The following is a 72,089-nucleotide window of genomic DNA, read 5'->3' as shown; positions in this document are numbered from 1 at the left end:
ATTATTGGGCCTTGTAATGTCTACCAGCTGTTGAATCAAAGCAAATTGTTCTATTGTTTGCTTTTTGTTTCTATGAGGTTGTAGCATAATTGACAAAATCACTTGTTCAATTCAGCACCTAACACCAGCGAGAGGAGTTAATATTTCTTAGCTCCTTGACATGACAGTTCAATGTGTTCCAAGTTTTGTTTTGTACTGAAAAACAATAACAATGGCGAACATATGACAGAAAAAGAAAACATTCTGAAAATTTGAGAATTCCTTGAATGTTCCAATTCATGAGGTTTCCACACATTCTTGGTCTATAAAACTGGTAAATTGGTAATACAAGTAATCTTGAAAGCAAACTGGGCTGAGGTTCCCAGGTTCAAACATTGATAGGTGATCCCCAAGTTTTTGACTCATGAGTCAGGTAATTCCAAGGTGGTTCTCCTACCATCATTCTAAAAAGAAGGCAAGCTTGAAAGATATATATGATTTAGCTTACAACTTCATATTGTAGACTGCAGAAAATTGCTATTTTTTTTCTTAGGAATTTGTTGCTACAAAAGCTGATATCACGAACCATGTCATATGCATTCAGAAGCATCATTATCTGGTGTGGAGCCACTTATGCAAAAGATACAAAGTGAGATTCGTCGTGTGGATGCAGCTATATTGGCAGCTGTTCGCCAACAGGTCTTGTCTGCCTCTATGACATTATGTTATTTCTTCTTCACATTATTCTTCATTCGCCATGTAACTGGTCCTTCTTTCATTGTCAATTGTAACTTGTTGTAAGTGTAACGTGTTTCACTATCATGTGACCATGCATGCACAGAGTAACTCGGGGACAAAGGCTAAAGAAGATCTTGCTGCTGCAACACGTGCTGTTCAGGTCCCCTCCCTTTTATGACTTCCCGTTTGAAACTGCTAATACGAAGGGGGACTAAGCTGAGTCATCCAAATGTCAATGATATATGTTCCTACTGATATTATCAGATAACATTTTTATCAGATAACTTTTTGTCATTTTACCTACATAGTTACATGGGTCATGAAGATATTTTTGAGAAAAAAGTCCTTTGAATTTTATGGGTAGTAAGTGATGTCCATTATCTTGTGTTTTGAAAATTTTATGTCCTGTTCACAGGAACTAATGCACAAGATACTTGAGATAAAAACAAAGGCGGAACAAAGTGAAACAATGGTTCAAGAAATTTGTCGTGACATTAAGAAGTTGGACTTTGCAAAGAAGCATATAACAACCACAATTACTGCTCTTCATCGTCTTACCATGCTAGGTCAGCAATTTGCTAGTTATTACTTGATATATTTGACTCTTGAATCAAATGCCCACTAGTTAATATGAAATAGAAAAATTATGTTATTGAGATGGCTTCATTTTAGCGTTCCAAACTATCATGTACAAATATTTTTAGTTTGTCTATTCAAATCTTGTGCATGGATGTTTGGATTGTAATTCATTTTCTTCGTAGTATCTATTTAATTATAATACCATTATAGATCATTTTTTGTTCTTATCCAAAAAAAGTTGTAAGTAATAAAAGACCGGCAAACTCAAGATATTATGATATGGATGTCTCTTGGACTACATAATGTTGCTTACATAGTTGGGATGTGGATGGTTGTGTACCATTGTAGGTGAAATATTTTCTGGAAATAACTTAAGCTGTCTTTGGTTAGTTTAATCTACAACTTTGATGTGGTAAACATAAATATGCAATTAACAGATATTTACTATTCTTCACTTATATCAAGTCCCATATTTTCATTTATTATTCCTCTTAACTTTTGTCAATTTTTCTTCGGAATGTTGTCGCACTTCATTATCTTGGAGACTGTACTTTTTGTGGAATTCTGGATCCTTTGTTCAGAGTTACTAGTTTCTAAGTTTTCTTCCAAAATATATGTATGTGCTACTTTATAGATCATAAACCATAGCAAGCTCAGGTATTATATGTCAGTCATATTCCAGTCACTGAATGTTATTCTATGTTCCCTCTCTTAGCTTTATTTCTGCCAAATGGTCTTTTATGTCTTACCCGATCAAAATTCAGTGTTGCACTATTCCATCTATATCTTGCTGCTCATAATTTATTCCTTAATCCTATTTCTGGTATCTACACTCATAACAATAATATTTAAATTAACATGGGATTGGCTTGTCTGGGTGTTTTGCTTTTTTTTTCCCCTCCTGCTTCTTGAGAAACTCACTCGATATAAGAGGAAAAGATGTGGCATCTTACACATCAAAGTTATACCAATGCACTTGATATTTTTTACTTGCTCTTATGAAATGTTTCAAAATTTAGATTAGGCTTCATGAGTAACCACTGGTGGACGATGCTATGTGAATGTTTGAGATGGTAAGATCATGTTCAATGAAGACTAATAATTGTCTTGTAAGGAATGAGTCCCTAATTTGTGTATGAGGGGTCAGGGCTTGGTTTTGTACTAGTGAATAAAAGGATTTAGGGGAATTATGCATTGGCTTGAAGACAAGACACTTGATAGCTAATGGTAATGGTTGGATTTAACGCTTTCTAATATAAAGCTTACAAAGAAAGTGGATTAATTTTATTATTTTTAATTATTGCTAACCACGTCAAAGGCGACCTTGAAGGTCTAGAAAATGGATGGTGTGTGCCTAAGTGTTGAAGGAATCAGTTAGGAAAGATTCACTAGTCTTGCACTAATGCAGAACATAGTAGACCTGTTACAAGAATGAATTGTGAAATATGTTTGGTAAATTGTGACCCCACTTATTGCTTAAATATATAAGAGTTTCGAGTCTCTACGTTGGTTGGGTTTGCTTTCAATATCTTTCAAATGCAAAAGTAAAAAATAGAAGTTCAAGAGAAGTGTGTGGTAGTCTACAAGACTATGATGTGGTGGACATGCATGTGTTATGTCTAAAATATGTGTTTAGAATGTGTGGCGAATTGCTGTTCTGCCTTCTTAGATTGCCAAAAACACTATATCTTATTTACTTTTATACCGAATATATGAGCAAAAGAATTTGTTGAATGATTTAAGATGTATCCCCAACTGCTATCCAAATCACTTGATTTGATAATTAATTATAAGAATCCAATATCATTTGGCACATAATTTATTAGGAAATCTATCTAAGCTTTTAATTTCTTTCTTTTTTTTTTCTTTTTTTTTTTTTTTTTGGGGAGGGGGGGGGGGGGAGGTTGCTTGGCTTTCATGGTTCCATCCCTCCTTGGCTACTGATCGTCTCTTGCAGGACAAGCACATTATTACATTATCTTGCCCCTCCTTGACCCAACAAACCTCTCTCTCTCTCTCTCTCTCTCTCTCTCTCTCTCTCTCTTGTTTTTGACACACTGTTAAAGATTTTGAGATAGTAAGTGATTGCCTTTGTGGTTCATTAATCTTTCTGGAAAATAAAATCTTCTTCTATATTCTAGTATGCAGGTTCTAAAATGTCTTTTCTTTTTTATGCCAATCTTTGTGTTCATGTGCTGGTGATTTTCTGGTATTTAGCTGAGCTTTGTATTATGATTTTAGTAATATTTGGAGTCATTGTGTTCTTTAATATGGAATGGTATTATAGGAGTCACATCAATTAAAGTAATGGAGAATCTATTGAGATGATATGAGTAAGTAGAATGAAAATCTAAGGTGGCTTCATTAAGGAAACATACCAGTCTTTGTTGAAGTTCGGGAAGAGTGGGAAAGCTAAAGGTAACATGGATAAAAGTTGTGACTAGAATGAGGGAAAAATGGAAGCCCTTCACATGGATGATTGGTGAATGAGTTTTCACAAAGTCAAGCCCGACTAATCTGGACAAGCAGATAAGGCTTGCTGCTAATGTTTTGGGAAGATGGAGGCTTATTTTGGGGTATTTTTTTAATCTTTTCCCCATTCTGTGTAGTATAATGCATCATTTAATATTTTGTTCTTCTTGATGTTCATGGAATGGACTATGCTGGGTTTACCTAAGTAAAAAGAGAAAGTCCTTTGGAACAAATAGTTTGTATTTTATATTTTGGATGTCTAGGTAATGGTTTATGATCTGTTCAAATTATGTCAACAGCACAGGATTTTATCAGAAGGCCCAGTTGTGAAGAATTCACAATGTAATCTTTGTGCTATGGTTTGACTCATTGATGTAAACAAACATATGTATTTTTTTCACAACCACTTTATGGTTTTGTTTCCCAACACTTCTATTTTACATCATTTTGCTCTCAGTGCATCGTTTAGGTCTCTGTGGTGGTGTGAGATTACTAAAAACTCATTTACAAATATGTTTACTGAAGATGGAGGACCTCTATATATGTTCTTATTTTGCAGTTTTTTTTTGTTTCTGATTTGCAGTCTCGGCTGTTGATCAACTTCAAGTGATGGCCTCAAAACGTCAATATAGGGAAGCTGCTGCACAGCTGGAGGTAACATAAACATCAATAGCTCATCCAAAATCCAAGTTCAATATTCATGCGATGTACTTCTCTCATAAAATTAGCAAGTTTGCACCCTTACAAGATCATCTGAATTTCTGAACCTAATTTCTTATTAATCTTTACATTCACTTATGTGGTTGCATCAAGTATACTGAAGCTCTTGAGCTAAAAGTAAACATTCAAGTACTTGATCATCATGCAACCCTTCCTTTATGTATCATAAAAGCCAAATATGGAAGTGCAGCTTATGCTCTGTAAAGCTGATTATTTATGAGAATTAGCTAATTAATTATCTTGGTTGAATAATTGCTTGTTTTGATTGTGCTTGATCTCATTTTATATTTCCAACGGGCTGTTGTATTGTGCATCTGTTGTAATTGGGACGCAACCATCAATTTTAACGCAATACATCTCAATATATGCAGATCAACTCTGTTGATTGTTTAATTTCACATTGCCGTCTTGGTTCCAGGTTTTTCTTGCCTTTTTTTTTTCCGCAGGGGGGGGGGGGGTGTTGTTATTGGAAAAATGATTTGATAGTGACTCCTCTATAAAAGATTTAAATCAACGTCCAAAAATCTGCAGAGCATCGTTTGGAAACAGAAATCTTTGCATCCTTGATGTTTCAGTTCTGATTTCATCTTGCAGTAACGGTATCTTTCCTGAACAATGCAATCTCTAGAGTGCTGATGTTTTGAAAACAAATTTGCAATAAACAGTAATCTGTTTATAGAAAGTTCTTGCTAGAGTTGGTTACTCACTCAATCTACCTTTGTCACGGCAACTTATTGGCAGTACATCTTCATTTATGCTAATGACACCTCCAATTTCTTACTGGCCGTAATCTGATTCCTACTCAACATTCTGGAATTCTGTGTTCAACAGTTGATCTGCATTACTTCCTGCATGTGTCGCCTGCGCAAGTGCAATTTGTAAGTTGGGGTTGTGCAGAATCTCACTCTAGGAGAGTAATAATTGTGTGTACAGTTATGATATCGGAAGAAAATGATCAATAGGATGGAAGGTGGTGGTCCTATAATGTGAGGGGGGAACCAGCGAATTGTTGTGTGAAGACTATTATTATATGCAAAGTCTGAATGCATCTTGCACAGAGGGAAAGGAGTGTCGAGTTAACAGCATTTATCTTACATGAAAGGCAGCAAGGGAGGTTCTGAGCGTGTAGGAACATGTTAGTGCTTCTAAGTTCAAATTAAGACTTTGGCTTTTTAACAATATGTGTTTGTGATCTTTCTTCTAGAAAGTATAATGTTTTGTGTAAGCTGGTACCTGACATTGTAGAATTAGTTTCAAACAGGCTAACACACCACACGGAGGTTGATAATTGCTTATCCTACTCTAAGAGCTCTGACTTAATTGGGTGAGGCTACTGCAAAAATAGATCCCTAAGAATGAAAGCTAAAAAAGCTTGTTTAATTTTTATATGGCTATTACTAAAACTTTTAAATTGGTTCAAAATAGTAAATCATGCAGATAGTATAAAAAATGCCAATATGAAGAACTTGAAAGATAAAAAAAAAGTGAATAAGGATCATATGTTTCTTTAACATATCATGATACATGTTTCCATTTATAAAATGTATCTGAGTAGAAGGGTTACCTATTAGATTTTATTATTTGTGATCAAATATTGCTTGCTTGAATATAATGTTATGCATGAGCAAATACAGTTTGCATATGTTTCATTTATGATGACACTATGAGTAATTGGTTAGAACTATGGAGTTAAAATTAGTAATTTGATCAAGCTTGAACAAAAAAAGAAAAAAAACTCAGGTGTTAGCTGCATATTTGTTTTGAAATCCAACTTGTTTGTGATCCAGGTTTGTCGGACCGATTTCGAGGCTCTTACCGGCCGGTGACCGATTTGGTAAGGCACGGGTCCTTATGTATTGTGTCAGAGCACACTGAAATAGTTAGAGGGAGAAGGATAGGGCGGAAGAGGGAGAAAGGGAGGGAGAAGGAGAGGGAGGAAGAGGCAGAAGGAGAGGGAGGGAGAGGGAGAGAGGCCGAGGCCTCCATAGTCACCTGTGTGAGAGAGAGAGAGAGAGAGAGATAGAGAGAGAGAGAGGCCAAGGTGTTTGACAATAGCTTCACGAGGGGGCATGCTGGAGGAGGTAGGCGAGGGAGAGAGAGGGGAAGCAAGGGCTTCACGAGTGCTTGAAGCAGCTTCAAGCTGTTTGAATCCGGCGATAGGGACTGAAAGAGAGAGATAGAGAGAGGGGAGGCTTACCTTGGGCGACTATTCGAGAAAGAGAGACAGTGGAAGCTCTGAGCATCTAACAGAGAGAGACCTCACAAGACGAAGAGAGCAGGCGTCAGAGCCCTCAAAGGCTTTCGAAGCTCTAGCTTGAATCGGGGGGAGGAAGGCAAGGGATTTTATAACCCTAATTGGTCTGCACGGCTGAACCATCCCGGGTTGGCGTCAGTTTGGTTCGATACGGGCTGAACCATATGATCTAGGTTGGCTCGGTGTTCCTTGTTTGTGATACTATTTTATTTAAATAACCAATTAATAATATAGCAATTAACCTTGTACAATTTGCTATATTAAGAAATTATGGGGGCTAGTGAAGAACATTGTGATGAGAAGGGAATATTTTGTGGACTAATTTTGTAAAATGGAAACTTTTTGTTTATTGACCTTTGTGATTTGGAGAACAAATGAGTGGGGATGTTATGCATGATGATCAGAGAGAGAGAGAGAGAGATTGGGCTCCTTAGATTATGAAGGAAACAAATGACTTACAGCCTACTAACATATCCTAGTTCATTATCAAAAGCACTCCTCTTGGATCTGTGATCCATGTTGCACGTGAGAAAGAGAGGGGTTTACTTGTTCATTTTAAGCCTTTTTAAGCAACTGTGGTTCTTATAATTATGGTTTAGTAACATGTATTACGCTCATATAATTAAACCTAAAGGTGCTGAATTGTGCTTCATTGTTTTAACGATAAGCACAAAATGACATTATTAGACATGCACAGACAGCTATCTATACTCAAGATAATAAAAGATACACTCATACTACTGATTTCCTTTTTGTTTCTTTATTCTACTTTATTTTTTATCTTCTATCTTATCGTTAGATTTTATTAAAAGTATTAGAAAGAAAATGAGATTTCAAGATCAGCCCAACTAATCGCTCATCAGAATATCACATCTGAAATTGATTATCATGTTGATTCTCATAAGCATGCAAAATCAAAAATTGTACGCTCTATTAGCATAAACTGCAAACTAGCGTAAGATATATTATCATGGAAAGAAAGCAATTTCTTAGAAAGTTTTTTTTTTTTTGAAATGATTGTCTCTAACAAGAACCAGTTTTCTTCATATTCATGGCTTCTTAGTTGTTGCATATTATTAGTATAATAGACACCGACCACTGAAAAAGATGGTGGTTCCCGAACATCTTGGTGTGGTTGAATTGCAATGTCATGAGGCATTCTTATTGAGACATTCTATTTTATTTACTGTTGGCTTTTCCTGCTGTTTTACTGTTGGCTTTTTCATGCTGTTGCTTCTAAGTAATATTGTGCATGACTAGGTTGACTTGCAGTCAATTTTTACATATTAGTACTAGTTACTGATATCTTAGATTGAGTATGTATTTCTTTTCCTGTTTGTTTGTTTTATATTTCTCTATTTATTATTTGCTAAATTTTCTACATGTGCTTGTTAGAAATGCATTCCAAGTAGATGGTCAATATCATTTCTAATTAATGGTTCTACCTTTCTCCAGGCTGTAAACCAATTGTGCAGTCACTTTGAAGCTTATCGGGATATACCAAAGATTACCGAGCTTCGAGAGAAGTTCAAGAACATCAAAAAAATACTCAAGTCGCACGTATTTTCAGATTTTTCAAGGTAAGCATTTGAAGAATTTGCTTCTACAAGGGGTTAGGATTGAATTTTAACATTTAAGAAACACAAACTGATATGAAGCTTATTCTGAAAAAGTTGATGACCTGGCTCAGGTGGTTGAGTAACATTCCATGGTTACAAAACTTGGCCGCCATAGAGACCTAGTATTGAAAGTTTGAAACCCTATCAAGGAATTAGAGATGGACAACTCAGATTGGGCTGAAAAATTTTGCATGCACAAAGTAGATGCATAGGAGTGCACTTGCAGCTGAGCTCTGTTGCATGTCATTCACTAGCTTCTCTTTTGAATTTTTATAGCTATCAAATCGTTCATTTTTTACATGTGATTTTTAATATTATACAATTATGTGGTTTGCATATAAATTTTAACAATGCTCTTGCAGCTTAGGGACTGGAAAAGAGACAGAAGAAACTAATTTGCTGCAGCAGCTATCTGATGCTTGCCTGGTGGTTGATGCTTTGGAGCCATCTGTCAGGGAGGAGCTAGTAAAAAACTTTTGTAGCAAGGAACTCACTTCGTATCGCCAGATTTTTGAGGGAGCAGGTCTAGTCCAGAATATCGTACCTATTTTTAAAATTAATATGTTCTTTTTCACCTACATGGTTTTCATCGATTCTGAAATTGGTTTCTTTGTCCCCTTTGATTTCTTGGATTAGAACTAGCAAAGTTGGACAAGACTGAAAGACGATATGCATGGATTAAGCGCCGGTTGCGAACAAATGAGGAAATTTGGAAAATTTTTCCACCTTCATGGCATGTTGATTATCTTCTCTGCATACAGTTTTGCAAGTTAACAAGGTTTGTTTAATTTAATGACATGTTGCATCTCTAATTAGATATTAAAACTTTTGAATTGTGTTTTTGGTAAGAACGGGTTTTCTTTTCCCATTCTATCGTGTTCAAACATTTGAAACAAAAGGGCTCTTGAGAGTTTGATTCTAACACTTAAAATATTTATAATTCTAAGAAAACTAAGCCTGCATGCCTGGGTCAACTAGTTAAACTCTCTGTTAACATGGAAGCAAAAGGCTTGATGTCAAACTTAGTCAGTTAATACTTAGAAGTTAGAACTAATCTTATTAGTCAACTTCTATAAAATCTCTTTGCATGATACAATCAGTGATCATCAAATGATCCCTTTCATCAATGACTTTTAGTTGTCTATATCACAGTCTTTTATAGGCACTCTTACTCTTTAGTTAGTGAAGGCAACAAGCTATAGTAGTTTCTTAATGAAATAAATTTCTCTTTTTTAGGATTATGAATTTTGCTAACTTCTTTTGCTTGGTTCTTAACTTTTAATATTTGTTATGGTAAGGTTTTATGAGCAGCTAATTTGTTTGAATTGCTGATTGATATTCGTATGAAGAGTAAACTTCTTCTGGAGAACTTGTCATCTATATTCAAGTGCACTGATACAACTATTAAGTAAATAGGCAGCATGCCCTTCTTATCTATCATAGCTTTGCATATTGAAAATTGTTCTGGATATTGTAAACTAGTCTTCACTTAATTATTTGATAATGTATAACATTCTAGTTTGTCATTCCATATCCATCTTTAATCGGATTATATTGTTTATTTTCTTTGCTAGGACACAAATTGTGGATATCCTTGACAATCTCAAAGAAAAGCCTGATGTTGGAACACTATTGTTGGTAATTCCCTTTCTCATTTTGAGTATTGTAGGAATTTAACTCATCTTCATGTAATAATTAGCAACTCTGTTATGGTTAGTGTCCGTAGCACTTGGATGTATATTGCAAAATTTTCAGTGATGCAGTCGCCAATAAGTTCACTCATAAAAAGCAAAAAACACTCTTATTATTTTTGTATTTATTAACTGTCAGAAGTTGCTGTTACTCTGAAACAACATTTCTTTTTTATATTAAAAAATTCACTTTAATAAAGCAAAAGTTTGCCTTTATATTTAGGAAGGGTTGTTTAGTACCGAAGTTCCAGTCTGTAACACAGTTGAGGGTAATCCTAGCAATCTATTGGTAGTCTTATCTTAGTTATCTGGATTATCATCTTATCCAAAAAGCAAGAACATGAAATTGATGCTTTAAATAATTCTGTTGTATATAAAAAGAGAATCTCAAAAGCGCAATTCTAGAATCTGGAATTTATAACAAGATTAAATGAGATTGGCACATTTCTCTGCCAGTAGTTCATTTCTAAATTATCTGAATAGAAAATAATACCGTGCTCATAGTAAACCAAGTTGTAAATCCAGGGGAAATTATTCTGGCTTTGAAATTACAGAATATATGACTAACCCATAAATTTTAAAAAGAAATAAAAGTATTTCATGTAGAAATTTTTTTTTGGAAAGAAGAGTGAAATCTCCAAAAAGGGAACCATTTCTAATTATTGACCATTCAATCATTCAGTGCATATGCTTCTCTTTTCGTGCCATGCCCCATTCTTCTTCTTCTTCTTTTGAGGATCAGTTCCATATGCAATCCTAGAATCCTAGAACACACTTATAGTTGTACCATGGGCCCCTTAATTTGTGTGCAAAATAAATAGAAAGTCAGTATCTCACCCTTTCTTTTTGTCATCTTTTACATCGACAATCTGCATAAGGTTTTTTAGGGGATTTTGGTATATCTGTGCCTTAGTTGCCAAAATCGGGATTGGGTGCCTAAGAAATAGATATTCTAGAAATATTTGAAGGAAACGCTTAGGAAGTAGGTGTAGGTCCGAGATTCTGGGAACATTTCGAAGCAGACGGGATACTCTAGGTAGAAGATTCTGACTAAGTTCCATGCATTTCAAAATGACCTGCTTTGCTATTAGATGCCAATTTCACTATCATAAGGACATAACTGAAGGTGTGATTTACTCCAACATGGTACTATGTGGATTGCTTGGAGAGAGTAGCGGAGAATTATTGATAGGTTGGGATTGGCAATAGTGGAACTAGGTCATAAGATTCAACATAATCTTTTTCTGGACCTTCATCGGGCAAGCTTTAGTTATGACTAGAGCTGATCATGGACGGGCCCTCGGGTCTAAACTATATTCATATTTAGTTGGGCTTCAAGTCGGGCCTATTTAAAATTTGACATTTTTTATGCCCAAGCCTGGTCCATGATCAATTCTAGTTATGACTTGAGGTCATTTAATATGAAAATTCAATCTTAGTTCGGTGGGAATCCATAAACTCTATACTTTAACATTTCATGGGCTGTTTGACCTTGTATAGGGTTGGGTTTCATTGTTCTATATTTTAACGCTTTTTTTCTTAATGAAAGTTTTCACAATTCATTAAAAAAAGGATACTTTGTTTGTAAGAAATCAAATAACCACTGGTAATTTGTTCTTCTAAGGGGTGCTTGTGCAATTACTGGGTCCAGAAAAAAACAAAGTGAAATGTATATTATGAACAAAAAGATGATGTTTCCAATTTAATAAACTAAGTGACAGGTTATCTCATATTCTCATGTCTTAGTGCAGACTACTACATATTTGGTCAAATAGCCACTTAGGGTTCTGTTGTAGAATAACCCAACGCAATAACAATCTAGAATCAGAAAAAATTCATTGAAGAAAAATAGGATCATAACATATTTTTTCCTTCTTCCTTCCTCAATTAAATTTTATTATTTTATGGATTTAGCAGTCTGATTTTGTCTATTGTCTTTGTGTCTTTTCAGGCATTACAGAGGACTCTTGAATTCGAGGAAGAATTGGCTGAAAAATTCAGTGGAGGAACCACAGGTTCTCAAAATAGAGAATTTGAAGGTGATGCAGAAGAAACTGATGAAGGGGAGAAACATAACCTACTTGTTTCAGATATACGGAAGAAATATGAAAAAAAGCTTGCTCTGCACCGTGGTGGAACTGAACCAGTATGCACCAAAAGGCTTCAAATGTTTTAGCATTCTCTTTGATACCAAACCTCTAATTTCTTTTGCTTTCTCACTGACAGGAGAAGGACAAATACAAAGATCTGTCAGTTCCTGGGGCTGGGGTAAGTGGTTTACATTTTGACAGGTAGTGCATTTCATTCTTTACAATTGGAGCATTTCAGATGGAGAAATGGTTAATGACAAGTCTATATGCACTCCTCTTGCAGTTCAACTTTCGTGGGATTATTTCATCTTGTTTTGAACCCCATCTGGCTGTTTATGTAGAATTAGAGGAAAAAACCTTGATGGAGCATTTAGAAAAACTTGTTCAGGTAAACAAAAAACTTTTTAGATGCCATCTTTTCTTATCTACAGGCATCTACCTCATTCTTGTGCTTTTTTTTAACAGGAAGAAACTTGGGAAACTGAGGAGGGAAGTCAGACAAATATTTTGTCGAGCAGCATGCAGGCAGGATTTAGCTGAACATTATTTTTTATGAGTTGTCTTTGCATTTCAGTACTTTTACTGTGGCCTTGCTGTTTCATTGAAGCATGATTGGAAATAGTATCTAAGCTTCAGGAAGCTAGCTTCAAAGTTTTCTTTGCTAATTTCAATTTAGTTATTTTGATGTAGCAAATTAAAAAATCTTAGGCCTTTTATGTTCTTATTTTTTTTTTAAAAAAAAATTCGGCAGGTGAGCTCTGAAAGAATCCATAACCTTGTGATTGAGTTGAATTAACAAACTTGTTTCCAACTTCCAAGTTTCCCCTGCAATATTTTTTTACACAAAAATTAACATCTGTCTACCAGCATGGAAGAGATGAATGGAGAATTCCAATGTGCTGGTTTCATTTACTGTAAGTAGTATGAAAGAAATATTGTTGGGAACAAGTTGATCGGATTTAGATGAAAAGTGAGTGGGAGTTTAGGAGATAGGCTATTGACGGACAATGATGGTGAGGCTTGACTTGGTGGATATGGAAAAATTGCCAAGGAGAAGTGTTTGGTAACTGAAGGACATCAGTATAAACTATAAAGTAATTCATTTAAGAGGACTTTAAGAGATCAATGGAATTATTAGAGACGTAATAGCAGGAAGAACTCTTCTTCTCAGCATTATTCTCCAAGGTTGTCAAAATGCCTAGGCGGTCCTAGGCTGTTAGGTGGTGGCCCCTTGAAATGCCTACGTGGAGTGCCTACTCAGCCAAGTGGATTCTTGGAGTTAAACATCCTCAAAAATAAGGTTTATTATGGCCTTGTATAATCAAATTATCACATATACATATACTGGTTCATGTAAAATACATGAAAAATGTCATGGTCATCAAAAATAGCAAAATTAATAGGTAGTAAATAAAATTTATAGAATCGTGATGGAATTTAAAGTGATGCATAATATCATAATAAATTCCCACCTTGTAAGAAAAAAGGTCAAAAGGCAGCCAACCGCCAACCTAGGTGCCAACCTAGGCACTTGAGCAGCTGCCCCACCTGGTAGTTAGGAAAGTGTTAAGCGCCTAGGCATTGGTGTTGCCCAAGCACCTACATGGGATGGGACTGCCTGTGACAACACTGTATTATATTCTACAAGAATGCACTTGAAGTGATAGTTTAATGCATTCCCAAAAATGTGAAAGTACAAACTCCAAAGAATGTGCACCTCGCCTATAAGTTAAAGAAGAACAAAGTTGCCTATCAAGCAAGCACCAAGCAAGAACAGGAGCGAGATTTATTGGATAAACTGAGATAAAATGGCTTTGGCATAGAACTCGGGGCATAAGAGTGGACATGAGAAGTCCAAAATCAGATCTTAAGGATCTGAGTATGTTTTCTATTAGATGGCAGCATGTTGTGTTTGCTCATAGATGCTCCAGTATCGATGTATAGTTCATTGTCAAGAATGGCGGTCTAATGGGGAAAGGCAAAAATTGGTAGAGATAGAAAGTCATGCATGCTATTTGAAGGAGTTGATATCTTTCATAACTTTAGTAGAAGAACAGGCTCAACATATAGCTTTCAAGTTCGATCTTCCTGGAAAGAAACTACTCATAATGTCAAAACCACATATCAAAGTTCATTACATCCCACACTAGGTAGACATGGACTAGATGTTGGGAAAAACAGATGCCACCACCAAGTACATGGTTATGTCCCACTCTAGAGCTTCAATATTACCCACTTATTAACTGCTAAGCCAGAGTATTAGGAGTCACATTTTCGTCATCATCCATGAGATGCTTGAGATGCAGTGCATGTAACCATGTCCCAGTAGATGAGAGTATGCCATTTGTATCAGATTAATGATGCACAAGGAATGTAAATCAAGAAAGAAAATACATGATACTTGCATTTTTAAATAGAGAAACTGCATACAGATACTGGGAAGTATCTGAAATTGTGTGGTTATGGCCTTAAGAGTTACCTATCTGCTAAAGTGACTGAGTACTAGAGGTAGCAAAAATGACCAAGAAAGACCTGTTAGGTTAGAATAACTTTGTCAATTTTTTACAGGCCAGTAGCTGCCATACAAGCCATGAGATGTTGAGCTTGGGGAATAAGATTGGGAATTGCTGTGAATGAAACGACAAAGGGTGAATGATCATGTGCAAGTCTGCTTCTTGAGCTTCCTATGACTTTATTCACATGCCTTGTATGGCTGCATGAACTGTCCAGAGAGAACTCACTAGTATCACAGACTATTTAGAAGCAGGTAACTGAAGCACTTTAACAAGGCTTCAGATGATGTACAATCAAATTTTTCTGTCAAATTTGATTCTAGTTTTGAGGTGCAAATTTGATTCTGATGCCACATATGTGGTGGATGAGGCATACGTAAGCATGTACCCTTATATGTTTCAACCCTTGAGATGTACATGCAGCATAAATGTACTGTTGGTGTTCTTTCTTGTATCAATGATTGAATTTCTTAACTGTAATATTATTATGTTGGATTGCTCGCCTTAAGCATGAAATGAAAACCCAAAGAGCGGAAAAGGGCAAAGAGACTGATTGTGAAACATTTGGAAAGTCAATAGTGGATAAAAGGAGGTAATGAATTATTTGTGAAGTTCACTGTGCACAACATATAACTTAGAATCAGTTGTGGAGAAGCCTCAAGGAGAACGTTTTGGAAGAACCTTTAAATGACACAGAACAAAAGCATGCTAAATTAGTATGGTGAAACCATGAAAGGTTCATTATGCTTGAGATCTTCTGTAGAGGCAAAATGCTAATCAAATGATTAAAATCGTTAATGACTATGTACATGCATACTTATATACTTCTAGTTCTTAGAGAAAATGTATTGTGCTCTGTTAAAATTTGGATGGTGATCAAATTCTATAGAACTATGTGTACTCATTTTCTGTCTCAATGTACGCAGGTATTCTTGTTAATCAGGAGAAGCTTAAAGAGGTGCAGTGCTTTGACAAAGAGTCAAACGTTGTTCAATTTATTTGAGGTATATTTTCCGCATTGTGGTCTCAGAGTATACTGTTTTTGCAGCAACACTTCTCTGATAGTCTAAATAGTGCAGACAAGTGTAATGTCTAACTATTGCTGAATAGTCATGAAAAGCTTTTATACAATTTGAGCTTATAATTTTACTATCTCCTTGAGCAGTCAATGAATTAATTTTGCATTTACTAATTGGCAGAAAACCTGGATACATCTTAATTATGGATGATCATCCATCATAGTTTTTAATAGAATTTTTCCTTACCCATGGTAAATGGTGCATCATGACTTGGTCCCTCTTTTTGCTTGATGTATTAATTTAAGTGAGTACTCATCGAGAACAATTTTTGAAATTGTTTTAGGACATTCCTAATATTCCAAAATCATTTTCGAAAATTGTTATTGGGGCATTACCAAAACCATTCCACCATCTTTCAAGAACTGTTTAGGTCACACTGAAAAAGATTCATTAACAACTTTGACCATAAATGAAACTCGTAGACAGATTAGGAAGTTCAAGGGACCTCTATACACTTCTCTTAGGCTAAATCTTACTTTTAGGATCGAAAATAGAGGGTAATTTATTAAGCAATTTAACTATCAATTCTCTCTGCACAGTTATTTTTGGTTTTCTATTGCAGTGGAGACACGATTATATGTATGTATCTGAAAATTGTACAGGTTATATTGGTTTTATGCATAGCTTTCTGTATATTTTTTTGTGAAAGATTTTGTAATTTACACTAGGATATGCTAACATAGATGGCAAGTGATTCGCTTCAAAGAATCTCTATAGCTAGTTCCTAATAGCTGGGATGAGGCAATAAGTGCGCTTCTGGTTATTGTTGAATCGAGGGAAGTCAAGTGAACACCACCCACGTCTGCTGTATTGTTATTCGCTAAATGGCTGAGTGTTTTGTGCGTAGTTTAAGTTTGTAATTTTGTAGGAACACAGTACCTGATTTATGAGACATTTTAGAAAGCAAACTGTTCTTTTTTTCCCCATTATTGTCGATGGAAGAAGAAGAAAATTTATCATTTGGGAAAATATACCTAATGGTGGGTAATTAGCTTACCGTTGTATTGTTATTCGCTAAATGGTTGAATGTATTGTGGGTAGTTTAAGCATGGTATGCCGAACCGGCACGTATCGGCCGGTTCAGCCTGTACCGGACCGGTCCGGTTCACGCGTGGAAAACGGTTCCGGCCCCTCTCTGGACCGGTCCAACTCATGCGTGGAAAACGGTTCCGGCCCCAGAAGGGGCCGAAACCGAACTGTACAATTTTTTTCCCATTATCGGACCGATTCGCACCGGCACGCCTGCGCGCGGGGCACTACACTCGCGCGCGGTTCCCCGTGCTGGGCAGCGCGCACGCGTGGATGCGAGCTGAGTCCGATTCACACTGGTACGCGCGGTTCCCCACGGTGGGCAGCGCACTCGTGCGGATGCAAGTTGGGATCCGCGCTCGCTCGCGGTTCTGCGCGCTTGGCGGCGCCCCCACGTATGGTTCCCCTCGCTGGGAACCGCTCCCATGCGAGCGCGCGCGGGGCATTCAATGCTTGCCACTCTGTGGCATTTAACGCGGCGCACGTGCTTCTATGGGCTTTTTTCCGCACGCGCACTGTGTTCTGTTGGCCGATTCAGTACCGGTTCAAACCGGTCCGGTAGTCGACTGGTACGCCTACCAATACCGGTACGGCATACCTTGAGTTTAAGTTTGTAATTTTGTAGGAGCACAGAACCAGATTTTTGAGACATTTTAGAAAGCGAACTATTCCTTTTTTTCCATCATTATTGATGGAAGAAGAAGAAAATTTATCATTTGATAAAATATACCTGATGGTGGGTAATTAGCTTACCAGGTAGTCATTTAATATTTCTCCGGCCATAAACATGCTCTTTCTTTTCGGACAATGTTGATGCAGTCCCTGGTTGGACTAGTTTTTATGATGAAAGGATCCAAATATTTCATAATAATTTGAGTTCAAGCATCACTTCATTATATTTGTTATGTAAAATGGTAATAAGTCTACACTCTTGGTCATCATAGAGAAGAAAGAAAATCTTTGCAAATTATGAAATGCATTTTTTGGTGATTAATGTGAAAACTGAGTGTTCCGAAAAAAGAAAAGTCTCAACTTACTGAGACTCTGGAAATCGAGAGCTGTTTTTCTTTTCAGTTTTGGTATTGGAAAGGAGAAGTTGTTTTGGCCATTAAATGTTTTCCTTGATGTAAGTTGTTTGTAAAGATTGTCTCATGTTCATTTCTTGTCCTTAAAACTGCAAATGTGCCCTCCTTATTCAGATGATGAGGATAGTGTCCATGAAAGAGCCAATTTTTTTCATTGACTATTGGACACTATTTTCAAAAAAGAGACTATTGAAAAAAATTGTCAAATGGATCAAAGGGATCACCTTTTATTTTAATCTCATCAGAGCCAAAAAAAGCAAAACAACTCATAAATGTAATAAGTAGATGAATAAATGCTTATTTCATGATGTGGTAATTTTATCTCTTTGATCCATTGATCAAACTTTGGTATTTATAAATAATATTTTCAAATTGTTAAACATGATGAACATGACTGTTGAAAAAAAGGGTCAAACGGATCAAGGGGATTACCTTTTATTGAATCTCATCCGAGCAAAAATCCAAAACAACCCATAAGTGAAATAAGTAGATGAATAAATGCTTATTTCATGATGTGGTAAGTTTATCGTTCGATCCACAGGTCCAACTTTATTATTTAGAATCAATATCTGCAAATTATTAAACATGATATGCCTGCAAAAATTTTGTTAAGTAACAGACATGGCATAGCTTGTAATGTCAACAAGAAGAATCTATATTTCGTTAGTTTAAAACTATTGAAGATTTGAGCTCTTTGGTTCTGAAAAATGCTTTCTAACTGACCTCAGGCCTAGGTTATCCTTCAGAAAAGGAAATAGCCTGTACATTTTAAGTACATATACATATTGAATGGTTTTATATAATAAGAACTTCAGATTTCTTCATACTTGTGCTTTGGAGTTCTTTATGTTGCATCAACCTTTCCTAAATTTTGAAGCTAACTCTAATTGTGTTGAGTTGGTTGCTATGGAGATATTTCTTCAGAATGTTAGGAACTTATAAAATGTTAATAGTTAATTAATGAACAATCCAAATTAGACTTTTCCATGAGATAAAAGCATATGCTTGTATTATATGTGTTTGCAAATATGTCTTCATTTTCCGTATTTAGTGCATGCATTTTTTTTTCCTTATGCTCAATATACTATTATGAACAACATCCACAATATGTTAATGAAGACATGCATTACACACACACACACACACACACACACACGGTGATGAAGGACAAAAATATTTTGTTATGTTTTTGGATATTTTCAGGTATTTTTTAGAGTTGTTTTTGGAGTCTTTATTTTAAGTGAAATTTGTGTAAGAGAGTCTTATCTTAGGTACATCTTGGGTTGGACAAGTCGTGAAATCATTGGGATTTGATTTTTGAACATTTTAATGTCTTTCTGTATAGGGATTTGCACTATTCTGAATTTTGCTTTTTTTTAGAAAAGGATTTTGAGGATTAGTTTTTTTAAAATGGAGATCTAAGCCCTTGAATGTGATTTAATACTTTTGAACTACCTATGAACTAAAAATTATTCATTTTGGAGACCCATTGCTATTCACCAAAGGTCACAAATTGGCAGTCTATCATGTTATTTTAAATTGTCCATTTTGACAAGTTGATGCTCGGTAAGGAGTCTCCAAAAATATATTAGTTTTATTTATAGATAGTTTCGAGGTATTAGTTCATATTCATCAGTTTGGATCTGTTTTGGAACTCGTATTTTCAAATTTCACCTAATGGTCTGACCTCAAATCTGGACGACCTTAGCATAGTCTCTCTCTCTCTCTCTCTCTCTCTCTCTCGCTCGCTCTCTATCTCTATACATACACGGTTGGTTTTCAGGCTTGTAATGTACCATTACGTGGTGTTTGGTTATCAGTTTTATAAAAACTGTGTGAAAACCAGAGCTTGTTGAAAATATGTTTTGCTAAAACATATTTTACTAGATTTTTGCTTGGCAAGAGGTGGAGAAATTTGAAATGGAAATACACAAGAGGAAGGGAAGACGTGAGGACCTGAGGTTATATAGCATGGTTAAAGATTAGGCGTAAATTCTTAGCAGGGTTGATGGGTGGAATGGTGGCAAGAATCCATATAATCCTGATTGCTGAGATTTGGGAGAGCCGGTTTTGAGAAAAATGTGGAACCAGAAATTTGAAATGGAAATATTCAAGAGGAAGGGAAGACGTGAGGACCTGAGGTTATATAGCATGGTTAAAGATTAATCGTAAATTTTTAGCAGGGTTGATGGGCGGAATGGTGGCAAGAATCCATGTAATCCTGAATACTGAGATTTGGGAGAGCCGGTTTTGAGAAAAATGTGGAACCCTAGCTCTTTCATAAAACCTAATTTTCCTGTTTTATGAGATACCCAGATTTGCTAAAACTGTAAAAAGAATTCTTTCCCAAACAACTAGTTTCATAAAATTCTAAACATTTTGGTTTAAGAAAAAAAACTATTTTACTAAAACCATCCAACCAAAGAGTGCCTTAAATGGATTTGATGCTATATCATTTGGTTCGGTTTGGTTTATGTGAAACCATCCAGCCAATACTCTGTTTTGGTTATGTATATCAACTTATCATTGGTGTTTGATTTAATTAATTAGATAATGTTGTGTAGTAGATCAAGTATTACTTTACCTTGTAAAAGATAATATTAGTCTTATTTGAAAAATGCCTTTAACTTTTCGCCCTCTATGCAGTATCACAACTTAATTGTCATATGTCTTCACTTCTTGTGTATTTTTCTCCACGTGCTAAATCTTAGCACATTTCATATTTAGCCTAAGTTAGGCTGAATGATGTGGCATCAATACACCATGCCTAAACTGTGATTCATAAACTTTTGTTAACTCATTGCTTGAACATCAACCTGCTAAAATTTCAGTCCATTATGAAATTCCAATATAACTTTAAGATGGTATATATGCCTTTAAGAATATTCAGAGAAATGGCTTATCTACCATTAAAATGAGAACACATAACCTTGTTGAGCTGTGCCTTTTTCTACTTGTTTTCTTCTTTTCTATTTCCTGAATTTGAACGTTTATTTTGTAAATTTTATTGTTATCTAGGAAAAGTTGCATGAGTTGTCAACTAAAAAGAGTTGATGATTATATACCCTTTCACAAAATTTTGTCGCTCTGGAACCTCACAAAGCACCATTGCAGCACCAACTTGTTTATGTTCTGTTTACTATTACTGCTGTAGCATCTATCATGATTTTATAAAGTGAATGTTATTAGTTAATGCCAAAAAGGATTTTATGCCTCTATTGAGTGTGCTGATTTAATATATTGAAGTAGCTTTCCATATCCTGTTTGTTATCTTGTATTTATTCACTAGATATTTCAAAGATTTCTCAAAGCATATGTGGCAAAAGTATATTAATTGTGTTCGTGTTCTGTTTACTTTTATTATAGTAGCACTTGGCATGGTTGTTGAAGCTGATGTCATTGCCTTCATGTTAAAAGTTGGTTTCGTGCTTCCATCAAGTGGACTATATTATATGAAACTGCTTTCTATATCTGGTATATTATCTTGTGTTTATTTTATCTAGGTGTTTCAAAGAATTCTCAAAGCATATGCAACAAAACTATATGCTAGATTACCAAAAGGCGGTACAGGGATTGTTGCAGCTGCTACTGGCACAGATGGACAGATCAAGGTCATCACCACCATATATCTTTAGGAATAAGTAGTCCTTTCTAGATGTTCCTTATTGTATGTGCATTATGCTTATATTTTATGACATTCATTGCAGACATCCGACAGAGATGAGAGAATGATATGTTACATTGTCAACACAGCAGAATACTGCCACAAAACGGTTAGTTGTTCTCAGTATTTGGTAACAGAAAATACTAAGGAACATTATGGTTTGCATTGTAGAGACGAGTGATCCTAATTTCTTTGGATTAAGGAGTCAAATATTGAGTTTTAAAATAATTTTAAAATATCATTGAGCTCTTTCAATTTCTCAATCGTCAGATATAACGTTCACAAAAACCATTCAAAATCATTAATAATTATTCATGTTGCTTAGAGGAGCCAAATAAGTTGCCTTTTCTTCAAGGTTGCATAAATTAATTTTTATCTGTCTTATCATCAGTTATCTGGTTTTATTTACCACCAGTGCAAGTTAACTTCTTTCTATATTTTTTCACCAGTCTGGTGAGCTAGCTGAAAATGTCTCCAAGATCATTGATCCTCAATTTGCAGACAAAGTTGATATGTCTGCTGTGCAGGTGATCAATTGTTTCACTGCATCTTGTTCCCTTTAAGATTTTCAAATACCATGTATCCAAGTATGTTTTTGAATTTGTGCAGGATGAGTTCTCAGCAGTCATTACAAAAGCATTGCTGACGCTAGTACATGGTCTTGAAACCAAGTTTGATGCTGAAATGGTTGCAATGACACGTGTCCCTTGGGCCAGTCTCGAAAGTGTTGGTGACCAATCAGAGTAAATTTCTTATTAGCCCTGGCTAGTAAAATATGTACTTCTCTAAATGTTAAGGCACATAGTATGCCTCGTGATGATAACCAAGCGCGATGCATGTCTGACCAACGTATGCTCTGTTTGTCACCAATTAGGGTAACATTAACAAGTCTATACTCTTCTAATGCGAATGCTCAGAAGCCCTTATTGTTTGTCTATAGTCCTCTTTAAATCAAAGAGCATTACGAGGTTATTTTAGATGCCTATGGGAGAAAGGGAAAGAATTGGAGCAAGGGCATCTGACTATCTGCATGCGAACATGTGATTAGTTTCCTGAAGTTAACTTTTTTGTCAAGTATGATTGATTTTATGTGTCAAATGTAAGTTATTTATTACAATTTCTTGCTAATACTTGAGCATGATGATAAGCATTTCCACTGTTATCTTGCAGATATGTCAATGGCATTAATTCTATCCTTTCCACTAGCATTCCCATGCTTGGTAGCCTACTTTCTCCTACATACTTCCAGTTCTTCTTAGACAAGGTCAGTTTACAAACTCATAGTGATTGTGGTAAAATATCGTGTTTCTTCAATAATTTTTTTGCCAAGGATGCTACTAAGTTTTTAGTGAACAATGGATGCTTGAATCATGATTATTTGTCTCTTATGATATAGTTTTCCTTTGGCTTGTGTTCTATAACTTAGTTAATGTACTTCCCTGTATTAAAACCTGGCATGTTCTTATTTATGTCTAGACTCCCTGGTTGAATGTGCTGAAACTACATAACCTGTAAAGTGGGTTTTCCTATCTGCTAAGTTGGCTCTTTACATTTCATTAAAGACCCTTCTGTTGGCCAAAGTTGCTGTAGCCAGGAATTCCTTACAAAATTCAGAACTCAGAAGATTGTTTTCACTTTGAAAGTTATTTGTAGAGTTGTCACGTCATATCCTAACTAGTACAGCTGACATCATATGAATGGGGATAAATATTCTGGTTGAAAGCTTAGATTAGGAGTATCAAGTTCAGATATTAGATTAAGCAGGCATGAATCATGTTAAATACATATCTTACCAGAGTTCACTAAATATACTGGACATTACTTCTTTGTATAGGAGAGACAATCAGCGACTCTGTACCACATTTTCAACAATGAAGAAAGATTTTGACTCATTGCTAGCACTTAAATACATTATTGGCTTCAACAATACACTTGCATACGTAACATCAGCCAACGAATGGCTGTTGATATTCCCTGAAGAGAATTTTTCCATAAATCTCCTTAAGTAATTTGTCCAAACATTGTACAACTAAAGGATACACATTGATACAAAAAAAATTGCCATTTATAAAAGTTATAAGGGGATGTATTGCTATTCTCGAACATTAAACACATAAATTGTGTCTTATACACTGTCAAAACATATGGATTATGTGTTACATTTGATTCTAACCTTTTGATTCAATGCAGAGCTACTATTTTCTGAGATTACAATGTCCAAGCTGGGAACCAGCCCGGAAATTCTAAGAAACAGGGCAAATGAAGAGAGAGAGAGAGAGAGAGAGAGACCCAGACTACCTGGAAATAGATGGTGTTTAGGATGGCTATGCATGGGTTTAAAACAGGAATGTAGGGCCGCAAGCTTGTATCACTATGTAACAGCATGTACCAGTGTGCATTGCTTTGACTCACAATGATGCAGGCTGATGTGCAGCTGCACAGGCCATGGATAATATAGGAGTATGCACTCTTTTATCGTGCCAATAAACTTCCCAGCACTGTACATATCATTGACAAAGTATGGTATGGATGGGCACTTCAATCCCTGCCACTGAGGACTGCAACAAAGAAATGGCATAGAAAAGGCTCTGAAATGAATGTCACCAGATGCTATTAATCTTTGTACTGCAATTGGATAGAAATAATATATTTAGTAATATCTGAACCAACTCAATTGTTAATTTGATTAAATAGCATGTTTTAGTTATAAATGTAGTGCATTTTGTTAAATCATTTTTTGGAAGATATGTTTGTTGTGCGTCAGTAGTCTAGGGTAACTTATATCCATGGACTAGGAAAATTAGCTTTCATGGAGAAAGGAGATGTGCTGAAGAAATTTCTCTTTGTGGACATTGTGATTTGAGTTGTTGGCTCTTTGGGCAACTTTCAGTTATTTAAACTTTTCAGATTCAGCATGAATTGTTCCAATGAGGCTTATCAGCCTATCTGATCTTTAATACCTCTAAATGGTTAGGTTGTACATAGTATACAAATTTGTTTCAAGGATCATGGAAAACAAAATGGGGAAAATATTTAATCATTATTCCCTTGATAGAGGTATCAGAATTTATTGAAGCTAGAGGTCCATGGATGTTAAGAAAGAATATTTCTCTCTAGAGCGTTTGGCTATACATGCTGGCAGATGCAGGAAAATAGTCTCAAGAATTGCTCATTTTTTCTTTATAATGCTTTGAATATTGATATGAATTTAAAGCCTGGTAACTATCTTGACAAGAAGTGCTTTTGTTCATTGTATTCTTTTCTTGGAACTTGATTGATGTAAGTCCTTGGACAAGTTACCCTGTTGTTGAGTTTGCCATATTCATGCTGAAGTTCCAGTTTTAGCTAGCCTGCACTTTTGTTTTGTCTTTTTTTTTTTTTCCTTTGGCTATTTAAGTCAATTGGCTATTTTTACTATAATGTACACAGCTGGCAGCATCTCTTGGCCCTCGATTTTACCTCAATATTTACAAATGCAAGCACATATCAGAAACTGGAGCACAACAGGTACCAGTCATTTTATTCTCTTTCAGTAAGGATGGCTAGTACTGCCATGAAGTAATGTAAATAAATAAGTTAATCCCCTTTTTTTTCCATATTATAAATATCTGAAAATTATGAGTCACCTTGTTATGATCAATATATTTTGTAGATGCTGTTGGACACCCAGGCAGTAAAGAAGATCCTTTTGGACATTCCATCCTTAGGGAAACGGGTAATTTTGTTTCATTCAAGTTGAATATGTAATGATGGTTAATCTCAATCATTTTGTACATTCATTCTTGCGTACATGCCTTTATATTGCAAGTATGGTAAGCTTTAAAGGCGTGGTAAGAGGGAAAAACGGTATTTTCCCTATGTTTCATTAATCCTTACATATGCTTAAGTGTTAATGACATAGAAAGGTTATGGTCAAGCCATGGCTGATTAGTAAGGGGGCCTTTTTTTAATGGGCTTTAGATATTTCATGCTAGAAACTTGTGATGAATTTTATCTTTGAATACAATATGCTAGTAAATAACCGAACACTAGAATGTACATTGTCAACAACTGAATATAAAATCCAAATATTTTAATCACAAATGCTATTCATCTTTCTTTTGTGAGAATAGCGTATTTACCTTAAACTGTGGCCAATTTTACATAGACGAACTAATTATGTCTTTTCAACAGACAACAGTTGCTTCTAGCTATTCAAAATTTGTTGGTCGTGAAATGAGTAAAGCTGAAGCACTCTTGAAGGTATGAGGTTGACTTAAACAGCATCCTTGTATTATGATGGGCAATGATTCAAAAGTGAGAGCAAATCTTTTACCTTGCAGGTTATTTTATCTCCTGTTGATTCTGTTGCAAATACCTATGGAGCGCTCCTTCCTGAGGGCACGCCTCTGGAGTTTCAGCGGATACTTGACCTCAAGGTTTTGCACTTGATTTATGTTTTGGTTTTCATAAATGATCATGACAAAAGGACTTGACAAAATTGAAGTCATAGGACATTTACTTTGGCAGTTCTCTTTGGAGCTTGTTCAAGTTTCATGCGCCATATATATATATAATATATATATATGGGTATACATGCCTGTGCTCATCTGCATGCTTGGGTACATGCATGTGCATGTGTATTTGCAATAAATCTTTTATTTTTTCCTTTGCTAACAACCATAACTCCTATTGAGAGATAGTGAAAGAAACCAGTATTCCCCTAATGGCATTATAAAACCACTACCAGTGTAGCCTAATTGTAGATTATTCAGGATATTGACCAACTGGGGTTGGATGGTAGAATAATCAGTTAGCTTTTCTTTCTGGCCTTTGATTGTGATCTCTCAAACCTTTGATTGATTTAAGGTAACATATAATATGGTCGTTTTTTCGTTGTCACCCACGCGCATGATATGTGTCTTGCATTTGACTATTACATCTGGCGCTGGGCTGAAGAGATCCAGAGGAATGGTACATGCCTAATTGTATCCATTAAGCATGATTGCATGATTCACTCTCAAAGCATGTTGCAGGGTTTGAAGAAAGCAGATCAACAAGCTATTCTAGAGGATTTTAACAAGCAAAACTCTGGAATTAGACATCCTTCTGTGCCTCCATCAGTTGCTGTGCCATCTGGCTCGACTGCTCCAACTGCCCCGACTGTCCCGACTGTGCCAACTGTAACAGTTTCTTCAGCTACTTCGACCGCTACACCGCAAGCAGGAGCTATTGCCTCCCGAGAAGATGTGCTCACTCGTGCTGCTGCTCTTGGGCGGGGAGCTGCAACAACTGGTTTTAAGAGGTTCCTTGCATTGACAGAGGCTGCCAAAGACCGGAAGGATGGGCCCTTTCGAAAGCTCTTTAACCCATAGCTTATATTTATGGTTTTGATTTTTTTTTTTCCATTCTATTTTTTGGGTTTGGGGTGCTTCCTGTTTCGAATGCAGGTTGCTGAATTTCACCTGTAACTATGCTAACCTCGAAATGAGTAGCATTGGTTTATCAAAAAAATGAGTAGCATCAGAAGATCTCTCTATGGGAAATTTGTCTATATTGTTGTATGTTACAGGAGCCACTATCTATTGCTCAAATTTTGATCAAAGTTTTGTAGCTGATAGCATCTGGGACTCATGACTAACACAAAAACCAGCTAAGGTGACCCACCCAATTGATTGGAGCTATTGTTGGTACAGCCAAAGTGGTTCAAGGTGATGTGAGAGGTATTTGTATGCCCAAGTTAAAAATACGAAAAACAACAGGTGGTCTCCGGTTTGGAATTGTGTATAGTCTATCTTAATCAAGGAATGTGCAAGCTATCAAGGGTCATAAATAATATTGTACAGATAATTGCAAGTTATAGAAACTGTCGTGGGAATAAAAAATCCGAATTTAGTTCTACATCGATTAGATAGCTGAGAGGTCCGTTCTTTAAATAGAGAGGGGCTCCTTCTTTCTCTTCAGAGGCGCTTTTTGCGGAACAAAATCGTGCGTTGGGAAGAGATTATGAAATTTTTTTTAAAGTGGACAATACCTCTGAGAAGCAGTCGCTTCCGCTGTTTAGACCTCGAGACGATACTGGATTTCCACCCCCCCCCTCCTCTCTCTCTCTCTCTCTCTAACCTGACATATTGAAAATTCTTCAGTATTTCATGAAATATTCAAGTCTTATCTAAAAGCATTCAAGGATTGCAAATTAGTCTAGTATGTTGGAGGCGATGTCCATGTTCTTTATGAGTCTTTTTATTTGCATGCTTGCGAACATTGAGCAGTTATGTGCTCATCATCTTTCATATAAAGGATTAACTTCTGCTTTTTGGTCTTGGTAGGATGCTTGAGTTGAATGTTCCAGTCTGCTTATTTGATGAGTTTCAAAATCACGGCTGTCTTTCTCCCATAGAAGTAAATTTAGCAGCTGTGAGAACTTGTCATGAACAGACTGGTTTAATAATTTTTTCTTCTCAACATTCACCTGATGATTGGTCTCCATCGACAACTGTTGCTTGGTGGGTAAGTTCCTGAGCAGGGGGCCATCACCGAGTTTGTGAGCTCCGCCTCAGTCTCAAAACAGCCAGCACCACCGCAGCTGCCGCCACTGACAATGACAATAGAACAACAACAGCAGCAACAATAAAGAAAAGGGGCTAAAAAGGATGTTCGATGAGATCTTTTAATATCAATGTTATTATCATGAAGTTTATCTTATTTGGAATTTTGATCCTATAGGCTATATCCAAAGGGCTAACATGGAAGTCTTTGATTCCTCGCTACGATTGTTCTGAGCATTAATTGTCAGGGGTCCAACAAAAAAAAATGTTGGGTGGATCAAAAGCTACTTGATTAAATTGAGCAAGGATTGATGCAAATGTTTTTTCCGACATGTTTTTATATTGCAAGGGGGCACAGAGAAAAAAATACAACTCTTGAAAAAATTGAAGGTCTTTGCAGGTGAGGCCTATGTAGTCATGAAATTATTCATGGAGACGTTGCTTCAAGTGTTTCTTTGTGGCTTATAGCAAGGCGCACTTATTTTATAGAGCACTGAGGAAAATGAAATATCATGAATGTATCAAAAAATGCATCCATCTTGACCTGCAATTGACGCACCTCTAGATTTCATGACCATTTCAAGTCCAGCAAGTCAGAGTTAAAAATAAACGGACTTTGCAGGGAGATTTAATTCCCAGAACCCATCTCTCATGTATCCATTTTACCTGCACTTCCTACAGGCAACGACCTCCTTTAAAATGACAAGATTTTTTCCCCTACTAGTTCCATTTAAAAAATTAGAGTAACGCCCCTATCATTATTTCTGACTCGAAACAAGGGGTATAGAGAGGTCATTATAAATCATAATATATCCATTGACTGTTCCAATTATTTGGATTCAGCTTCCAAACATTGTCAATGGTTGCAGTTCAAAAAACAAAGTAAGCTTCCAAAGAGAAACCATGTACAAATCCAAAGGGAAGATGGTCTACTTTAACACTTTAGATCTATTAGACTTTGCTCCAGCTAGAACTAAGCTGGCTCCTCCAATTGAAGGAGCGTGCATCAGCAATAGTATGCTGTACCAGTCTGAACTGGGGCAGTATAGAGCATACCGTACTGTTCTAATTCGGTATCAATATTCAGTACGGAAGCATACCGACACTCAGTACAACAAAAAAATCTCATACCATACCATACCAATACTATTATAGCGTAGCATTGGTATAGGGTCCGATTCCGAGACCGCGGAGCATTAGTGACTATTTGAGAAATTACACCAATACCACCATGAATATCCATTGTCCAAGCAAGTAACAGATTGGGTCTAAATTTGCTGGCGGGCAAGGCATAGTCCCATCAATATGGTCCCATAGCTGATGACCAAATGGTTGAGGTTGAATAGATGTTGCCCACAACTTTTAGGTGGCACGACCATCTAATAGAATGTCCACATTGATGAGTGAATTGGTAGAAGATGCCATGGTTGTAGGACTACTTAAGGTGGCCTCTAGAACTCCTAAAGATGACCTTGAAAGAGTGCCTATAGGAGCTAAAGGTGTTCGTTGTTGATTCATAATACTTAGGGTGTCTGTTGCCCTTTTAGTAACCACTAACAAATGGCTTGCAGGACCTTCCAGTGGTGGCTTTCAAAGTGGTCAGTTGGTTCCTAATAATGTCCAAGCAAAAGCATGATTGTAGGCCATAGCAGCTAATTGAGACAACAAAGTATCCAACATGTAATCTACAGTGGCTGTCGCTGATTCCAAGTGGTTAGTTGGCTTTTAATAATGTTCGAGCAAAACCATGAATGTAGCCTACAGCAACTAATTGAGGCAAAAATTATCAAATATATAATCTACAGTGGCTGTCGTTGAAATACAATGCTGTAGAAGCTCATTCAGATGTTCTTAAAAGTGAGTGCTTGTATATGAAAAACCATGACAACAACAACTATGAAGCTATTTTGGATATTGGCTATTTAAGGTGCTTCGGAGATATTTGAACAAGGGATGGATCAAGCTCAAATGGAAACCCAAAAATAATTCAGCAGAGTATGATTAGCTGATTTTAACTCACAAGCCAATATGGGTTGATGGGGTTCACATGGTTACTTCTTAATATTATGAATTTCTGTACTGGTGGGGATTTCTGTGCTGGTGGGGATGTGTTTCTTCTTAATATTTTTATATTTATTTACTTTGACCTTCTCACAGCATAGGGATATTTTGCTTTTATTCTTTAATAGATTCTGACCGTCATGTTTTAGATTAGATTACCCTTCAATATTTTTCAAAATACATCCCAATCAATAAATATATTGCTAAAATAAATTTTATCAATAAAAAAAAATATTTGCTCTAAATGTTAGGACTCATTAGGTTCGCAGAAGGAATTTTTTCTCACTAGAGTGTTTTTCCTAGAAAGATGATTCCTAAAAATATGATGCATGAAAAAATAATTTTGGCATGTATGGTTGATCATGGAAAAGTGACACATTGCAGAATTATTTATATTTGATTGAGCATCTACTTTTGTAGAAAAGTTGTATGAAATACTTATTATACTCTTAATAAAGGGGAGACCCTATTTATTGGTTTTGATAGCTTAAGTATACTTTTGGAATAAAAAAATCTCAATTTCCAACCAGTGAGAAAGTAGCTTTTCCATGTTTTCAATGAATTTTTCTTTTATATGAAACCTGAAAATCTTATTCTCATAAGAATGTTATTTTATATCTCTCTTCTTTGAAAACACCAACCAAATAAGAAGTATTTCTTTGTTTTTCCGTTGACCGTACTTTTTCTTTTCTTTTTCCGCAAACCAAACGAGTCCTTAGAGATATGCTGTAGACACCTCTCCCTCTCATATGCACGTCTACACTCCCCTCCCCGACCCATCTTTCTCTCCTCTCCAAGCATATAAGTAAAATAATATTAGAAATAATTTTAAATTATTAAATTCAAAATGAATATATAATTGTGTTAAAATAATAGCATTATTAAACTTGCCAATATTTACATGATTTTTTCAAATGATATGCAAATCTTATCTAATATTATTTCCAATAAACAATAAGTTTTTAGATAAAACGATCAAATAATAAATATTATCTAGTATGATAGGAGGTCTTTGAATATTTTTTTTTAAAGAACAACTGAGGATATTCTTTTGCAACTTATTCATCCGATCATGTCTGGTTAATGCATACATAGCTAGTCAATTATCCGATGTTTTATAACATAACATTTATGTGTGGCCTTGCATAGTTTTCCTCTTTAAAATGTTGGTTTTTTCCCAGGTTACACTTGTGCCATTTCCTTTATTCCGTTTTTCTCTTTGATCCCATGATAGAACCTTGACTTCTGTTCAGAAGCATTAGATGTGCAATTTTATGAGTTTGATTTGTCTAATTCGGTTGCTGTTCCCATGAATTCAGGCAAAGAGAGGTGGCCTCGCTTTTCTACCTTCTAGTCCATCTTTCCACAACACTAAATCTATAGAGGGGAAAGCCACTTCATTGCTGCTATACATAAATGGCGATCATGAATATGTTATCTTTGATCCACACAGTAATGAAGAAAATCAGATTGGCAGGAATGCTTGGAAAAGTCAGCTACCTCCTGAGGAAGCCGGTGAGGCTTGCATTATTATATCTTTGCTAGCAGCATCACTAATATTCTCGACCTTCTATACACTGATCTTTCTTGGTATTCACAAGTTTGCTGAAATTTTCCATCCTTTACTCCTTGGCTCTATAATTGGCCATCTAATCTGCCTTCCCCTGAAAACCGTTGTACTTTGCTCTTCTTTATACACAAAATCCAGTTATATTAATAATTGGAAAAGACGTATCTACTCATATACTATTTTGCTATGTTGTAATGCGGTTTGGATATGCATCAATCTATGGGGAGCTACCTGACTTCAGTTTGAAGAAAGACCAGATTCCACACATCCCATTCGTGCCATCAAAAAGACCTTGGGAGACAATATTCAGTGGATCATCTCATGCTCTTCCACCCCTCACCAAACTTTGTTCAGCATTTTTTGGCATCCTTGCTAGAATAGAGACCAAGTGTAAACGAGTGATATTTGTAACATCTCTGTATGTTCAAATTCGCCTCGTCAGAAATCTGCAAAACTTCTCTACCGATCTTGCTGTGCAACCTGAGGAGAGCTAGTCGGTGGGATTGACAACTTTGATGCATGTTTATGGGATGGACTGCAGAATCAAAAGAGCGGAAGGCATTTGTAATTATATTGGCTTTGTATCATGTGATGAAGGTAATGTTGGTGGCAGGGGGTGGGTTTGGTATCTTGGAGGAGATTCAAACTGCAAAAGCCAGAAGCCCAGCGTAAGCGATCAAAATCTCATCTGGGTTACAAAAATTTTGTAATTTAGCTGACAGTTTTTGTACTTGAGCAATTATTTAACCATGCGAAAGTTCCATATTTTTTTTCAGATAGGCTGCTGCTTCCAGTAAAGCTTGGTGCCTTTTGCTATTATGTGTATATTACCAATTCCGTATGTTTGCACTTCATTGACCGGATTATAAAAATAATTGGATGTCTTTCCACGGTTGTTATCTTCTCTTTCTGATATTGTTTCCTTGAATTCCTTAGTCCTGTGGATATTCACATGAACTGAAATAGCGAGAATCCTTGAGATATTCCACTCTCAAGTTCCCCCAAATGTAAGATGATCCAGACGCCTAAAACAGACTAGGATGATTCTTGTTCAAATGCTCGGGTTATCTTATTTATTAATTGATTTATTTATTCATTTAGGTAACAAAAGCTTGTAAAGTATTTGGCAGGTTTGTATGTGGATTTCCGCTGTGCTGTTGTACAAATCTCATGCAAAACAGTTACATTGCTGATGCATGGCTTCTCTCTTGATGAATGGAAAATCAAGAATTTATACTGCATAAGTTCAGCATTTAGCAATCTTTGCCCTTTGTTGTGATTATGTACGGATAGCTGCCATGTAAGCTTGTCAAATGAATGCGTGGCATAAATCTTGTAAAAGTGGAATTCAGATAGGTCATGATTGTGTTTACTTGAACAGCATGTTCACATGATAGTGATCTTGGTTCCTATCCAAGCATGATCTAGATTCATGGAGTCATATGGTTATCAGGAGAGTCCTATATTATAGTCCTATGTTGCCAATTAAAGGGGTGCCACCTGAGTTTATGAGACTGGAAAAACCCTCCATCAGATATCTTAAGCTTTTGGGTTGAAGCCAGGCTTAATGTGCATCACAACCTCAATGAGGAATACCAGGACGAGTTAGGACTATGATGAGTGCATCACGAGATTAGATAGGGGAGATTGTTAAGATCTATATAGATTTATAAGCCTAGGCCAGCTTCTCATTCTTTGAAAGCATTAAGATTTCATACATTTATTAGACAGTCAGTTTCCATGTCAAAAAATATGACTTCTAGGATTTGCATTTCAGGGACAGAAAATTGTAGTTTCACATTGCCATGAGGAAAATTGCAGTAAGTTTCTTCAATTTTGGGAAAACTGAGGTTCAATAAATGCCAAGATCAACTCATTGGTCAACTGTTCACTTTCATAAATATGATGATCTTTTAACTGATTATTTTGTTGCAATCAAGTGCCACAGGATTTCAGTAGAAATCACTAGCTAATCTATTAAAAATCTGTAGCCAATGTTAATCATCCTATTGTTAAGCACTTCATGTCAATATTGTTGCAACAGGTGTAGCTTTCCTGCAGAATTGCATGATAGGTTAAAAGTGACTCATAAGCTGACCTAGTTAGAATATTTCTCAGCTGTTCATTGGATGGGATTGCCTAGATTTACATTGATATTGGAGATCTATTGACCAAGTTGATAATTGTCTGCACCTTTGCTTTAAATTCTTCCAAGAAGCAGGAGAAGTTCAGATGCTGATGGAACACCTGAAAAAACTAGATATGAGAATTCTGTGCTTCAAATATCTGTTGAGCAAATAAAGATGCAAGGAGTTCTTATAAGATCTTAGATTATACTTTGGAATCATAGCCTTCTTGGTATTGGTGCAATGACTTATAATATACAGTCAATATTTCTGCTGCTATAATTTTAATTATGATCAACACGGGAGCATCCGTAGTTACATTTAGGTAATTACTGCAACAGGTCAGTTGATTCGTAATAATATTCCACTCGGATTAGATGTGAACCTAGCTAGGTTGCTACATGACTATTTTCATTTAGACACCAAATAGACCAAATCAAGGTTTGTTGTGTCAGTGCATCCCATATCGGGAGTACCATACTATATTCGTACTAAACTGAGGCTTAGTATCGGAGGCATTCCGAGACTCAGTATGCCGAATCAACTAATGTATCGAGTACATAGACACTATATCTGTATGTTACCAATATGGAGATAAGTACCAAGATTACAAACTTTGGACAAAATACCGTGTCATAGTACTTTTATTGTTAAACATCAAAAAGTCGCCAAAGATACTCGTAGAAGTGGACAAGATATATGTGAACATACTGTGAAAACTTCGAATCTTTTGGAGGTAGCATATTTGTTGCTGGACTCAAAACTTAAAAAGGATATATATCAAGTGGTAAGATTCCAACCACCTATTTGACTATATTCTTTTTTCTAAAAGCTATAGCGTTGATAAAATGGGAGAAGTATTTTTTCATAGAAAGTGGTCATTAATGAAAGCTACAACACGGGGTAAATCCAAAAAATAAAAGCTTTGCAAACTACGATGTAAGAAGAATTTTATTAGACAACAGAAGATCTGCAAACATCTTGTTCTACGAGGTATTCCGGAAAAAAGAGTTACTAATAGATTGGTTAGGGAGGATTGGCTCTTTCTTAGTCGATTCTTCCAAAAACCTTATACTTGTGGAAGAAGTGTTTACTCTCTTGGTCATTACAAGTCGAAAAACTCAGTAGGTGACCGCCATACTCGACTTTCTGGCCGTCAAAGTTCCATCGGCATATAATGCTATTTTTGGTTAGCGTGGTTTAAATACGATATGAACTGTCGTATTGATCTACTACCTCATGATGAGATTCTCCACCAGCACTAGGGTTAGCAAAGTCATAGGCGACTATGCGGTGGCTCGGCAATGTCATATAGCCATCCTTAGAAGGAACCAAGATTTGCCGTACCGATACCGATAAGCGTACCGGTCGCCCACCAGATCGGTACGGTTCCGGTTCGGAACTGGTTTAAACCGGTACCAAACCGAAACACTTTTTTCCTTTGGAGCCGGAAAGAAGAAGAGAATGAGAGAGCGAGTGGGGGAGGGAGGGAGGGAGGAGAGGATGCGGCCGCAGCCTCCGTCGACCCCCTGCGGCCCTCTGCGGGCGGCGGAGGCCTCTCCTCCCTCCCTCTATTCCCCGCTCTCTCTCTCCTCTTCATCTTCTTCGGCTCCAGCTGGATTCGGCCCGTACCGATTTTCACGGCTCTGGTGTACCGGTTACAAGCCGGACCGGTCCGATACAGCCCGAACCAGCCGATACGGGCCGGTTCGTCAGACCTTGAAAGGAACACTAAGCCCTTGAAAACATTGCCTATTGAAGGTCTAGACATCTGGCATGAGCAGAAGGAGCAGCATGAGGAACCAGCCAAAGTGCTCACCTTTGTCCTGCTCTTCGATGAAGGCAACAGCCAAGCAATTCAGATCGGTTCGTTGCTCAACGAGGACACAAAGTATTAACTCGTCAACTTTCTCTGTTCCAACACTGATGTGTTCATATGGTCAGCCACCGACATGCCAAGTATAGATCCTTCTGTTGTGATGCACAAGTGTAATATAGATCCCAAGCATCGACTGGTGCAGTAAAAAAAGAGCAGCTTTATCCCTAAGCAATAGCAGGCTATCAACGAGGAGGTTGGCAAACTCCTTAAGGCCGAGATTATTTGTGAAGTAGACTACCTGTAGTGGATCGCTAAGGTGGTGCTTGTTAAGAAGGCTAATGGGTGTTGGAGAGTCTAAATCGACTTCATCGATATTAATAACTATCCAGAGGTTAGCTTTTCACTACTGAGAATTGACCAACTTATTGACACCACCTCGAGCAATCAGCTTCTCAGCTTTATGGATGCACTACCTGGATACAATCAGATTAGGATGAGGAGAAAATGTCATTCATCACCAACAAGGGGTTACATTGTTACCAAATGATTCTGTTCGGATTGAAGAACGCCAGAGTTACATACAGATAGCTGGTCAATCGCATTTTCAAGGATCAAATTGGCCGAAATATGAAGGTATATATGAATGATATGTTCGTATAAAGCTAGAGTGTTGAGTATCATGTCGCTAACCTGCACAAAGCCTTCTAGATATTGAGAAAATACCATATGAATCTCAATCCTAGCAAGTGAGCATTTAGGGTCACCTTAGGAAACTTCTTGGGTTTCATGGTATCCTAGCAGGGGATAGAAGTCAACTCGAAGAAGATCCGAGCAGTGTTGGGAATGGCACCCCCGAGGACGATAAAGGAGGTTTAGCGACTCACAAGTTAGGTAGCTATCCTCAGTTTGTATAAAAATCAGCAAAAAAATGTTTTCCTTTCTTTAAGGTTCAGAGAAATGCCAGAAATTTCGAATGGACTGAAAAGTGCCAAATAGCATTTGATCAATTGAAGCAGTACCTTGGGTCCCTTCCACTTCTCACTAAGCTGAAGGCTGGGAAGAATTTGTATCTTTACATAGCCAGCTCCTCTATAGTGATCAACTCAATCCTTGTCAAAGAAGAGCATGGGAATTAGAGATCTATTTACTATATGAGAGAGTTGCTCTAAAACACTGAGACAAGGCACCCAAGGATGAAAAGAGGCCTAGTCCCCGATCATTTCAGCATGGAGATTATGGTTAAGCTCATACTATTATGGTAATGACTGACCAGCCATTAAGGCAGGTACTGTAGAAATTAAAAACTTCTAGTTGCCTGATCAAATAGGCCATTAAGCTTAGAAAATTTGATATAAACTACCAACCTAGGCCTACCATCAGGATACATGCACTCGCTGACTTCATCGTCCAGTGTATTGTACTGGAAGCTGAGGCCAAGGCAAAAGTAGAGACTAAGGTCGAGGGCGAGCAGAGCCAGTCGAAGGCACTATCCTTCTGGATACGCCATGTCAACAGATCCTCTAGCTGTGGGGATGTTGTCGCCGCGTATGATCTAAGGTTCAATTTCAAGAACTCCAATAATAAAGCAAGGTACAAGGCACTGAAAACTAGGTTGAAATTAGCTTGAGCTGTCGGAGTAACACATCTCAAGATCTATAATAATTTGCAACTGGTCATCAACCAAGTCCGAGGAGAGTATGAAGCACAAGACTTGTCTATGATGATTGTAATGGTCAGCTACTCCAGCTTGCCTGGTGATGAAATTTTCACCCAAATCTTGGCTGTCATCATCAATCCACTTCTTGCATGCAAGATTTGTAACTTTGGCCAGCTACATCCTTAGATGCAGCTGCATCTACTGGGAAACACGTGGATGAAAGATCTTGCTCGTATACAAGTCTGATGCCAGCAGAGTTTAGGAAGCTACATGTGGAGCCAAAATCTGATAAACTCCAGCAGTTTCAATCTGGGAATGGCAGCAGTGACAATTCCCATCGACAGCTGAGGCCTTTATCAGATCTTCGACAGCAGCAGCATCTCGTCCCACCGAAGTCGCATCTTAAGAAAAGCAGGGAATCAATCAGGACTTGCCATAGTGGGTATTAGAAATAGCTCGCCAGCAAAGTTCCTTCTTGTTGGCAATGAATCACAGCCAGCTCAAATGGCGAACCAGCCAAGTCCTGCACCTTCTCAGGATCACCTGCCACTTCAGCATTAGGTGGAGGTTGGAAGCACGAGCAGTGACGACGAATCTCATCAAATGTTAAGCCTAATGCTGCAGTGCAGCGAAATTAACCCCCCACAAGATTTATTCAAGTCTTTGCTGGGGTATGTAACTTACCATTCTCTCTAAATGAGTTGTGGTGACTGATGCTGGTGAGAAACATTGAAACTGATCATGTAGTTCTAATTATACATAGCCTGGCATAATTTTATGGATGGAAGTATGAAAAGTTCTCTGATTTAAGAAAAATTCCAGGCTGCTCAGCATCACAGATGGAAAAATCCAACCATTCGGACAATTTCAGAGAGGCAAGCCATAACTTCACATGAATACTACCCATGCTAAGGTCAACTCAAATCTACATCTAAGAAAAATTGCAGCAGTAGATATTGACCCAAAGAACACGAGGATATGAACCGAGAATATGATCCATGCAAACCCAGGGATGCAGCCATCAGCGACACATTGCAGCAAGATTATTTTCTCAACAAAGCCATGCGAAATATTTAGTCTGATGACAAATGCAAGCAAAAATTAGACCTGCTGCAAACATAAGCATCTTAAGAGACATTTTCATAGCAATAGCTCCAAACATAAAGGTGTCTTACTCGGCCCTAGAGAAGTCAAACAAAACATAAGTTATCTTGCTCGACAAAGCATATTTAACTAATCCCTGAAGTTGCAAATTAAGCACTGAAAAATACAAATGACAAGGCTTTTCCCCCCAAGAACACCATCCCTCCATGAACAAGCTCCCAACGTAAGCTGGGAGATTGAGATCTTAGATCCCAACATGACATCCAATGAAGAGAGGTTAATCCATAGAGGTTGTCCTTCCATTTGCCCATCTACTTGGACCTCTGCCTCATCTTTCGGCGCTTCCTCTTTAGCCTCCTCATGCGCTTCTTCTTCCACTGAAGGAAGCAAATGAATCAAGATCAAGTTAAAAGAAAGATATGATGAGACAGAAGCCACTGACAAGAAATCATGGGAATGAAAAACGAGTTGCAGTAACAAAGCGTTCATAGGAACATAGGAAAAATAACAGATGGAGGAGCAGGGTAAATAAAAACTACCGGTATGCAATCTGCATGTCAAATTTCATACTAATTGTAATAGGGAATACCCCAAATATTCCTGAAGATTAATGATCTATCTTTGGATAACCATAACTTTCACGCCGATACATTTATATTAGGCAGCCACCAACAAACTTCAACAGTCAGTTACCTATGTTTCTTAGACATGTCTGAGTTTGTTTTGACACTATACTAGAAAAAAGATAAAGAATAGCAAGAACGGACCCCACAGTATCTTTAGCAATCACCTATAAACAAGGTCATGTTCTACCACAATAGCTGTATCCACCATAATTATTAATCAGCTTAATTACTAAATTAATCCCTGAGGTTTGACCTCCAGCTTATTTGAGTCCTCAATTTTTTTAAAGTTGCAATGTTACCCCTAACCTTATAAAAAGGTTCCAAATGAGCCGTTATTGTCACTTCAACATTGTTAAATCAAACAGAACTGCACAGGTAACGTGCATTTTATGACATGGAAAAATGACATCAATTACAGGTTTGAGACATGGTAGAGAGAGATAATGGGGACAGAAAAATTGCCACATCACCATCTTGTTTGAGGAAAAAATTCCACCAAAGAGGAAGGAGATCTGGTTTGCAAAAAAGAAACAAAAGATTGAGAGAGAACAAGAGAAACAATGGATTGAGAAAGAGAGAGAGGGAGGGAAGGAGGGAGAAGATTGCCTGGGTTTGCAAAGATGGAAGCCCCTAATATGGTCACCCCCATCTGTTTTTGTGGGAAAAGTGCATCATTGAAGACTTCATGATAGAGGCCAACCCAAGGAGGTTCTTGGGTGCAAGAGCTATGAGGTGGGTTGGCTGCCTTAATTTTCTTCTTTCTTCTTCCCACGAGGAGGCCTATCTATTTTTTTTCCTCCTTTGTTTGATGCACAGAAAAATAGAGTGAAAAGCGTTGTGTGCTACCGGAGAAACTGCAACTGTAAGGATACCAAATGAAGAAGACTTAATGTAGACTATAGGTTTCTGTTGTTATATATAAGTAAGATTATATGCTATCTTCCTCAATGTTAATTGATTATACAAGCAAATGTACTATATGAATAATTATATATTCATTTGCTTATGGACCACTTATGCAGGATCCCAAGTATTCCTAAATGAGAACCTTTATGGGCTAGGTAGCCATGATCTCCAATACTTTCAAAAGCATTGAACTGCTCATATTTTACCCTGTTGCTGGGATTGGTAAGTTATCATCTTAGAACTTGTTAATTCTTGATAACTTTTTCTAGAGCATAGTATTGGAGTGATTCAGCATGATCCATGATATTAGGAGCTTAGCAATCTAGTCATCAGTGTGCTAAGCCTGATGTTGGGTCGAACAAAAGCATCATCCTGATCAGAATTGTTGGAAAGGATCAACAGGTCCAGTTTCTAAAGCATAGTTGGTGCTCTGCATTTTAATATCCTCAACTGAGAGCCTTTCTAGGTTGAAGCTCACCATCTAGATGTGGAAATTTATATTCTATGGATGGGAAGCAAGAAAGCGTGTTTCTCTAGATATATATGTGTGTGTGTGTATATATACATACATATATATGTGTGTGTGTGTATATATACATACATATATATGTGTGTGTGTATATACATATATATATATGTGTGTGTGTGTATATATATATCTTGTTTCTCTCCCTGTACAAGCTTTGTTCTCTCTTGATCTCTTGTTTTTTTCCTTTGCAAACCAGAGCACCTCCCTTTTTATTTTTGGTGGGATTTTTCTCCAACAAGAGGCTGACATGTCAATTTTTCCCTCTCTATTGTCTCTCTCTACCATATCTTGGACCTGTAACTAACGTCTTTTTGCCATATCATAAAATAAGTGCCACCTGTGAAGTTCGTAGCAACATCAAAGTGATGGTCATAGCTCATTTGAAACATTTTTATAAGGTCAAGGGTAACATTGCAACTTTTAAAAAGTTAGGGACTCAAATAAGTTTGAGGCCAAACCTCAGGGACTAATTTAGTAATTAAGCCTTATTTATCAGACCATTATCCACCAAAGTTTTCAATATCATCATCAATCACCATATTCTCAGCTCAATAGATAACAATATAGCATCTGTAAATAGCATATGCAATAGTATCTCCTACATAACGACAGCAACAAATATAGAGTAAGCAACCATAAACAAAAGACTGCTTGATTAAGCACCTTGCTCTGATCCCAATACAAGGGAAAATCCAATTCATTCGAATACTTATCAAAGCCCAGTAATAAACAACTTCAACACAATCCATGCATATGCAAGCCTTCCCTTTTCTTTTTGGCGCATGCCTTCCCTTTTCTTTTCGATAGTAGTGCATACATCTTCCTCGGTGTCCTCCAAAATTAACTATAGCACTATTTTATCATATGTTTGAGCACGATAAAATATCAAATAAAGATTCTGCACATTATTCAAAATTCTTTCTCTTGCCTAATGAAGAAAATAGACTTCATGTAGTACCATTACAAAGCCACATCAACTATCATATCCAATTTCTGTTTATTCTGAAACTTATTTCACCATTCCCCTGAATATTTATACGATGTACCTTAACAGACAGCTTCTATGGTAATCTGTGTATTATGTGCATCCATCCTTTTGTCATTACGTGTGGGCAAACAAAATTTTGCTTCAATCTCTGGCCATTATTTGTTCAAAATCTCACTGCATAAGCAAATTAACCAGAAATTTTCAGTTCCCAACCTGCTGACTTCCACAAGATAACTTATATATCCAGTTTCAGTACGCTTTTTTAAAGATTCCACTAAATTACTAATCCAAATTCATATGCACCAGATCTAAGTGTGGCTCCTCAATGTATATCCCTTCAGAGGAGTTCATAAAATAATTGTTTAGCATTCTCCTCAAATATGCCCCAAAATCAATATATCCCCACAAAGTGCCATCTCAAATTTTACCATTCCAATTTGAACTAATCCATACAAACGAATTACTGTACTCTTTTCCAGCTATATATCTACAAGAAAGCAATATACAACAAGAAATAAAGATAAAATTCCACGCAAAGAGGGTTCTCTAGATCCCATTTTAGCCATATAAGTTCCATGCATTCAAGTGTTACAACCATGCAACAATCATATATTTGACATGTCGGACATACAAATTTCTTTGAAAAAAAAATGAGGTTCAGGATACTCAAACGTAAAAAAGCATTCTTGGGAATAACAGATACAGGAAAAATAAAAGAACAACGGCACATAACCCCAAAAAATCAAGTATTATCGAATGGAAACAAATGAAGCTTGTTAAAGGCGTCAAAAGTTCAAGGCGATCTCCCAGAGGATCGAGAAATCAAAGCCCTAACCCAAGAATCCAATCACCAACAAATCATCTTCAGAAAGATATCAAGTAAGTTCCACAGCCTACAAGATCATACTATTACTCAACAAAGATCTAAGCAACAAAAACCTAAAATCACGCGAAAATCATCAAAACAAGTTCAAATCAAATCCCAATTCCCAGTTCCATGTTCGGAAATTCTAATCGATTACGATCAAAAATAAATAAATAAATAAATAATAAACGTAAGGATCAAGATCCGAATAGAAACCTAAGAGATCTTCATACCTTCGCCCTCATCGTTTCAGGGGTCTCGAGCTCTCAAACCCTCGCTTCGATTTCTCTTTGCGGACGAAGGGGTTCGAGTTCTGGGTAGGAGGAAGAAGGAACTCGCGTCCTGGGTATTTATAGAACTAGGGTTTAGAGGATTCCAGAGACGGACCCTAATTCCGATAGGGTATTCTTAACGGACGCGATTTGATCTGACAACGGGGAGATCCCGACCGCCCGTTTGGCCAATGGGTTCGCAATGCGAACCGGGTTTGGACCGGGGAGGAGTTTGGGTCGGACTCGTGGTGTCCGCAGGTCAAACTTGCATCATGAGCTTTTAAACTTTACATCAATTTAAGCAAAATCCAAACAAGGGCTGGGCAAGTGAAAATGTTCAATTTCTTTTAAATCATGTCCAGGTTGATTAAGGGTGAATTTGGAACAACACAGGTGATTTAAATTGTAATAATTAATATAGCATGGTTGCTACAAGAATGGAACATTTGGTGAGCCAACGAGCACAAGTGTCATACATACCCAGATTTCCATACATTAGATGTGGTTGGTAAGGTGTTCATGCGCCATCATTTGAATGCTATTAGTTGCACATTAGCAACTTATGGTCATGCTTCCACTTAATTTTCACCCCCAAAATTACAAGTGTTGATGCCAATCGAGAGACATGTGAAGCACATAAGGATGAGCATGTTAATGTGGGCAAAAATGGTTGATACCAGAAATCATGGGGGATGGAACTTGATCGTGGTGCAACGAACGAGCTATTTGAGTAATTGTTCGAGTATTTATCATGCAAAGACCTTGAAAGGGCACTCCACCATGATGATGGATTTCGACAAATTGGAAAGTCTAATAATTAGGCCCTGTTTGGCAGAGCTGTTGGTAATAAAGCTTTTTCAGCTCTTTGCGAACTTGTTCGGCAGCTATTTGAAGAACCCTGAGATAGGAGAATCTCTTCTATGTCTGTTTCTATTTGTCCCAAGGAATTGGGTTAGGAAGGTTCAGTCCGCCCTAATGTGAGATCCAAAGATTCACGCAAGTCGTTGATCCCAACCCCTCGGGTAATCAAGGATGTCCGTTGGATTTAGAAGGAGCAAGTTCATCCAAGAGTGGCTCTTTTACCGTGGAATGGCGAGGACCAACTCCCTCGTCAATATGAGTTGCACTGTAGAGGAGTGCACATTCCACTCACTATATTGCCATTGGTGCCAAGACTTAGATGAAACAGTTGGCCATGTTATCCTTCAATGCCCGAGAGAGCACAGAATTTGGTGGATGGCATTGGGTAAAGGGGTGACCATGGATTCTTAGCAATCATAAGAAAGGATTCCTTATATACTTGAAGGAGGAGCTGCTGAGCAGTGGGATAGCATAAAGGTAATCACTATCAGTTACATCCTTCACCAATCACCACATTTAGTTATCTAGGAATAATTGTCATGGAGGGGAAGAATTCAGAGACCTTTTCTAACCTTCATGAAGGCCCAGGTGCAGGAATCCAAATACATCCATGCCTCCACTGCTGATTGGTCTTTTACAATTGGGGACAACGAGGCTTCCATACTGCAATCCATATGCTCATTTCGCTTGGGAGACCTCATCCCCTAGTTTCATCAAGATTAATTTCAATGATAGCGTATTGGGTGGCAAACTAGGGGAGGAGCGAGATCTGTCATCCGCAACCATATATCAGCTCTATTGGCAGCTAGAGATTGTCATCTCTAGGACATCACAGCACCACTTGCAGAGTTGAGAGGAGTCTGGAAAGGCGTAGCTTATGGCGACACTGTTCTAGGGGCTATTGATGTTATGTTGGAGGATGACTCCTAAAACGATATTTAGTTGGATTATGGATGTTGGGGGAAAATGGATTGCTCAAAGCACGGAGATAAATCGCTGACACTTGATGGTGAGCGTGACGACAGCAACTCTCAAGGCACCCGACCTCAAGGCGCCCGACCTCAGTGTGCCCGGCCCCAAAACTTGCAACCTTGATTTCGGCTAAGTTGAGCTCGATCGACCTTAAGTCCAAAGAAGACTCAGTCAAAGGAAGAAGCAGACCTCCCCACTCCACCAAAAATCAGGTCCCCCTCCTCCTTATCTGGGGTCCAATCCCGCGATCTCCGCCTCAACGACTGTCAACGATTAAATGCGCACGATCTCAATGGACCGCCAGCCAGCCCAAAATCTCGGACCGTCTACGGTAACTCATTAATTCACACGATCACGTCCAATCACTACGGTAACTTATTAATTCGTACAGTCACGTCCAGTCTCAGGTAACCCCTACACCCCTCTTATAAAAAGGGGATTTCTTTCTTCTCAAAGTAGGGGATCTTTTCACGCAATCTCTCTCTTTGTTCCACAAAAAAATCCCTCTGACTTGAGCATCGGAGGGCCGGCGCCGGAACCCCCAGCCACCGGCTTCTTGCAGGTCCTCCGAAGAAAGCCGTCCGCCGCCGCATCCTCTGCCTGAGCTCCTCCTCCTCGATCCACGTTCACCCCTGGGTCCAATTTCCAGCAACACCGGAAGTAACCAATACCCATGGTGACTTACACCCTCTCCTCGAGGATTTGAGGAAATTGATCTCTACGCTACAATCGTTTAGAGATGCTCATATATATAGGGAGGTAAACAGCATAGCTAATCGGTTAGCCTCATATGTCGCCAATCATTCAAGTTCGGTCATTTAAGATTCAGCCATGTCGATTCCACAACCCTCGTCGGATCTGTTATTTGTTGATGCTTCTGGATATATTTACTATAGGGTAATATAAGCATGCCATCTTACCAAAAAAAAAAAGGGCACTCTAAAACAAAAGACCTTGAAAGGGCATCTGACCATCTTTTAACAACTCCCCAATGTATCAATGTCGCCAAGCATCCATATCGTAGAAGAGAAGGTGATCGTAGTGATAGTGATGTACTCAAATGCTATTTGGTGTATTTAAGCAAGCTTATCTATTGAATCTATAAGTTTTATTTATTTTGCATTCTTATTTCATCTATTGAATTATTTTTGTCATTTACTTCTACTACAAGCTTTAATTCTTAAGTGTACGTGGCAATATAGCTTACTGTCAACTTGTTCGATCAAACCTTGATAATTTAGCCTAGTATATTTTGACCAATTTTAATTGATCAACCTGATCAATTATGATTCCCCGGAAATTAAGTTATCGCATGCCATGATAAATAGAAGTTACATCTAAACCATAATTTATAAATTCCAACAAACTGAGCTACAAATATTTTCCACATCAATTTGAAATATCTTACTGCTCCACAAACTCTGATAGTTTGACTAACTTCGGCTCCTTTCCCCTCAAATCCACTACCTACTCATAACAAGACTTTAACCTTTTTATTGTGGGTCGTTGTGGTCCATACAAACTCTTGGCCTAATTCCAAACTCTATAAATTTCACTCCCACCAACCACATGTATCAACTATCATAGGCTAATAATGTGATCAACTTTTTTTTTCATTGCTTTTTTGCAGCTTTTATCATCTATCGACCATGTGCATCGCAAATGCAAGACACTAGCAAATGTAAAATGACAACCAGTTCATATAGCAATTACATTTAATAGAAAGCTTGTAAAGAATTCACGATTTGGAAATGACACATAGGTCTCATATCAGTCACATGATCAAAAGGGTCCACCTTGTCAAGTCAGACCTCATGCAAATTGCTTCTAGACTCAACAAGCCACTTTCTTTAAACCAAGCTTTCTTATAGAGAAAATATTAGGTACCTCGACCTTAGACCAGATCTCCTCCTTTACCTAAGATGTAAGCTGAAGAGAACTATCTCAGCCACAGCTGAGCAGTCGACCATCCAACGTGAACTCCTCGGCTCCAATCAAAGAGCCGATCGACCGAGGAGTCATTGATTGGATAGAATAATTGGCATAAGTCGACAAAGACTGACAGTCCCAACAAGTGACAGCTCTGGCAGTCCGCAGTCGCAGTGGCATCGTATCCTACGTCCCACTAGCGTACTTTGCTATCCACATGGACTAGCACCCATGTCGCAGTTGTACCATCGTCACTGAATCCTCGAAGCTCCAATTTGGGTATGAAGCATCTGGAAAAAGAGAGTCCTCCTAACAAAAGAGTTTTTCTATAAGAATCTCTGATAACAAAGCTTGCAATTACACCTTTTGCTTGAACACCACCATCAAAGTTTTCCTTGAGAATATTTGGCTCGCGGAAAAGCCATTTAACTAGAGGTGAAAAGGATGATTAAAGAGAACCACAAAGCTGTCCACTCACTCAATGGAGTGTTACATGGATGTACTATCATACAAACATATAATGTAATAGCTCAATCTACAACTATAAGATATAATATGATACAATAAGTATAACATAATATATAGCATATAACATACAACATATAATATATAAGAAAAAATTATAGAGACATCTCCCAAAAGTTTAAAAGTTTTAATTAGCCACCAAAACTTCATTGCTGGCCTAATCGTCTATTTGGAGCTTGACAGAGTTAACGAAGTACCCAAAGAGGTAGGATCATGACTTTCACATGATCTCAAAGCACTACACCTCTATGATTCATACACTTGCATTAATCTTAAAGCGCTCTATCCTCTATCATTCATACACCTGCATAGATCTTAAAGCACTCCATCCTCCATCATCCATCCAACTGCATAGATCTCAAAGCACTCCATCATCAGTTATCTATCCACTTACACATATCTCAAAGTGCTTCATTCTCTATTATTCATCCACCTGTACAAATTTCAAAGCACTCTGTTTGTCATCCATTTGTCTGCACAAATCTCAAAATGCTCCATCTTTCATTATGTATCCGCTTGCATAATATTAAAACACTTTATCCTTTGTCATTCATTCGCGTGTATAGATCTTAAAGAGTTTTGTCCTCTATCATATGTCCACCTTTATAGATCTCAAAGTGCTATATCCTCTCTTTTCCATCCATCTACACAGATCTTAAAGCACTATATCCTTTATCATTCATCCACCCATAAAGATCTCAAAATGTTCCATCCACTATCATCCATCCGCCTGCAAGATCTCAAAGCATTCCATCCTTTTATCATCCATCTATCCGCACAAATCTCAAAGCACTATATCCTCTATCATCTATTTCCTATATAGATCTTAAAGCACTCCTTCTATCATTCGTCCGCCTGCATAGATCTTAAAGCGCTCTATCGTCAATGCACCTACATAGATCTCAAAGTGCTCCATCCTCTATCATCCATCCGCCTGCATAGATCTCAAAACACTCCATCCTCTATCATCTATCCGCTTGCATAAATCAAAAATGCTCCATCCTCTATCATTCATCTACCTGCATAGATCTCAAAGCACTTCATACTCTATCATCCATCCGCTTGCATAGATCAAAAAGCGCTTCATCCTCTGTCATTCATCTACCTGCATAGATCTCAAAGCACTCTATACTCTATCATCCATCTGCCTACATTGATCTTAAAATGCTCTATCCTCTGTCATGCATCCACCTACATAGAACTCAAAGCATTCCATCCTCTGTTATTCATCTACTTAAACAGATCTGAAAGCACTCCCTTTAAATTCATGCCAAAATAGGAGTCCCTTGCTAAGTTAGTGGGAAGGACAATTCTAGGATTTTACAGAAGTTTAGTTATTAGGTGACCCTCACGTGCTAAGCCACATTGCAACGAATTTAGAGTTTTAGTGGCTAATTAATATTTTTTAAATATTTGGAATTTAAGTGCAGATAGCCCAGACTTGAAGAGGTGCATATGTAATTTTTCCTTATGTATAAACTATCAGGTCCGGTTCCACTAAAACCCCTTGAACCCTTTATTATATCAGCTATGGGCCTTTTAGTTTCTAAGACGACTACAGAGCCGAAAACTCATATCATCTGGAGAGCCCACAAATCTCTCTCGTTGCCTATAATGCCAATTATTCTCATTAGATAGTCCAGTTAAGTAACATACTGCATCTAAATCTCCCACAGGCAAATTTAACTACATAAATGGAATCAGGAAGGTTTTTTTTTGGAAGGGCATATCAAATGTCGATGGCTTCTACTATCTACGAAACAAGGACATAGTATGCAAATCAAAAATTGAAGGTGGACTAGGTGTGAAGAACTTGGAAGAATTTTATTCTGCACTTTTGGCAAAATGGAGGTGGAATACTCATGAAAGATAGCAGAACATTGGCAAAAATTGATTCATAAAGTTTACTACATATGAATATCTGAAATCACAAGAATCATAAATTTAAGATCTTATTCATCATTATGGAATGATATTTTATTCAGCCATTCCGGAATGGCCCTACATTTATTGTGGGATAGGGTAATAGTATCAGGTTCTGGGGATTGTTGGATAAGGTCTTCCTCGTGCATCCCTTTCCAGTTCTATATAAGGCTTCTTTTAAAATCAACATAGCTATCTCTAGATTTTGGAATAGAAGAAGTCATAGTTGGCATGTGCATGTTCAAAGGCTACTAACAATGGAGGAGGCATATTTGGTTGGGGAGAGTTGGACTCTGAAATAAAAATAGAAATGAGTGACTTTCATTGCATCCAAGAAGTCTTATTTCCATTTCGATTCTATAGAAAATGAAATATCCCAATCCCCCAAATCCTAATCTTTATTTCTTCCTCCAGTATTCAAATTCCATTCTGATTCTAATTCCGATTTCGATCATGAACCAAACACATCAAGGGATATAGCTCTTCTGATTTGCATTCCAATCCGTTCCGATTTCGATAGTGATTGTGAACCAAACACATCTTTAGTGCAAATACTAAATTCGTTATTAAAGCTTTCTACTCTTTGCTTAACACAAGAGGTATTAAGTCACCTATTTATCCATTATCGTAGTATACGACTACACCGAGAAAAGTAAGAATATTTATGGGGCTTGCTACCTAGTATCAACTTCATATTAAGAAGGTGTTAGCAAAGAAAGATTAGCATGTTAGTTGAAGTCGCTGCTTTTGTGGAAGATCAATGGAAACTATTACTTTCTGCTACACTGTCCTTATGTGAAGCCAATTTGGAGGATGATCAAAGAGGTAATGAGGTGCAGAAGGAATCCACCTACCTTCCTGTCTCTATGGATTACTTGGAGGAAGAAAAGAATCTCAAAAAACATAAAAGTAGCTTGGGATAAACTGGTGCCAGCAATCACTTTGTTTGAGTGAAAAAAAAAAGAAACAATAAGATATTTCTAAAAAAGAAAAGTTGGCTGAGACGCTGACCATTCAAGCTCTGCATTTATTTCCATTTTTCTAAACTTAGACCACGAGCATTTAGGAGTGCTAATTCTTTATAGGCCTTGTCATAGGAAATTTCTACAGTAGCTAAACATATTGATTATAAATTAAAGTTTTCCATTAGTGGCTTATAGGACATAGGGTAGGTCTTACCAAACACATGTCAAGAACATAAGCACCAATTAGGGAAAGATTAGCATTCCAAATTTATAGAAATAAACGGAAATCACAATTACAAAGTTTGTTGTGCAATTTACACAGGGAGAAATTATATTCTATACTGTATGCACCATATGACCATGCACACCGCCAATTACATCCTCATATTCATGTAATAGTCTATCGAGATGAGCACTTAATGAATGAAGCTTATAAAAATAAGTATCGATTATGATTGGTAGCGTGCACGATTGTATGGTGGATATAATTCCTCTTTATGGAAGACAAGTTTGATTGCGTATCATATGATTTTGTTCAAACTAGAAGGTCCATTGTATGTTATATGTGACACAGCATATAAGGCAAGCTTATCATAGTTTCTACACAAAATAATAGATAGAGACTGCAATCAAGGAGCCCATAAACTTTCCTCTTTTATTTTATTTTGGATATTTTTCTTTTGTATATGAAATCACATATGATATATATATATATATATATATATATATTTGGAGTTATTCCTGAGAAAAAATTCAATATTGTAACACCATAAATATAAGGATATAAATTGGTTCCCCTCAAGATAGTGAGAGAACTTTCAAATATTGAAATTATTGTTACCTATTTTTTCTTTTATCCATACTTCTTTAATATCGGTGAAGATATGTCAAACACTTCATATGGGAACATAGTTATTTGAAGTTCTAAAAAAACTATGCTTGGAACTTATTCAAGCATAACTATATGATAATATCTATTTCAAATTATGAGATCATGCCATGTCAATATACTACAATAATTGGTACGTTTACCTACAAATTTTTTTTATAATTGTAACATAAATTTCATTGCCTAAAGTATTTGGAGATGAAAAAAAATTCATTATCAAGTTTGCAGCCAATACACCATCACTAAAAGTCTTTTATAATGGCAACATTAACTCATCACCAAATAATTAATATTTTGTGACGGAACCAATATTATCTCTAATACATCTATAATTCATGATAAAATATTTGATCCTTGAAAATATACAAATTTGTTGCCCAAACATTTATTTTTGTTGATCATTTTTTTACTATGAAAATATTTTTTCCATAATGAAAATATTTTCATCATTAGACGCTTTGGTAATAAAATTTTCTTCATCACAAGAAGATGAGCATTTGGCAATGATACTATTTCACAAATTGCAAACCATCAGTGATGGTTACATCATCATTGTTAACAGCTTATGATTAGCGGCAAAATAATTTTCATTGCAAAATGGCATATTAATGAAAAAAAGTAATTTGTCACCAATATATACTCTTTAATGACAAAGTATTATCATTATCTATTTTCTTATATTTCGTCGCTAAGCTATCTTTTTTTCCAGCTACAAGATTGATATTGACCATCTAATGTTGAATCACTTTTAAAGACAAAAAATTTATTTCATCACTAGAAATTAAATAACTTTTGCTTTGTTGAAGCATGGAGGAAAGGAAATAGAGCAAGAGGAGAGAGGGAGGAGAGGAGGCAACAACGGTAGTTCCCAATAGTGAGTGTTGGCGGCAGAGGAGAGCTTGAAACTTAAGTCTCATATTGGAAGAGTAGTAGAAAGGATTGTGCCTTATAAGGAGGGGCCACCCCTTCTCTTACAAGGTGCGTTTTGGATAAAAACGTGAGGATAGCGCACGACTCGTCCAAAGGGCTAGCACCTACGCAGACTCCCAAGGATAGCGCATGATGCGACCAACGCGGATAATACCTTGCACTAGAATGCACGGCGGTCTTCAGGAGAGAGGAGAAGAAGTCGGAGACTGCCGCACACCCCTCCTCTCTCTCTCTCTCTCTCTCTCTCTCTAAGCCATGCTTAGCCGAACAAGCGCCATGCTGCTACAGGGATGAGAGGGGTTACGCTGTACGCTGGCCTTCTTCGCAGTGTTGACGCGGGTCCCGCGTGCGGCTCGAGTGCACGCCGAGTTACAAGGTACAAAGGGGTCACGTAGGTGATAAGTGGCCCCCATATACCAGCCCACCAATCATTGCATGCCGGTGCTAAACTGAACAAGGAGTGGAGTGGTGCCGCTTAGTTTTTTCCCTCCAAGTGTATTTTTGGAAACTTTCAAACAGATCCAACAAAATAGGCTAAGAGGAGATTGGACAAGAAATGGCCAGCCGGGAGAGGCCGGAGAGGGACATCTTTGAAGGTGATTTATTATTTTTATTTTTGTTTAATTAGATCTTATATTTTTGTTTAATATAATGGTGCTTCACACAAAACGAGCATGAGCATAGCCAACAAAATCAAAAACGAGAATTCAGTGAAAAGAGATAGAAACTAACACTTAGTTTTCTCTAAAAAACTCTCTAGAATAATGAACCTCAAGGGAGGCGACTCGGCGAGCGGCATTGTTTTTCTCGATGACCCATATTCGCCCAAGAAGAACAAGCCACCAAAGATCATAGGTTCAAACAAAAGGAGATAGCCAGTGAATCACCGACCAATCCTTCCTAATTCACATCTTTTTTGAAAAAATGTCTTTTGTAATTCCTTACATAAGGACTCAGAAAATACCGGATCCCCACCTACACAAGCAAATTGTTGATAAAACTCCAAAATAGCATTTTCTTTTGACCCAATCGACATAAGTGGCTTGGAAGGAGCCACATCCTCTCGACAATTTGTATATGTTGTGGAGCATCAATCGTCCGTCAACATAGCTGTGTCAGGCTCCAATCTCTAGCTGATTTTGCTAATTAATCACTAATCTACCATTTTGGCTGAGATTTTTATGATTAATTTTCTTCCGCTCTAGGTGAAATCCCACATTATGACATAATATTTTCTAAATTGTCTTGGATAAGATAAGCCAAGATCTCAATTGTCTTGACCTCCACCATCAGCCAAGAAGGCCGAGATAAATCCTTGATCAGGCTTGATCGTACTCCAACCTGATTGGATCCATTGCCATCCCTACCAATTGCCTACCAAATTATTTTTCAAACTCCTGTTCAAGCAAGAAGACACAATGATCCCATGATCTACCACTAATTTGGCCCGCAGAGTCTCCCCAAGACCTTTAATGACTCAAGTGCAGTCCTGTGGTTCCATTATTTGTCCCATTCCATAATGACAGCCTATGCTTGCGACTCCTCTGACCGAATACCAACACTTCCCTTGCAGCCCGTTTTGGCTTCGAGCTCACGGGCTGTACTCTCGGCGGACACCAAGTCCCGCTACTTGCTTCCCTAAAACCTAGGTTACCAAACAAACGGCACAAAAACGAACGGCAAGTGGGGCCCCCTCCTTTGCAACGGCTCTTCCGGAGAAAAAAAGTCTCATGATCCTAGTGCTCCTCCATAGGATTCCTTCATAATTGGCCCATGGGCATCCAACCCAAAAAGCCAATGTGAGCTTGTTAATTTTGATTCCCTTTGCCTCCTTAAGGATTCATCTTTCTTTACATGAATCTGTCGGTAAATCACATAATAATCACTTCAAAATTTATACAGATGGATGGATAAAAAAGTTTGAAGTGCTTGAGATCTGTGTGAGGCGCCATCCAACGGTTGACAATCCGAAAGATACAATCCGAATCCTCTTTTTGAGGGTGCCTTTTGATACATCCTTTTCTCCCATTCTGTGCACCCTAAAGACATGTATATAGATCATCGTATAATTATTTTTGATTCTTGTCATCATAATGTAGCAATTAGCCTAATTAAGCAGGGTCCAACTTGGTACATCATTAAGAGGAGGAAAGCAAAAGTAGCAAAGCCAAGATAATATGCTCATATCTCCTTTATTTTTTGTTGTTGTCGTTGTTCTTTCTTAAAGGACTACCTTTCCGTGTGCTCTTGGAGGAGTACTTAGCACACCACCGGCCACGTTCTTAAATGCCAACGCCTGCCTGCTGCACTGCCATCTTTTTCCTCAAGGAAAAGTTAGTCAAAGGGTGACAAGAATTATTAATCATTAAACAAACGTATGCCTACCATGTGACTGGGTTTGGAGAGGGCAGGGTGGACCTGGATCCAAATTCGTCACACAATCCACTAAAACAATGTACTCCTAACTGGTGTTAGGATTGGCTAACAGCAGTTGAAGGTGCATAGCCTTGTGGAGAAATCTCATGTGTGCCTGCTCATCTTTCATTCACTGTGCAATTGAGATTTTTGCGCACAATCTTAGTGGAAATATGATTTGTAGTTGGTGTATGCCATTTAACGAGAGATACACTTGGTACACACATGGTACGTAAGGATCCATGTAGGAGTGTATTTAATCTTATATTAGGTATGCACGGGATAAATTTTGAATATTTCTTTCGATTAGTTTTTTTGAATGAGGTTCTGCATTATTACAAATGGCATCAGAATGAACGTGATTTATATATTATATAGACTAGAGAATACTACAGTACGGGCCTGTTTGAATGGATTGAAGGCTAATCATGATGTTTGCAATTGAATTTTGGTACTTATGATTGAATTTTTTTTGATATTTATGATTGGACAATAGATTTAGATCTTTAGCTCGATGAAAATATCATGATTTAAATTGGAGGACTATGTAAGAAGACGTGGAGACATGTATTTAGTTTTATATCAGCTATGTACTAGATAAATCTTAGATACTTATAAAAAGCACAGAATTCAAATAATAATTTCTAATTGCTAGTGGCCGTCACATGGGTGATGTTTGAAATCATGACTCTAGTTTAGGTAAATAATTATATAGCACTTAAAATAAAATTGTGACCCACTTCTCGAAACATAAATTTCGAGCATAGGATCAAACCGTCTCGAACCGGACTCAAACCATGGTAAGGTGGGAGAAGCCATGGCAAAAGCAAAGTTACAGTAGCCCCACCAATGTCTGCAGAGATGCCCACGATCAATTGGTGGATCCTTCTACTTTACCACGGTCCTTCTAAAGAGAAAGTGATGGTCCTAGGCAAAATACTACTCCTTTATATTCAATGACTCAATCACTACAACATGATGTTCCAAAATAAAATTTATGAAAACATATACATGTTTTTGCGAACTCAATTATTATCATTTATTGGAGAATCAAACTGGATAACACACGGAGATGGATATACGAGCAAGAGTAGATACTTGTGAACTCAATTACTCTCGTAGACTGGAGTACCAATTGGTTGATACACAGATAGATATACTAACAAAATTCTACTCCTGCGGTGGACTGGTACAGTGACAAGTAACCTTTTTTTAAAAAAATATTAGAACGTTGGAAAACAATCCACGCAAACTGTAAGCATCATTCCCCAAATACAGAAATACTGCTAATTTTCTCTCTGCCCTCTCATCTTCTCTCTCTTGCTTTTCTTTTTCTTTATTTACTCCTCTCCTTTTCATCTGCTGAGCTGTTGGCGTTTTGCTTTCCGGCAGCTGCAGCAGAAGAGTTAAAAGACACCCGGCAGTCAAATACTTACTCAACAATGCATATACAAAACCTCCACACCTCACACCACCCCAAAAAAGGCTTCAGATGCTCTCTTTTCTTTATCATCTCTCTCTCTCTCTCTCTTTCTCTCTCTCTCTCCTTGGATTCTTGCATAAGGGGTACTCCGTCTCCCTCACTGAGCACTAGAGGGTGGCTGGGGGGAGGAGGGAGTACTTTTTTTTTTACCTTGTGGCTTGCTCATCTTTTTGATGAAAGAGTTCAGTGTGAGGTCTGAAGAAGTGTTCTTGTTTGGTGGACATCCTTCCCCTCTTGGGGTTGATTGTGGTCTCTGCGGTGGAGTGAAGAAAAGGGTCCAAGGTGGGATTTTGATTGGTGGATGCCTTCAAGGTTTGGTTTTGTTTGGTAGATTTCCTTCCTCTTGGGGCTGGCTGTAGTTTGTATGAGAGTGTGAAGATAAGGGTCCAAGGTGAAATTTTGATTGGTAGGTCGGCTCCAAGGTTAGGTTTTGTTTGGTGCATTCATTTTTACTGTGTTGGGTTTGGTTTGTATGGGAAGTGAAGGGATAGTTGTAGCTGGAGTGGTTCAGCTGGTTTGATAAGTTCCCTTCCATTAAAATGGGCGGTCTTCGTTTGTTGCATTTATTGGTGCTTCCTTTATTGGGTCTTTGGTTGGGAGGACTCTGCCAGGAGGATGCCGCTGTGTACATTGTAACCATGAAGCAGGCACCTGCAGTTCATTATTGTGATACGTTGAAGAGGTTTGGAAACAGTGTGGTTAGTAATGGGACATCTGGGACATTCAATACCATCAAGAAGCCGAGGTGCTCTTTTTTCTTTAAAATAATACTTGTCCATTTTGTGGATATTATTTTGCCTGAGATATATTATGATTTGTTTTGGGCTGATAAGGAAATAATAGTTAGTTTGGGCCTTTGGTGTTCTTTTCTTTTTGCCCTTATTTTTTTGGTTTCATTATGTAAATTGTTGTTTTATATTTTGGTTCTGTTTTTACTTATTTGTTTAGTAATTACACTTTTCTTGGTTAAGTTTTTAATGTTATGTGAGATTATTGATTATTACTGCTGTAAATATCTCTATTTTGGAATTTGACTTAGGATTTCTCATGATTATATAGATGTAATTGGGTCCTCTGATCGACACCAGTAATTGCCATGGGATTCGAGTTTTCTTGCGAATAAAATGCTGTGGTATGAAAATAGAGATGTCCTTGGTTTGTTATCTTACTTTAAATAATCTTTTCTTTTCCATTTAACCTTTCAATGTGGTTTATTGAGGTTCATGATTACTTTTTTTCTGCTTGTAAATTCACTATAACATGAGCAGTTTGGAAAAGTTTATGAGATACTTGTGAGACGTGAAACACCGTATATGCCCTATAGATTTCTATTGGTTGTGAAAGGTTTTAGCTCCATTTAAGGACTTGTTTGGCTCGTGGGAAGAAATTTTCCTCATTGGAATGTTTTTTCATTCAAGTTGATGCCGAGGTATGTGATGCTTGGAAAAGTGGTTTTTGCATGTTTGGTTGACCATAGAAAATTTTAGAATGTCTTATGTTTGGTTGGGTATCTACTTTTCTAGAAAAGTTATATAAAATATTTGTTATGCTTTTAATAAAGGGAAAGCCCTTATTCCATTCTAGCTCAAAGCTTAAGGGCACTTTTGAAAAAAAAACTCTAATTCCCAGTCGGTGGGAATTGGACTTTTCCATGTCCCACAGGTTTTTCTTTTTTATGAAATATGGAAATCGTATTTTTTTGAAAAAGCTACTTTTCCATCTCTCTCCTTTGAAGGATCCATTTGATTTGTAGAAAGAATTTTTTTTCTCATTAGAATATTTTTTTTGGAAAGTTGTTGCCTGGATGTATGATGCTTGGAAAAGTAATTTTTGCATGTTTGGTTGACCACGAAAAAATGGCACATTACAGAGTGGCATATGTTTGGTTGAGCATCTATTTTTCTGAAAAAATTGTATAAAATACCGGTTATGTCCTTAATAAAGGAAAAGACCTCATCCCATTCTAGCTAAAGCTTAAGGGCACTTTTGAAAAAAATTTTCAATTTTCGGCTGCTGGGAATTGGATTTTTCCATGTTCCACATGAGTTTTTCTTTTTCATGAAATGTGAGAATCTTATTTCCATAGAAAAGCTACTTTTTTCATCTCTTTCCTTTGAAAACTCTAACTAAACATTAGGCATTTCTCTATTTTTTCGTTGACCACACTTTCTGCCCTCTACATTCCGCGAACCAAATGAGTCCTATCAATTTAATTTTAGACATATCATGTAACATCATATCAATTTAAAGCATCTATATAAACTTCGCAAGCTCACACAATAGAAAACAATGAGATCTCAGGAAAGGATTTAATAGCATGGGAAAACTCCAACCAAACATGAGGCATCTCTCCATTTTCCTTTTGACCCCAATTTCTATCCTTCTTTTCCTGCGAACCAAATGAGTCCTAATAGAACTACCTTCATTTTGTTGACTATTCTTGGCATATTTCAAGATAGAGGTTCTTTCATTTTGAACTATGTCACTGAGCTAATTTACTATTTTAACCATGACTTAAATACCGAAGAAAACCCAAAGCATTGCGCATTCCGGCAGAAAGAGTGAACTAAATCCAAAAGTCAAATACATAACTATACAACGGATGCACATTCTAAGCAGTTTTTATTGCTGTCATATATGAATTCACTGATTTAGCTGGTAGTTCATGAACTAACTCTAAAAGACAATTAGGTAACTAAGAAATATAATAAGTTTTGATGTTAATATTATTTTTACTACTTCATTTTCATCCTTTTGGCCAGCCTTTTATGCAAAAAAATTGATTATAGGATCTGTGGTATAAACTATCCGATCTCGAGCAAACTCAAGCCTGCTCAAGAACTGCTTGATGCACTACGGCTGGCTCAAGCTCATCACAAGCTGGCCAGACCAAGCTCAGTATCAGCACTTTCATAGTTAAGCTGGCTTGAGTCCGTCTTGGTTAAAGCTTGATGGAGGCTGTGGAGGCAATAGGAAGGGAGTGACTGGCAGATATACGGTGGTCTGCACAGGTGATCACAAGGAAGGCAATGCTGAGGGATAGATTGGCAAAGATTAGATGGTTGCTGGTGGCTCTATGTTGCTTGAGGATGAGGGTTAAGCCTGACACTTATAGATAATACTCTCCCTTCAAGTGGCTGTTTATCTCGGTCATTAGATCTCTACCTAATGTCTAAGAATTGATTTACCTCTTTAAGTAAAGAAACTGTACAATTTATAGTTTATATTATTACAAAATATGATTAAAAGGATATAACAATACTTCATGAGTAAATTATAAAATCACTTACTTCATAAATATTTATATGTTGATCAAATTATTGTAAATATATTTAATATTTCAAATACTATTGTTTGTATATAAATATTTATATCGAGCACAATCAAGTTGAATGGGAGCAAGCCAAGAATAGCCTTTTTCAGATTGTTTATATTTTGAGTTCAAAATCCTATCTCAAGCTCAGTTTTTTTTCCTAGTTGGGCAAACACATGTTGAACCAAATCTTGAGCCAAACCTGACCTGCTTGTGAGCAGCCAAAATGTTGGACAGTATGCGATATGGTATTAGATTTTGCAGCATTCTTGTTTGTTATTTTATTTCATTTGTACATTGATTGCAAATGGCTTGTCATTTTCCTTATCCACTCATCCCTTCCATTATTTAAATTTTTTGTTGTGGACCTATTGGATCTAATTTATAAAGTGCTTAATTTTTTTTGTGTATGTAACTATTTCCCCCCTCTTTTTTTAACTGCAGGAATGGTTCAAGAACAGATAAAAGTTACAGTTCATATTTGATTCACCTTCAGGATTCACTACTGAGGAGGGCACTAAAGGGGGAGAACTATCTTAAGCTTTATAGCTATCATTACTTAATTAATGGCTTTGCTGTTCTTATCACCAATCAACAGGTATTTTGCATGATTGTGATTCTTCCCTTCAGCATTTTATTTTTTGAGTTACTGCTATGCTCTAGAGTTTAAAAGCAGTAAATTTAAGTTAATAATCATGTTTCATTGTCTGTGTAGCTTGTTGGAAACTGTAGTGTTTTCAGGTTTGTATGATTTGTCATTAATCAAATGAATCAGCAAATAAAATAATAAAAAAGGGATAAGATTTATACACGCCCTGGTTCAGGCCTTTCTGGAGTCACATCCTTGACACAGTCTCTTGATTGGAGGTAGCAATTCTACTACTCTACTCCTAAATTCAATGACAAATTGCTGACACTGGTCTTCCATGCATCAGCAGAGAATGATTGGACATCAAACTGGCAGCCTCTGTAGTCTATGACCTCCGGAAATGTGTTGCAAAAAAATAAGGGAAACTACGAAGAATTTTATCATTTATTCTTTATTGTTCTTAAGTGAAATCAGAGAAATGGTTCAAGTAGGTAATGACACTGTAGTTAAGGCTTAGTTAATGGTCATGTGTAATTATAAGAGGTGGCTGTTTGACTGATTATATCACAACCAAATAAGTAATTGCTCATAATAAATGACTAAAAAGAAAATAATTATAAAAATTTAAAAGAACATAATTGTTGGTAAAATTGGATAAAAGGAGGCGCTCGAGAAAATTCCTATTGTTGGACTAACCTATTATTTCCAAAGGTTGCGACAACAACAAAAAATTGAATTAAAATTTATAAATAATTAAATTTTCAGAATTTTGAATATTGGAAATAAATTATAAATCTGACAGCAACACATCATGTAGGGTCGGAAATGGGCTCAGGTTGGCCCGAAGCCCATCGGGTTGGGCCCATTTTGGGTTAGGCTTCAGGCTAGGCTCAAAAGAGTTCAAACCGGGTTTGGGCTTAAATATAGAGCCCATTTGCTTTTCGGGCCGGGCTCAGGTATGTCACTGACCCAGCTTGAGCCCGAGCCTGAACGAGGCCCGAAATAAAGCCCGAATTTAGACCCAAATCAATTTGTTTTTGTATATTGTTATTAGAGACAATAATGAGGAAGTAAATGACAAATTAAAATGGATTTAGCTAAGAATAATATATTATGTACCATTTACTTGTATTATGGGAAAGAGCCTGATTTTTAACTAGCTCATCTTTTTGTGAAGTAATATTATGAAATATTAAACTTTAATCGGGTTTCGGGTCAGACCTATTTTTGGCCCAAATGGGTAATTCGGGCCGGCCCAATCGGTCTCGGACTGGGCTCGAGCTGGATTATCCAAAAATTTTTGGGCCTAAGCTTGGCCCGAAGCCCGAAAAAAATATTTGGGCTGGGTTCGGGTAGGGGCATAGCCCGGCTCTGCTCGGCCCACTTCTAGCCCTAAACACAAGTAATATCTTTTTGGTTTGCTTTTATCAACAATCATGTTTTATTAAACTGTGGCTTTTGATCGATTTCCATTCTGATTGTTTTTACAATTAGTCACTTTCTTGTTATGTCTGCCCCAAACGGTCACCTGGACATAACCCCTTCCATATCAATATGCAAGTGCTGTAACTAAGTTGTGAGTCTTGTGACACTTTCTATGCGAACTAGGATGGATGGAAGGCTGGCTGAAAAGGGGAGTGTGGGTGCGATTGAATGCAGGTCTCTCGTATCGATGCAAGATACATACCAAATAAGCTATTTTGCACCCTTGTAATGTCACGATGATATCCTATGGATTCTTTTTGAGGTTTTTTTTTTTTTTGACAAGAAAAGGAGACAGAATTTTCTCAGTTGTCTATATTCCTACCTTTTTTCTGTAATTTATTTGGACAGGTTAGAGGAACTCTTTGCTTGCTTAAGCAAAGCCTGGACATGGCAGTGTGTCATTGTATCTTTGGAGAAAGAGGAATGAAACTAGTTTGTGCTAGCACTGCAACTTGAACTGGCTGGATTGGGTTGATTGTCAACTCTAGCCCAACACAGCCTCTCTATATTCCAGCCATAACCTAATCAAACTCACCCTTGGCTTGGGATTTCTCCAATCGAACCCAAGCCAACCCCTTCTTAATTATAATTTGGGTTGGGTTTGGTCAGAATAATCAGGTCAGTCATATTGTATAGGTAATTGAGGATTAGAGAAATTCTTTGAATATCTTTGTTATGTTAGTATTGGATTGGTTGGGATCTTATGAGTGCACTTTACACAAGTCTATAACTTAATAAGGCTAGATATATAGTCAAATAAAACATGTAAATATTCTATGCCAAACAAATTTATTTGTTGGGTTGGATCAAGTTGAACTTGGTTGGGTTGGTCTAGGATTGGGTTTAAGCTTGACCCTAACACAACCCCACTTGGGGTTGGGTTGGGACTTTTTAGCGTAAGCTGAGCCCAAGTTCATAAAATCCCAACCCAACCTAGATAAGCGAGTTGGGCTGGTTAGGTTTGGGTTGAGCCAACCTAGGTTGCATGTTGAACCTGTCCACACTGAGAGGCTTGATGGACTCAAAGTACAAGGTGAGGAATAAGCCTCCTCACCTAGGGCACATCTAATTCTTTTCCTTATTCCTTCTAAAACAGTAAATTTTATGGACTTAAGATTTCTAGCATTTATATCTATCAAATGTTAATTTCTATTCCAGTTTTGGCAAATCCATTTATTGCATGTTACAATTTGTGTCTTGCATCTTATTTCTATAGCTAAGAGACCAAAATAGAAACCACATTTGTTTTGCTTTTTCGCAGCAACAATGAGGGTTTAATTTGGTTGGAATGCTTTCTAAAGGTTACCTATAAAAAAAGAGGAAGTGCCAGGAATTCATACTCAAGCTTCCATGCTATAATGCCATGCCATTTCATTGGCCATTGCCAACAAGGGTCAACCACGAAGAAAGGAAAACAAACTCCACCAGTTTATTTCCAATTAAATAAGATTACCTAAAATGCCCAATGTTGTTATATGAACATGAGATAGATAAGAATGGCTTGCATTGATCATGCTAGGTGCCATGTTGTCACAAGGTGAGTATGTTCCATACCCAAACACCCGTGTGGTGCCCGTCATGTTGCACATCAAGGCTAGCTCTCCTTAGTCCTTTCCTTGGACATACATATACATGCACAACTAAGGTTCGTGGAATTGGTATCGGGACTCGTGCTGGTCGACGACCGACATGATATGGTATGGGTTCGTACCATATCATGCCGGGGGCACTTCGACCTCTTCATTTTTTTATTTTCACTTTTTAAATTGAAGTCAACAAGGGATGTGCCAACTTCAATTCAAATTTGAAAGTAAAAAAAGGTTCAAACCACTCTCTGTTGTTCCAAAATGAAGAGCGGGAGAGAGAGAGAGGAAGAGGGATAGGAAGGGAGGGAGAGTGGGAGGAGAGGGAGGGAGAAAGAGAGAGAGAGAGGACGGAGAAAGAGAGGGCTCGAAAGTCCTCATCATCGGGGGTGGGGGGTTCGAAATCCAAACCCTAACCTCGTGAGAGAGAGAGAGAGAGAGAGAGAGAGAGAGAGAGGAAGAGAGAGGGAGGGGGGGATGCATACCTTTGACGTCTCTCGCCATTGAGGTCCAAGTGCGGGGAGAGGTGAAGGTCTCGAGCGTGGACGAAGGTGAGGAATCGATCGAAATAGTGGAATTGGGGGGGGGTTATAACTTTATATCGAACCGAATATATAATTTGAACCGTACCGGTAGCCGACCGGTCTGATTCAGTATGCCCTGAATTGGCCGGTTCGGCATGGTTTAGCCTTTCTTGCGCACAACAGTCCAGCGCTGTCAAGCGTGCACCCATATGCCCTTGCCCTGCACCTTTCAAACTGAACACATGTGACACCCCCAAGTGACCGCAAGCAATCCGACTCTCGGGTCAACTACATTACTCGTGTGCACATCCATGCCATAGCATACACTCTTTCTAAGAGTGCTCTACAACTAGGCACCTCTGTGCCGATTCCATAGATTTGCTCCACAAGCTAAAGTAGTGCTCATCCATATATCTTAATGGCTAGCAAATTACTTCTATGCCATGGCATATCCATTGTGCCACCGATCCACAAGACACCATGTTGCCCTTTGGGAATATATTGACCAAACTTGCATGACATTGCCATGCAATGCCATCGCTATGCATAAGGCATATAGCAAAGCATTCTTTAGTGTCACTTAGCCGAAGGACCAAGGCGACATGCCCCATAGCCCCTTCAAGCATGGTTAACCATGCATGTCTGAGCCCTCTTGGATTCCACTATTTTAGTACCCTCACAACCTCTAGATCCACGATACTAGACTTGCATTCTCATCATGTGTTCTTATTCATAGCCATACTTCTCAACAATGTTTACTGTTCACACATTGTTGTCTATTGCTGCAGTACCCAAGGTCCATGGCCATACCACATAAGAGGAAGGGGAGCTAGGTGTACAGCTCTTTGGAAAGACTTCCACATGGTTTGCTCTTGAATCGCAAGAGGAGGAAGTTCTAGAATGTACATAAGCAACCGGGGGCCGGGGGGGGTTGGGGTGCTCTTTTTTTTTTTCCTTTTTTCTGGAGGGGAGGGAGTAAAAAAGATTTTACAAAACTTTCAATGTGTTTTTTGAATGTAGTCATATTTGGTTTTTGCTTTAACTTTTTAATGTTTTTGGTTGCTTTTCATGGTAATTCCTACGGCTAATTTCCTATCTGTTCAATTTTTATACTTCATACTAGGCATTGTTGGTTTACCTTTGTCGAAGGCAATATATTGTAAGGTGTGTCTAATTGTAATTTTCTAGTTAATGAAATTCGTCAGTGCCTTCCGACCTTGGATGAGGCATTTTTGGGGTAGGCAAAAAAATATTTTTGCATTCACCATGCGGTTTGTTTTCCTTATGTAAAGGATCTGTTCAGTCTTTATGGCACGACAGATCTTGGAATTAACAATCGAAAAAACATGATACATAATTATTAGTAATTTAATTTCATTCTTGAAAACACATGATGCTAGACATTTCTCTGTCAGTTTAATTCTGTCGGCCAAATTTTTCAGTTCAGTTTTTGTATAAATGCAGACATCATAGATTGTCTGTTTTAGACATCCTAGACTATGTGACAATCTAAAATATTCCAAAACTGAAGATTGGGGCAGATGCAGTTGGCCCTCAAAATAGACCTAACTGTTGACCCATTATTTGAGCCTTTCTAGCCTGATGTTTAACTCAGCTTTCATGCAATACAGCTTTAAATCCCATTTCAACTTTACAGAACCTTGATTAGATAGTGTTTGGTCAGTATGTGAATTTCTCTTAAATTGTTCTTAAGAATAGTTCTTCTCATTTTTAGAATTGATTGTGACACAAGTAGTACCCCTCCCCCCTTCCCCCAAACAGCACAATAAAAAACATCTAATTTGGTATTCTTGGTGCTTTTCATAGGCAGAAAAGCTTTCTAGGCGACGAGAAGTAGCAAATGTAGTTCTCGATTTCTCAGTAAGGACAGCAACTACACACACTCCTGAATTCCTGGGTCTGCCACAAGGGGCATGGGTTCAAGAAGGAGGGCCCGAAGTTGCTGGACAAGGAATTGTTATTGGTTTTATTGACACAGGAATTGATCCAACACACCCCAGCTTTTCAGATGATCTGTCTCTCAATCTTTATCCAATTCCTGCTCATTTTTCTGGTGTCTGCGAAGTTACAAAAGATTTTCCATCTGGATCCTGCAACAGAAAGCTTGTTGGAGCTCGTCATTTTGCGGCTTCTGCTATAACTAGGGGAATTTTCAATGCTTCTCAGGATTATGCTTCACCCTTTGATGGTGATGGCCATGGAACGTGAGTGCTTTCCTGACATGCCATAAGCTGTAGGCTTCTGAATATATTTATTGTTTGATAAGATTTCTTTCCTTATTGAAAATTCTTGATTTACATACGAGCACTATAGGCCATCTATAGCTGTTTCCTTTTTGTCTATTTTCTAAAACCTTTTTGTCAAATGCTTTGATTGCATAGAGAATTTATCTCTGTCTCATCTATTTTAGAGGAAGCCATGGATATGTCTAGAAAAAAAACCGAGCATGAAGTTTAGAGCAGTTCATTTGATCTTTGTTCACCTGAACCTGCAAATCATTTCAAGAAATCAAAGTCGCATTATATTCGTGATTCTAGATTTGTTGATGCAAATTTCTATTCTTCATATAGGCATACGGCATCCATTGCAGCAGGTAATCATGGAATTCCTGTTATTGTATCTGGTCATTGCTTTGGTAATGCAAGTGGCATGGCTCCTCATGCACAGTAAGTGATTATTTTTGTTTTGATCATTGGCTTATCAGCACATGCATCTGAGTCGCAGACTGAGATGTGTTGTCTGTCATTTTTTTCAGCATATCTATTTACAAAGCTCTGTATAAGAGCTTTGGTGGCTTTGCTGCTGATGTTGTTGCTGCCATAGACCAGGTAAACAGTGAACATTTCCTCCACTTTTACATCATATGATTTAAGTCTGGCAATTAAAGTAAAATTTTGGTCTTGTATCTATTTCTTTAGCTGGTCCTTGATTATAGCTGGTTCTGGCTAAATTATGATAACTTTTTGAAGTTAGTATACTTCTGGTCATTGAATTTGAGAATATCAAGTTCAAAAATTTACATAAATTTCCATATTGACAGTATTTCTGCTACCTTCCAGCATAAAGCAGTCGCAACATGATACGAATTGTTAAAAAAAAATCTCACTGCCTACAGGAGTAACACATGTAGTCTTTATGCATTTCTATTGGTGCATTTCATAGACTAGAATGTCTTTTTACAATGGAGAATCAAGAGATGGAAGTATAATATCTCCTTATATTTCAATTCAGAAATATTTTCCACTATTACGTACAGCTTTAGAACTGTAATTAGGCTATTTATCTTCATTAGGAATTTAGGAGTTGCTTCACCCTATAAAAGTTTATTAATTATATTTCTTCGCATTCACAGGCAGCTCAAGATGGTGTTGATATTATAAGTTTGTCCATCACTCCTAACAGGCGCCCTCCTGGGATAGCGACATTTTTCAATCCTATAGATATGTCACTGCTTTCAGCTGTAAAGGCTGGAATATTTGTTGTCCAAGCAGCTGGCAACACTGGACCTTCATCAAAGAGCATGTCTTCCTTCAGTCCGTGGATATTTACTGTTGGTGCTTCAACACATGATAGAATTTACAATAACTATATTCAACTTGGCAACAATCTAACCATTCCTGGAGTTGGACTTGCACGTAAGTTTGCAAATTATTGTATCTTAAATAACACAATTTTTGATGTCTTAAGATGTCCTGTTTTTGCACTTCTTTCACCTTAATTTGGGCAACCTTTTTCCTTGCTACATTCTGTATTCACACTGCTAAAATCTTGTAAAAGTTCATTATCTGATTTTCAAGTTTTATGAATCCATTGAATTGAATAACGTGTCTATTCTTTCAAAGTAGTTGTGCCATATATAATATTGGTCTGCTTTATTAAACATATAACTAAACTATAGTTATTTATGTGCAGCTGGAACAGATGGTGACTCAATGTACACACTAATTGGTGCAACTCAGGCACTAAAAAATGATACAACAGAAAATGATATGTATTTGGGAGAATGCCAAGACTCAAGCCATCTAAGTGAAGAATTGATTAAAGGAAACCTATTGATATGTAGTTATTCCATTCGGTTTGTACTTGGCCTGTCCTCAGTCAAACAAGCATTAGAGACAGCGAAGAATGTTAGTGCAATTGGAGTTATCTTCTACTTGGATCCATTTGTCTTAGGGTTCCAACTCAACCCTACTCCTATGCATATGCCTGGTCTGATAATACCATCTCCTGATGACTCCAAGGTATGCCCCTTCAGGATTATCATAGTTTTTTTTGCCATGTATCCCTAAAGCTTGATCAAATGGTAGAAGCTGGAAGAATGTTTAAGTTTAGTTTGTGCATGCACATATGGTTTTGTTGTTTGACACTTCTTTATATTGTGTAGTTAGCATATCCAACATATCACTAGAGCTGTCTTATTGAATCCTTTGTGATTTGTTCTTGCCAAGGGTTGTTCCCTCGTTCAAGAAAACTAATCAAGTTTTCTGATAGGACTTCCTTGGTCTCTCCACCCTCAATCCTTTTGCCATTCATGTCTTAGCCCTTAAATAGTATTTGTTACAAATATCCATACCATCGTGACTGATTTTCTATTACTTTATCTATTTTTGGTGCAACTCCTAAGCTTCCTCGCATGTACTAAACCCTAACTTCATCAGTCTTATTTTGATTTCACCATAATCCAATTCAACCTAATAATCTCATTGATTCTGATAACTGACCCCAACTAGTTTAGGATTAAGGCTTAGTTGAGTTAATCTTTTCGACTCTAATGTGTCAAATGTGGCACATGTAAAGTACCTTCTTGGAATTCAAAGGAATTCTCTATTTGTATTTCTTCCCTTCATAAAATTATGTTCTTCAATATCTTTATCACAGGGATCTTGTTGCTTAAACTATGAGCATGTCTGTTTATAGCATTGGTTTACCAACTGTGCTGTCCTAAAATTTGGTATAATGGCCCATGGCAATGCAGACCTTCAGTCACCGCCAATGTTGGTCCCATTGCCATTCATCTTCTTACTTTGCCCCTTTTCTTCTTGACCAAATGTTTTTCCTCTTTTTGCTTTCTTGCTTGCATGCTTGATATATGTGTACTTTGATTTGGGATACTGGTGAAGTAGCTAGTTACTCTTAAGCTCATGGTTCGCCATACCAGCCCGAACTGGGCGGTATAGGGCCAATTCAGTACCAATATCCGGTATGGTTGGTGTACCGACACTCAATACGCCGAAAAGACTCCGTACCATACCGTACCGATATAGTGCTAGTGTGGCACTGGTACCGAGACGGAGAACCTTGCTTAAGCCTATCTAGTATTGTAATATTTTCTTCCTTTTTTTTGAGAAAATGTATCTTTCTTTAATTGATACTGATGAATACTTCATAACTGTGTAGGTTTTTCTAAAATACTATAACAGCTCCTTAGTGAGAAATGAAACCTCAAAAAGCATTGTCAAGTTTGGAGCTGTTGCGAAAATATTAGGAGGCTTAAAAGCTAACTACAGCAACTCTGCACCAAAAGTAATGTATTATTCTGCTAGAGGACCAGATCCGCAGGACAATTCGTTAGCTGATGCTGATATCATGAAACCCAATTTGATAGCTCCTGGTAATTTCATATGGGGTGCTTGGAGCTCGTTGGGTACTGATTCCGCTGAATTTGAAGGTATTTTACAGATAAGCATTTCTCATCACCCATCATCATTGCTATCACAAGGATAAACTCCTTTTTATAAGAAACTATTATCCATGCCCATATGCAGTTTCTTATCGTTTCTTAGACTGATCACGTGGACTATATGATACAAGCATCTCCTTGACAATCAATTAAATATGGTGCTTTTTCTCTTTGTTTTGTGAAAATGATTGCATTGTATGTTTTGTATTTATCCTTAATCATGTCTAGATAGTAGATATGGTTCCATATCATGGAATGCCGTACCGGCCCGTACCGGCCGGTACGGGCCGGTACGTACCGGTCCGGCCGTGGACCGGTACCGGAACGGATAAAAAACCGGTATTTTCCGGTTTTTTATCTGAACCGGCCGGTACGGGTGCGTACCGGCCAGTTTGGGCCCGTACCGGCCGGTTCGGAGCCCGTACCGGCCGGTACCGGCCTCGTACCGGTGCGAACCGGCCGGTTCGCACCGGTACGATTTTTTTTTTTTTTTTAGAACCACAGCGCCGCGCGCTGTGGTTTTTGAAACCACCGCGTACCGGCCGGTACGGGACCGGTACCAGCCGGTACGTACCGGACCGGACCGGTACCGTACCGGTCCGGCCGGCCACCGGTACGCCGACCGGTACCGGTACGGCGGACCTTGTTCCATATAATCATAAAATCCTAAACTAACAAGTGTTACCCCATCTATGTGAATTCTGCAATTGTAGTGGGATTGTTAAATCTGGAATAATTTATGTTTGAGTGTCATTATGATCTCCACTCATTGTTTTAGTTCTAAGTTCCTGGCCAAGTCAATCATATGCAAGGCTTGCCATGAAACCTATAAATGCTACTTTGCAAGTTAAAACTAACTAATCTTAGACTCATGCTGTAGTTTCCACCCTTGAGGTGACCATGGACCATGGAAAAGTGCAGATGAAGCAATTGTCATATAGATAATTGTTTTCATCTGTAAGGTTTAATATTTGACATGAATCTCTAAGTTGCAATTATAAGTGAATGAGGTAAATTGAAGTAGAATCCCAAAATGCCATGTAATCACATAATCTTATCATATTTAAATGTGCTTTTTTTTTTTTTTTGCATTAGTTGATTTTCTTTTGGGTTAGCTTTTACTTCATTCAAACCTTCATGTTTTTAATATGCTTCTTAGGTGAAAATTTTGCCTTGATCTCTGGTACAAGTATGGCTGCTCCCCACGTTGCTGGGCTCGCTGCTCTGATCAAGCAGACGTTTCCGCATTTTAGTCCTTCAGCCATTGGTTCTGCGCTCTCCTCGACTGCCACACTCTATGACAAGCAAGGTGGACCAATCATGGCCCAACGAGCTTACAGCAACCCAGATTTGAACCAGTCACCCGCAACTCCATTTGACATGGGCAGTGGCTTTGTCAATGCAACTGCCGCTTTAGACCCAGGACTGATCTTTGATTCTGGTAAGTTCTACATGACAATTTTCTTCATGTAGCAAATGACCAATGCATTTATCTGACAACTTGTAACAGTTAAATTGTTTATATAGCATTTAAGATTTATGCATGATATGACAAAATAAACCACTACCAGCAAAACAGTGATAACTGCAGGTTAATTACTACTGTACTTGAGTGCCAACAGGAGGATTTACTAATACTCCAGTTATAAGTGCAAGTAATATCCTGAAAAATGGCATTTTATACTGATATCCAGTGGGTTTTTTAGCTTTAGTACATTATGCAAATATTAGATTAAAACTTATGACTAAGTTATGTTGTGTCAGGAATTTACAATTTTATGTGGCTATAACCTGTGGCATTTGGTATGTATGATATGTAGGTTTTGATGATTTCTTTGCCTTTCTTTGTGGCATCAACGGTTCTACTCCTGTCGTCCTGAACTACACTGGTCAGAGCTGTAAAATTTCCACCATGACTGGCGGAGATCTAAACCTGCCTTCCATCACAGTAGCATTGCTCAACCAATCGAGAACCATCGCAAGAACAGTTACCAACATTGCTAATGATGAGACTTACAGTGTCAGCTGGAGTGCTCCTTTTGGAGTCTCAGTTTCGGTTGCACCTACACGATTTTTTATCGCCAGCGGCCAGAAACAAAACTTGACTGTTGTTCTAAATGCCACCATGAACAGCACCTCCGCTGGCTTTGGAAAGATTGGTCTTTATGGAAGTGAAGGCCATAGGTCATTGGTTCCATTATCTGTCATCTCAATGATTACGTACAATAGGACCATAAGCTGAGAAAGGATCTGACAATTACTTTTGTTTTGGCATCAAGGTTGACCTGATTTTTTATTCGTTTTTTGTGTATAGGAGCATCTTGGTATAACTAGAAGAGTGACTAATAATTGTATAAATGCATCTTAGTCCCCTTGCATGATGGGACTTACATTTTGGAACAAGCAAGCATCATTGTGTGGATTAACCGAATAACCAATTTGTACGCTTATCTCCAACTGCGTCAGGAAAGAATACCATGTTCCAAAGAGCAGGCCTTGCATGCATGATGGTGAATCTTTAAGATTTATGTTTGATGACAGTGTTTAATATGAGAGCCTTTTGTTTTGGTTTGCGTGAATTCATGTTGTTATTGCTTTTCTGCAATTATCTCTTTGCTCTAGTTGGTCTCCTATTATTGCTTGTTCATGGACGGAGTTGGTGAGTTGGACCAACTTTGGGTCGGGCTATGAGCTAGATGAGCTAGATCTGAAAGAGTTCAGATCAGGTTTGGACTTTTAAATATAAACCTTATATATTTTTCAAGCTGGGCTCAGATATATCCTTGGCTTGACCCATACTCGGCCAAGCTCGAGCATGGACAAGGCCTGAAATGGATATTCTATGGTATAGAATTTGTACTGTAGGATTAGAGGTGAAACTGGATCAGATAATATTCATTCGGATTTGTTTTCATATCCGAATCCATCCGAATATGGAAGAAAATTTGAACATCCAACTAATATTCATATTCATATTCATAATCATTAAATAAAAATAGATATGAATTTAGATAGACAACTATCCGATTCACATTTAAATATCTGATTCCATGTATAATCCTATTTAATTTTATATAGCATTCATAAACTTTTAAGAAAAATAAATGATGATATTAATATACTATTAATTTGATTTATTATTCACTTAGTAAAATTTTTGATTCTATAATCATAAAATTTAATTATCAAATTTATATCTCTATTAATATTCATATTTTTGATATATAATTTGTATCACTATCTGTTTAAAATAAATATGGATATTAATTTTTGCATCCAATTAATATCTGTATCCGTATCAATATTCGTCAAATAAAATAAATAAAGATATAAATATATTAGTATCCGATCTACATCTGATTTGATTTATGATACTATCGATTAGATCTATATTATTATTTTGGATCTAATCGTTCTGGTAAATTCTAACGGCGTCACCT

At 37.5% G+C, this 72,089-nt stretch overlaps 2 protein-coding genes and 1 long non-coding RNA gene across 4 annotated transcripts in view; 2 read left to right on the top strand and 1 right to left on the bottom strand.

The window, feature by feature from the left end:
- The window catches only part of LOC103709815 (vacuolar protein sorting-associated protein 53 A), a 31,736-nt gene extending 4,625 nt beyond the window's left edge, over positions 1-27,111 (top strand). The window contains exons 2-24 of the mRNA XM_008795317.3: positions 584-678; positions 821-877; positions 1,133-1,283; positions 4,352-4,422; positions 8,198-8,322; positions 8,724-8,884; positions 8,998-9,139; positions 9,936-9,999; positions 12,004-12,198; positions 12,279-12,320; positions 12,426-12,530; positions 12,608-12,667; positions 15,582-15,659; positions 21,352-21,459; positions 21,556-21,621; positions 21,962-22,039; positions 22,122-22,255; positions 22,683-22,776; positions 24,942-25,019; positions 25,165-25,227; positions 25,686-25,754; positions 25,835-25,930; positions 26,528-27,111. Of these exons, the coding sequence (XP_008793539.2) occupies positions 584-678; positions 821-877; positions 1,133-1,283; positions 4,352-4,422; positions 8,198-8,322; positions 8,724-8,884; positions 8,998-9,139; positions 9,936-9,999; positions 12,004-12,198; positions 12,279-12,320; positions 12,426-12,530; positions 12,608-12,667; positions 15,582-15,659; positions 21,352-21,459; positions 21,556-21,621; positions 21,962-22,039; positions 22,122-22,255; positions 22,683-22,776; positions 24,942-25,019; positions 25,165-25,227; positions 25,686-25,754; positions 25,835-25,930; positions 26,528-26,866 (2,471 nt within the window). The 3' untranslated portion in view covers positions 26,867-27,111. The remainder of the gene's footprint in view (positions 1-583; positions 679-820; positions 878-1,132; positions 1,284-4,351; positions 4,423-8,197; positions 8,323-8,723; positions 8,885-8,997; positions 9,140-9,935; positions 10,000-12,003; positions 12,199-12,278; positions 12,321-12,425; positions 12,531-12,607; positions 12,668-15,581; positions 15,660-21,351; positions 21,460-21,555; positions 21,622-21,961; positions 22,040-22,121; positions 22,256-22,682; positions 22,777-24,941; positions 25,020-25,164; positions 25,228-25,685; positions 25,755-25,834; positions 25,931-26,527) is intronic.
- An 11,253-nt stretch (positions 27,112-38,364) lies between these two features.
- LOC103709814 lies at positions 38,365-42,673 on the bottom strand. The gene is made up of 2 exons (XR_604515.3): positions 42,524-42,673; positions 38,365-38,753 (listed from the first exon to the last, which is right to left on the bottom strand). It is a non-coding gene; the product is annotated as an uncharacterized LOC103709814 (long non-coding RNA).
- Positions 42,674-55,419: 12,746 nt separating this feature from the next.
- Positions 55,420-71,228, top strand: LOC103709812 (subtilisin-like protease SBT2.2). Of its 2 annotated transcripts, XM_008795316.3 has the most exons (11): positions 55,966-56,199; positions 56,514-56,586; positions 59,212-59,365; positions 64,776-65,173; positions 65,540-65,635; positions 65,725-65,797; positions 66,322-66,604; positions 66,882-67,210; positions 68,367-68,637; positions 69,809-70,090; positions 70,470-71,228. In XM_008795316.3, the coding sequence occupies exons 2-11, from the start codon at positions 56,579-56,581 to the stop codon at positions 70,889-70,891; spliced, it is 2,316 nt and encodes a 771-aa protein (XP_008793538.2). In that variant the 5' UTR covers positions 55,966-56,199; positions 56,514-56,578; the 3' UTR covers positions 70,892-71,228. The 2 variants fall into 2 exon arrangements, with proteins under 2 accessions (XP_008793537.2, XP_008793538.2); XM_008795315.3 differs by lacking the exon at positions 56,514-56,586 and having other exon boundaries at positions 55,420-56,199.
- The last annotated feature ends 861 nt before the right edge of the window (positions 71,229-72,089 follow it).

The sequence above is a fragment of the Phoenix dactylifera genome, chromosome 16, assembly GCF_009389715.1.
Source record: "Phoenix dactylifera cultivar Barhee BC4 chromosome 16, palm_55x_up_171113_PBpolish2nd_filt_p, whole genome shotgun sequence".
NCBI classification, from domain to species: Eukaryota; Viridiplantae; Streptophyta; class Magnoliopsida; order Arecales; family Arecaceae; genus Phoenix; species Phoenix dactylifera.
Note: the sequence above shows the minus strand (reverse complement) of the source record. Positions and strands in the feature narration are given on the sequence as shown.

Coding starts and splice junctions, on each gene's coding strand:
- LOC103709812 (XM_008795315.3), top strand. CDS start 55,994: ATGGGCGGTCTTCGTTTGTTGCATTTATTGGTGCTTCCTTTATTGGGT. Junction 67,211..68,366: donor CATCTCCTGATGACTCCAAG/GTATGCCCCTTC, acceptor ATAACTGTGTAG/GTTTTTCTAAAATACTATAA. Junction 70,091..70,469: donor AGGACTGATCTTTGATTCTG/GTAAGTTCTACA, acceptor TATGATATGTAG/GTTTTGATGATTTCTTTGCC.